The sequence below is a fragment of the Oryx dammah genome, unplaced genomic scaffold (genome assembly GCF_014754425.2).
Source record: "Oryx dammah isolate SB20612 unplaced genomic scaffold, SCBI_Odam_1.1 HiC_scaffold_25, whole genome shotgun sequence".
Classification (NCBI taxonomy): domain Eukaryota; kingdom Metazoa; phylum Chordata; class Mammalia; order Artiodactyla; family Bovidae; genus Oryx; species Oryx dammah.
The window spans coordinates 67,900,241-67,971,465 of record NW_024070209.1 but is presented as its reverse complement, the minus strand read 5'-3'; the positions used below and the strand labels follow the sequence as shown (position 1 = coordinate 67,971,465).

General features: G+C 45.5%; 1 protein-coding gene across 1 annotated transcript; it reads right to left on the bottom strand.

The window, feature by feature from the left end:
- Positions 1–12,905: 12,905 nt before the first annotated feature.
- Positions 12,906–39,107, bottom strand: CAPN14 (calpain 14). Its single transcript, XM_040224142.1, has 18 exons — positions 39,002–39,107; positions 38,159–38,333; positions 37,491–37,553; positions 35,275–35,360; positions 31,722–31,796; positions 30,360–30,523; positions 28,872–29,043; positions 27,296–27,298; positions 26,310–26,513; positions 24,875–24,911; positions 24,102–24,158; positions 23,186–23,243; positions 20,521–20,585; positions 18,761–18,829; positions 17,501–17,579; positions 16,579–16,695; positions 16,137–16,192; positions 12,906–14,257 (listed from the first exon to the last, which is right to left on the bottom strand). Exons 1-18 carry the CDS (start codon positions 39,022–39,024, stop codon positions 14,231–14,233), a joined length of 1,530 nt encoding a protein of 509 aa, XP_040080076.1. The 5' UTR covers positions 39,025–39,107; the 3' UTR covers positions 12,906–14,230.
- Positions 39,108–71,225: the final 32,118 nt, after the last annotated feature.

The following is a 71,225-nucleotide window of genomic DNA, read 5'->3' as shown; positions in this document are numbered from 1 at the left end:
GCCCAGAAGTACAGACCCTGCAGAGTCACTTCTAATAGGGAGAAACAGTAAGCAAAACTATCAACACCCTTTCTTTCCCCTCCACTGCCATTTCAATATAACTTCCTGGGTCGGGCAATCCCTGATCCTTCCTGGATTGCAGACCATACCCACCAAAGCAGACACAAACCCAGAGAACCAAATCTACAATGAAGCCACTGAGAGTTATAAGGAGAGAATTGCCAGGTAGAATGAGCAGGCTTGAGACTGCTGTAGACAACAGCGGAGGTTTAATTTCATCGTGCAGGGGAAGACTGGCAAGCATGTTCCAACCGGCAAGGATTATTGCAGTGGAGGTGAAATATTTCATAGGATATTTTCAGACGGAGATGCATGCAGAGGAAACTGTTCCAAATATATATATTTTAAAATATCTTTGCAGTAACAAGCTAGGTAGGAGCATGTGGGTAATTGATACATATGCATGAGAGCATAATTAAGAACTATAAGACCTGGAAGATTTTCAAGCTCTATGGCAATTATAAACTATGAAAAAATACCCTTCCTTGGGGTGTAAGGCTATTATTCAAGCATCTCGCCTCATTATCGTCGCTGAAACTTACATAGCACTGCACAGAAATGGAATAAACAAGGGGTGAGTTGTCATAAACTAATAATGACTCCTGGCTTTGTGTTTTTCTGAGAGTCTTCCCACACAAGATCTTATTGGATCCCTACATGTATTAGTTTTCTATTGCTGCTGTAACAAATTACTACACATAGAGAGGCTTAAAATAACCTTTTTTTCTCTTAAAACTCTGAAAGTCAGAAATTCAAAATGAATCTTGCAGGGCTACATCAAAGTGTCAGAGGGGTTAGGGAGGGTTTTCCTTATGAAAGCTCTGAGATAATCTGTTTCTTTCCTCTTCCAACTTGTAGTCCTTGGTCTGTGGCCCCTTCTTGCACCTTCAAGGCCAGTCACACAACATCTCCTGGTCTCTCCCTGCTTCTGTGACCACATCGTCTTCTGTCCCTCTGATCCCCTGCCTCTTCTTTACAAAGATCCCTGCAATTACACCAGACCCATTTGCATAATCCAAGATAATCTCCCCATCTCAAGGTTTAATTTAATTGAAATTACAAAATTTAATTACATCTGCAAAGTCCCCTTTGCCATATATGGTCACACAGTTACAGGTTCCAAGGGTGTGAAAATCTTGGGGAAGAGGGGGGCATTGCTCATGTAACCACACTCTAAAAATCCTATGAAGCAGGCACACCTAAATCCCATTTTGCAGAGGAACAAACTGAGATCCAGAAGGCTTCTTGACTCGCCTTTGCTGGGTAAGTTCATTCACTTGTCCCACCAACATTTACTGAGTGTCTTCTGTGTGGCAGACAGTTATATACACAGCAGAGGAAAATCTACCTTGAGGAGCTGAAGGAACAATAAACAGTTACTTAAAGACTCACATAGATACAAATGGGCTTCCTAGGTGGCACTAGTGGTAAAGAAGCTGCTTGCCAGTGCAGGAGGTGGCGAAGACATATGTTCAATCCCTGGGTCAGGAAGATCTCCTGGAGGAGGGCAAGGCAACCCACCCCAGTATTCTTGCCTAGAGAATCCCATGGACAGAGGAGCCTGGTGGGCTTCAGTCCATAGGGTTGCAAAGAGTCAGACACAACTGAAACAATTTAACACACATGCAGGCTCATAGATACAGATATATTGTGTTGTAAAGGAATGAGAAGGTAGGAAAGAAAAGCAGCAGAGGAATCATCATTTAGATTTGTGGGGAGTAAGGCCAGGGGAAGCCTCCCTGAGAAAACAGTGTTTATGCGAAGACTTGAAGATGTATGGGAGGAGATAGCCAAAAAGAGGGGGGAACAGCATTTAATTTTGAGGGAACAGAGAATGAAAATTCCCTGGTGTTGGGAGGAATCTGTAACAGCAGGACAGACCAGCATAGTGAGAAAACATCACCTCTGCCTGGAAGCATTTCCTGATCCTGGACTATGGATCCCCCTGGATTGACATGACCGCTTGCACTGTCCCCTTACCAGAATACCATGCTGACTTCTCTTTAACCAGACTGTGAATGATGGAGAGCAAGACTGGGTCTGTTCATCTCTGAATACCTAGCCTGGCACAGCTCTTGGCATGAAGTAGGTTCTCAATAAACACTCCTAGGATAAATGCACAAATAAGTAATGTATGGCCTTTGGATCCTTCTCTGTCTCAGGACCTGCAAACTCAGACCACAGGCCCACAAAGGCAGAGCCCCCCAGCCCTTCCAGATACAAAGGCTCCCGCAGCAGCTGGAGGCGTCCCCCAAATGGAGAAGGTGGTAGGAAAGCTGATTTGCCCATAAGTAAATAACTGTTGTAATTATGGAACATTATTCTCAACAGACCAGCAGACGGAAACCAATTTGCATAACAGACGCAGTTATTCATGGAAATGTTTGTGATTTATCTACCAAAGCAGATGAAGACCCTAAAATGAATGTGTATATGCCAGCACCAGGAAGCTAAATGCTCACTTCGTCCTCTTCTCAGAAAGGTACCCACACACTGCCAACAGGTCACATTAGGCATCTTCAGATCTCTTTACATTGGGGAGCTCTGGAGAAAGTGCAGATCTAAGAGGGAGAAGAGGAAGGATACAGAAATGTACACTGCCCAGCATTCTCCTTTATGCCAAGAGGTGAGTGCTACCAGTGCCCAACTGATGGGTACCTTATGTGACTCTGGTGTGTTCTGGAAACCTATCTCTGGAGTGCATCTTGGAAAGAAGCAGGGAAAAACTGAAATCTGGCAAAGCAAAGTCAGTTCTTAATAACATCAGAACTTTGCATACATCAGAATCATCTTAGTGATTTTTTTCTGTGTGAAAACTTGGACTTTCATGTCTTGGCCCCAGAATTTCAGATTTAAGTGGTGAATGAAGGTGCCTCCCTGCATTCCCTGAGAATCAGCCATTCTGAAATTCAACCAACAGAAAATCATCTATAAGCTAGGAGAACATGCCATGCCCTGAAAGTGCCACATGTTAAAATGAAGAAGGTGATCTATGGGCCCCTGAAAGCTGTGCAGTTAAAAGCCCCAGGCAATCAGATATAAGGTCACACTAGTCACACACACTGAGGAGGCAGCCAGGTCCTCTGAAAATGAAAGGGAAAGTTGCCCAGTCACGTCCAACTCTTTGGGACCCCATGGACTATGTAGCCTGCCAGGCTCCTCTGTCCATTGAATTTTCCAGGCAAGAATACTGGAGTGGGTTGCCATTTCCTTCTCCACAGCATGTCAGTTACCCAAATCCCAGAGTTCACTTGTCTAAACCAAGTAAACAATCAAGAACCTCAGTTCTGAAGCAAAACTGAGCTCCTTTAAAGACCGCTTCCCTTATGAATGGGAGTGAATAGTGAGAGCTCTTACAAACCATTAGGAAACTAAGCTGCAGGGGACAAGTCGGTACTCCCCAAATGGACTTCAAAAATGTGGGAGTCTGAGGGAGAAACTCACACTTGAAGATAAAGACCTGGGGGTGACCTTTGAGGTCTTTGTTTCTTCTAGAAAATTAATTTCTAAATGCCTATTCACTGAGTGCTGAACTGTGGTGTTGGAGAAGACTCTTGAGAGTCCCTTGGACTACAAGGAGATCCAACCAGTCCATTCTGAAGGAGATCAGCCCTGGGATTTCTTTGGAAGGAATGATGCTAAAGCTGAAACTCCACTACTTTGGCCACCTCATGAGAAGAGTTGACTCATTGGAAAAGACTCTGATGCCGGGAGGGATTGGGGGCAGGAGGAGAAGGGGATGACAGAGGATGAGATGGCTGGATGGCATCACTGACTTGATGGATGTGAGTCTGAGTGAAGTCCAGGAGTTGGTGATGGACAGGGAGGCCTGGCGTGCTACAATTCATGGGGTTGCAAAGAGTCAGACACGACTGAGCGACTGAACTGATTCACAACATTTAATTGCTTGACTTATAAAAAAAAAGCATTATTTTTGAGGAGTGGAAAAGCTTTCTGTTTCAAAATCCCAAACTTAACTCAAAGGCTGGCCTTCCTTAAGGCCCCTGCACACTTTCTATTGTTTTTGGCTTAAAGGATATTTATGTAAGCTCCCACGGGCTGCCAGCAACATTAAAGGCAGCAGTTATTAGTGAAATAAACCAACACACATGGTGCTTTAAGGGTAGGACAGATCACAGAGAATCTCTTTGATCAAAACTAATGGGAATCTACACTTCTGATGGGGATTAACTGTCTAAAACGAAATCTTTCCTGGAGTAAGTCGGGCTGGGGCGGTGACTGAGAGTTTGCCCTGGTGAATTACAGGCCCTCCCCACAGGCTCAGGGAAGCAGCCACTCAAAAACGCAATCAACGTATAATGATCTGTAAACTTAGCGCAGCCTGCGACAGACGCTCCATGTGTTCAGATGGAGATGATGTCATACAAGCGCCAGCAGATGGATGGAAGTAACTGACAGCTGATGGGGGCGCAGCAGGAAGGCAGAGCCCGCTGCGGTTGTGGAGCGCTGTCCAGGGAGACGGTGGGAGTGCGCATCTGGCAGTGCAAATATTTAATCACTCAGAAGGCCTGTGCAGCAGTGGCATAGGCTTGTCTCACTCCCTGGGCTTTAAGTCTGTTTAGCCATTAATGATCTGTTTGCTTTTCCAGGTTCCCAGAGGTGGTGCTTCTTGGAGGGTGGACATGAGCATTTGGTCACCCTAAAGGAGCCTCCTCTGGGTGGATGCGTTTCCAGAATGCATGACAAGGACATGAGCAGGCACTGGGGACCCAGTTGTCCAGAGACTGGTCGCTTCTGGGTGACCCGTGGTTTCTGACCTGCTGCATCTTGAGCTGTGAAAGTCACACTACGGTGCAGCCCCTCGGAGGCCCAGACAGGAGCCCATCTCCTCTCTTCCTCAGCCTCCCACTACTTCTTAATAAAGGGACTCCAATCGTGGCTCACACAGTAAAGAAACTCCCTGCCATGCAGGAGACACAGGTTTGATCTCTGGGTTAGGAAGATTCCCTTGGAGACGGAAATGGCAACCCACTCCAGTATTCTTGCCTGGAGAATCCCATGGACAGAGGAGGCCAGCAGGCTACAGCCCATGGGGTTGCAGGACAGGACTGATGCTACTTAGCAAGCTCAGAGGGCTGGTCTTTTTTTTTTTTTTTTTTAGGGCTGGTCTTGTGTAGTGTGAGTCAGAGGGGTTGGCAGTGGGGTAGGGACCTCGCTTGTTCACCGAATGCCCCATTTGCTCCTGAAACTAAATGCCTTCTGGCAGAGGGAGCGACACTGAGTGAGGGGCAGCTTGAAGTCGCCTCCTCTTCCTTCTCCTCCTCTACCTCCTGCAGGAAACCCCTGAGGCGGGATGGCTGGGCAGGGCACAGGTTCTGGGGAGGCCGCCGCTCCACCCTTGCCCGTCCCAGAGCCACGCTGCCCCTGTCACACCCTCAGCGTGGCCTTTGTCTGTGTGTCTGATGACATGATGTGGGACAGGGCAGCCTCCTCGCTGCTCTCCCTCCAGAACAGCTTGATCTGCAGATGCCAGGATGGGGATGACAGCAACTTGTCTGGAAAGGCACCAACCTGGGGTCAGGCCCTTCTGGGATTCTAAGAAACTTGAGGAGAAGGCCCAGAGAGAGTTGAGTCAAAGGGACATGGCACTTCCTGTGGACCTTGAGTAGGTCACTTACAATCTCTAAATTCTTCCCATTTCTACTCCTGCCAACCTGTCCTCTGCTAAGCTGCTAGAACAATCTCTCCAAATCACCCTCTATCCTCTACACCACTTATCATTATAACACTTGTCCCTCTTCTGATAAATCCACTTTCGAATCTTCGGTCCTTTCCCACGCTATTCCTTTGACCCAGCTCAACCTCTACCACATCCTCCAGGAACTCTTCCAACACTCCCTGAGTGAACCTGAGCTCCCCAGGTGTGTTCTTACTCCCTACACTGAGCTACTTTCTAGTATTTTCCTCCAAGCAGATTGCAACCTCCTTAAGGACAGGAGCTAAATTTTCATCTTCATAAGTTAGGATCTAGGCCAGCACCTGTATTTCTACTTAAAAAAAAAAAAAAAAACCTAAATAAGAAAATAAATCAAGTAGAGTGAGTAAGGGGCTTCCCTGGTGACTCAGACGGTAAAGAATCCCCCTACAACGCGGGAGACCTGGGTTCAATCCCTGGGTTGAGAAGATCCCCAGGAGGAGGGCATGGCAACCCACTCCAGTATCATTGCCTGGAGAATCCCAGGCTATAATCTCAGGCTACAGTCCAGAGTGTAGCACAGAGATGGACACGACCGAAGAAACTCAGCAGCAGCAGCAGCAGCACAGTAAGTAAAATAAAATAAAGAACTACCTGCCTTGTTTGTACTTGGGGTTATTGAATAAACATCAGCTGTTATAAGTGCATGGTCAGGCATCATTTTACTAGTGAGGAAACTGAGGCCCAGAGTTTAGGTGACTCAGTACATCTCACAGTGAGTACATGACGGAGGCGGGACACTGACCCAGTTTTCTTTGCTCTCTGACACGTAGCCTCTTCAGGATGACATCCACAAGAGTCTGCAGGAAGGCGATGGTAAGAAAGTTGAAACACTGGTCAGGCAATGAGGAGAGCAGGAAATTCTGTCAGGTGGTTGCTGAAGTCACTTGACTTTCTGTCCTTTTAGGACAAGGGGAGAAGGGTGGCAGGACCCCTGGGATGCTGCCCACAGTGTATTCTTGGGCATCATTCAGCACTCTGCGTGCGAGCTGACCCACCTGACCGGAGGTGCGGGGGAGCCCCAAGGGACCCCTCCACCCACCACACATGCAGACACAGCACCCCCATCTCAGCAGCTGGGCTAGAGAATTGGCAGCACGCAGTCCTCCCACCCCCAGCGCCCAGTCCCCGCTTCTGGCCCCAGGTGTCGTGGGGGGATTACCTTGCTGCAAGGATAGCATCCAACTCCACTGCCCACAGATCACCAAGCCGAAGGGCTCGCAGACTAAAGCAAGAGCCACAGCTCACGTGGGTGACTGGATCAATTTAAAACACAGCGAACGCAAGCTGGGGAGAGACACTCAGGATATTGTGAAAGGACCACACCACCGAACCTTGGGTGTCCTGTCTGTCTGCCACATCAGCCCTTCCTGTGGTGTGGTCACAAGCAACAGAGCTGAGGCTTTGAGTAAAATACAGAAGGGTCTGGGCCCAGCCACACAGGTGCTCTGTCAGTGAGCCTCAGGCAGGGACAGCGGGGCACAGCCGCAGAGCATCAATTTAGTCAGCTGAAAGCCGAGGCGCTCATCTGCGTTTCCAGGGCTTAGAATGGGACCAGATGGGCGTCGCCAGTGGGCAGCTGATTGAGGATCGAGTGTCTCATGGGTCTCGTGTACGTTTGGCGTAGCCTGAATATTTGATGCTTCACATGCCTCATGTATATTTAGTGCGAATCATGAATATTCAGAACCCACTCTTCTCCATCCCTTCCTATCTGCGCTCACACTGTGGTTCACTCTCTTTATCTACTTCTAATTGGTCTTTCAAGCCATTTGCTTCTATACTAATGTTTATCTATCCTCCTTATTTGTTTGGTTCCTTTATTTTCTAGAGTAGAATCAAATATTCTCAAATAATCCAGCAAATACACATGACTCCAGGTCTATGCACTAGAATAGTAGCCCCCACTTTACAATTTGCAATTCTCTCTTACACTCACAATCTTACATAATCTTTGCCACCATCCAGGGAGGCAGGAGTCACTATCCCAAATCAGAAGATGCCTATACCGATTCGCAAAGAGGTCAAATACTTTCCTAAGGCTACCCAACCTCACCTCTAGTTGCTGGCAGAAGGGACGTAAGCTCACATAAACTGGCTTCTAGTCAGGCGTGTTGCCCTTTTACTAGCCCACTCCTGAGTCATTCTTAATCCCTAAGGACCCAACTTTCACAGCAGAACTTGAAGGATTCAGAATTCCTTTCAGTTCCTGAGCCTCCAGCCCCACATAGCCTGATCTGAGGAAACCATCGATTCTGGGAGCCTGGGTGTCAGACACACATGCACCTGGGCAGCAATGAACAGCCCTGAGCGACAGTCTCTCAGTCCCCTTTCCAGGTATCACCTACCAACCAAACTGCAAACACACAACCTCCAGAATCCCCAGGAGGGCTCCCTATAGCTCCCTCCTCTAGACGCCCTGCCCGCACTCAGAACACCATGGTCCTTCTAGCATGAAAGTCCTGGCCAAGGCCCTCTAACAATCTCTGACTCCTCTGATTCTTGGCCAAAGACCAGGAAAAGAATGTTCTATGTCCGTCAACTATCCAAGCTGTACCCAGAGAACCCCGGACCATGCAAAATGGGAGTCAGCCCTGCTGTGGGGCCTGAACAAGTCCACTTCTCTGGGTGTGTGTGAAACCAAGGGTGAGAGAGCAGAGGGGCTGGCCCAGGGCTGCAGGCTGGTCTGCCCACTCTGCCTAAGCAAGGCTGCTGCGGCCGCTGTGTGGCCTTGGCTGGGCTGCCTCTCCTCTTACTGCTCAAGAGCAATTTGGCCATTAACTGAGTGAGTGGACAGTCAAGCTCGATGACAGTCCCTCTTGGGGGTGACTTGATGTGAAGTCAATGGGAAGTCAAAACAAAGACAAAGATCATTTTGATCCTTTCATTCGGCCAAAAGGAAAATGAATCTGGGAAACATTCTTTGTATGAAAGCTCTGAAAGCCATGTTTTCCAAGCAGAACTGAAGCTTGGGTTTCAGGCATCAGAGCCCTGAGGCCTCTGGTTTGCCCTGGTTCAGAAACCACTTGGCTTCATGCCTGGGGGAATCCTGGGGCCACTGCAGAGTGGAGTCGGCCCCTCCTGTGGGTCCACGGTAAACCATAGCAGAGGCCTGGCTTGGTGCTAAGCAGTTCACCATTGTAACCGCACGTGACATGTGATCCACACCATCCTGTGGATCACAGAAACATTGGCTGCTCGCCAAAGGAAACTTACGCTAGTAAATGGTGGGGCCAGACTCAGGCAGGCTTTTTTTTTTTTTTTTCAAGCCCAGCCTGTGCTCTTGGCAAATTTATCTCCAGCCAGTGGCAGATTTAGAAGTTACACAGTCCAGCCTCCTCCAACTGCACACATAACTTTTGTAAATAGTTGAACTGAGAAATTAGGAAAAGCATCTAAGGCCCCTTGGAGAGCTTTCCAGGAGAACAAAAAACACCCAGACTCCCCACCTAGGTGAGCCTTACTCCTTCCACCTCTCCTCCCTGCCTGTGTTGGGCTGCGCGACTGCTGGCCTCATATACTTCTGCCAGCAGGGGGAGCTGTTGAGGCTTAGGCTGGAGATGTCTCAACAACCAGGACCCGCCCCCTCCCACTACCCACAGAGCGGCCACTGCCACTCTGAAAGCAAAAGTCTCTGGAACTTTCCCCAACTGGTTAATACCACTGAATTCTGAATGTGTAAGAGAAAATGATGCCTGAGTCCCCGGAATGTCAAGGTGTGGAAAGTGTTTTCAGAGAGAGCTTGATAACGCTTTTCATAGGTGGTCCGAATTGTCCCCTTGGTCAGCATCAGCATGCAACTAACCCTTATGCAACATCTGAGGGACCTTTCAGAGGAAAGTCATTTGTCCCTAGGCAAACTTTATGTACTAATATTTTCAGCTAGAAACTTGAATAGATGCTGGCTTTTTAAATGACAGGATTCACCTGAACTGTTTCAAAAATCATCCATTCATTCAATAAAAACCAAACGTGAGTTAGGCAATAAAGCAGGCACTGGAGTCCAAGGGTGAGAGAACTGGGTGCATCATCAGAGATGCATTTGAAACAAGGGCTTAGAAGCACAGCCTGCTTTTTTTTTTTTTTTCCCCAGAAACGAATAAGCTGTAAAATGTACTTCACTGTAAAATGAAGTACAGTGCAACAATTAGAACCTAAGCAGAGAAAGGAGACAAGAAAAAGGAAGTGAACCTACGTGGGGCTGAAAGTGGCTTTTTGAGCTGAGTCAGGTATCAGGACTCTAAATCAGCCAGGGTGTCCCGGGCTAGGGGCCGAAGATGTTAGTGGCAGTCCAGCTCCCAGGAAGGAGCCCTAGCATGGGAACAGGGCGCCATCTAGTGTCTAAACGGCCTCAGTACATGCCACAGATGGCTGAGCCCCTCCCCCACCCCCGCTCCCACCCCTATCTGAGAAATCAGGTTGAGCTCACTTCTTTTTAAAAAATTTTTTTATTTTGTATTGAGATACAGACAGTTAACAATGTTGCATAGTTTCAGGTGAACAGCGAAGGGGCCCAGCCATACGTGTGTGTGTGTGTGTGTGTGTGTTCAGTTGCTGTCATGCCTGACTCTTTGGGACCCCAAGGACTGTAGCCCCTGCCAGTCTCCTCGGTCCACAGGATTTTTTCAAGGCAAAAATACTGGAGTGAGTTGCCATTTCCTCCTCCAGGGGATTTTCCTGACCCAGGGATCAAACCTGCATCTCCTGCATGGGCGGGTGAATTCTTTAACCCTGAGCCACCTGGGAAGCCAGCCATACATACACATGTATCCATTCTCCCCCAAACTCCCCTCTCATCTAGGCTGCCACATAGCTTTGAGCAGAGTTCCATGTGCTGTGCCATAGGTCCTTGTTGGTTATCCGTTTTAAATATAGCAGTGTGTACATTTCCATTCCAAACTGCCTACCTATCCCTTCCCCCTCATCCTTCCCCTCGGCAACCATAAGTCCGTTCCCTAAGTCTGTGAGCTTGTATTTTTCAAGTGCTGGAACAACTGCTGGTCAGCCTGGTCTCCAGAAATTGCTTGGTTTGTGGTCCAGAAAACCCCTCGCTGACAACCTGGGGTTCTGATGAGTAAACCTTCTCCTGCTTCCGAAGTTCAAGGGGAGCAAAAGGCAGTGCCTGTGTCTGTTTGACTTGAGAGGAGCTTTCATTACAAGAGGGCCCCTTTCTCAGAGGTGCCTAGAGTTGGACCCCTGGCATTGGAGACTGGGCTGGACCTCCTGGAACCACACTTCAAGGAAGGAGTAACACATTCAGGAGACGCAGGTTTGATCTCTGGGTTGAGAAGTTCCCCTGGAGAAGGGAATAGCAACCCACTCCAGTATTCTTGCCTGGAGAATTCCATGAACAGAGGAGCCTGGCGGGCTACAAACAGTCCATGGGATCGCAAAGAGTTGGACACTACTGAGTGACTAACAGTCAAAATCATAATCACAGTCAACACATTCAGAGGGAGAGGTAGAGGAAGAGGAAAGTGAAAATGGGGCTTGAAACCTTGGGCATTCCAGGAGAGTGGCTGTTAGAACTGACTGTGTCTTAAAAACATAAGACATGTTTTTTTATGTTTTATATATTTTTTATATTTAATAAATACATTATTTAAAAAATAAATAATAGTTGTAAGAAAAAATCTGCACTGCCTAAGAAAAAAAGAGGAGCTTCATTTACTGAGTGTCTATAGCCATACCGGCATTATTTAGTCTTTATAATCACCCAGTAATGTAGACATTTTGGGCTCCATTTTACAAATGGTAATCTGAGGTCCAAGGTCATACAGCTAGACTCTTCCTGCCCAACCCCTCCCCATTTTCATTGCTGTTGGACTTTGTACCCCCTCAATCTTCAGAACCCTGGGTGAGAGGGTAACTCACACACTATGGCCAGCAACTTGACCCCAAAGGGCCATCTTACCAGAACTCTCCAAGAGCTGGACACACAGCTTGCTCATCCACAAGCCAGGCAGAGCTGGCCTCCTCTTACCTACCTAGGGCCCACGGAACTCATTTTTGCCTTTTTTTCCTAAATATAAAAACTTATATTCCATTGGGAAAACATCAGCTTGGAAATCCTAGAGGCTAAAATTATTTCTCTAATCCAGAGTAACAAGAGTAGGAAAGCAGTGCTCTGTACAGTTGGCAACTGACCGCCCTACCCTGGGCCTTAACTGGAACCTGGAAGGTTCTCTGTGGTGACTGAATTTTCATTAGAGGATAATTGCTTTATAATATTATGCTGATTTCTGCCATGCATCAACATGAATCAGCTGCAAGTATATATATATCTCCTCCCTCTTGGACCTCCCTCCCATCTCCCACCCCATCCCATCCCTCTAGGCTGTCACAGAGCATTGGGTTGAGCTCCCAGTCAGCGACTGAACTTTTATACAAACCATGAGAAAAAGGAGAAAAGAAAAACCAGAATAAAGAAATAAACAGGGTAGCTACTTTAGTTCCTTTTCTTTTATCAATAAGAATCCTTTTTTTTCCCCCTGAGATATGAAGGCTTAGGACAAGCTCTCTTGGCATGCTCTGCCTACTTGGGCTGGTCTTCTGGACAACCCAATCCTTTGGACTCCTGCCCTCACCTAACACCTGAGGACTGGCTCCTTGCTCCTTCGTTGCTGGACTTCTGGATTGCACACTTTCCACCTGTTATGACAAGCTTGGGCTTTTGACTTCTGGAAATCGCTGACGTCCAGCACTCAGATCTTCAGCATGACTTCATCCTGACCTTCAACAGTCTATCCTGCCCTAGAGCTTTACTTGCTCCCATGCCCTGGGGGACACCAGATGGGAAAGGGTTATGTGGGTAGGGACATGGCTTTGCCCCTCATTTCCAGCACTCAGCTTTGGTGGGCACAGAGGGAATCATTGGGGGTGGAGGTCAGCAGAGCCCAGGGCATCTATGAGTCAGCACAGAACACAATGACATGTAAATTCAGGGGAGTGGGGGTCATACATGAGTGACAGGAGGCCATCTCAGACCATCACCAAGAGGCTGAAAGAGGGACTCTGTCAGAATTCATTTCAGCGTTGATTCCATCCACACCAGCAAAACCATCACTCTGCAACCCACATGTCATGAAATCTTCCCCCAAAATCTGCAAAACTGCCTTCATGGTACAAAGCAATAACAATTTAATTAAACCAAATATTTACAATGGCAGAATATAAAGATAGAGATATTGATAAATAAACAAACATAAAACTCTTTTAAAAAATATAAATATAGGATCACTATTTATAAAATCAGTAATACCTCAAGTAGTAGTATACATAGCACTTTATGACAAACTGTTGTATTTTTCATCATTTGGAATAAATAAAGGTTTTTCTAAATAAAATGCTTTTCTATTACCTGAGCCATGCTTTGAAAGTGCTCCCTCTTTCTCCCATACTGCCCATCTACCAGGCTGTCAAATTTCCTTTAGTTCTGCCAAAAGACACCCTTTGATCCCCTCCCTTTCAGCCTCCTCCTTTAGTCTGCTATGGGCCTGGAAACCAGGCAGTCCCAATGGTTAGAACAGTTTGTAAATGAATAATAAATAGAATTTTAATGAATGGCTCTAGGTTGCTAACTTACAAATAGAATGTATGGCCTTGGAAAATGGCCAGCGCTCTGGTTTTCCATCTGGGTTCTGGGTTGGTAGGGATCCCATGAAAATGAGGTATGAACATAGTTTAAAAAAAAAACAAAACAGATATTCTGACCATTTACTGATTAACTCTATGATGTAGGATGGATTTGTTATTTTTCTTTGAAGTAGACCTGATAGCCCATAAGTCAGGTAAACAGACTGACATCCATCATATGCAGAAAGCCCTTTAAGAAGCTGGATGTTTCAAATCTACCGGTACACACCAAATCCAACTATCTGGAGATATTGTTAGCGGAAGATCACTCAGTGACCTCAGAGGCCAGGGCCAGCCCATCCCCCCAAACCTTGCCAATTCTATTATTTTCTGCACTCTTGAAAGTGCAATATGGGTCTACTGCACCCCTAGACAGTTAAAACTTAGCCTATGCTGCTACCAGTTTATAGATGTCAATTTACATATGTCTATAAACATATCATTCCCTCTTCAGATCTTGAAACCTAGACGCTTACCCCAAATATGATGACATAGCATGTCTAAGGTCATTTAAGTTGGACTCCCATGGAGGCCGTATCATACAAAGATAAGCACATCAACCCAGAGTCAGCTCAGGCCATGTCTCTGCTTGTGGTTGTGGTCACTGGGGAAAAGAGCTGGTCTTGACAACCCCAAGGCAATCTTTGCTCCCTCACTTCTCTTCTTGTATGCTGCCCATCCTCCCAGATGAGAAGGTGATAGCTGGAGACACGGTCCTGAAGAAATGTAGGTGGGTTGAACATGGGTTGGTCCCAGCTAAAGGCCACCCTTGGTCCATATGCAGAGTCCTCAGTGAGGATCAGTGAGCTTCCAACCTTCTCAGCAGTACAGAGCCATCATTAGCCACTGGAATAATGGGGAAGCAAGTTACAGTCCATTCAGAGCCATCTCTGACATTCAGTTAAGGATGCTTCATCTCTCAGTCACCTGGTGACTGGACTTGGGGCCTCCTCCCCCTCACTCCTGGGAAGCCATGGAGACAGGACATTAATGGATGGCTTAGCCAGAGGGACCACACCATCTGGTGGTAAGTATAAATCAACCTGAAAATATAATCAACCTTGACTTCTCCTGGTGCCTGTGAATGATGATAGCCAGAGATGCTGGTTGATTCTATATTCAATTCTCAATGCAATTTTCCCCCACGAATTCAATTTGGCATGCTCTTGATAGCAGTGCGCAGGTGTATGGACCGACTGAGCAGCAGAAATCCATTAGAGCATATTCTACATGTTTACATTTATGAGCCCATTGGTCTGACAGCTTTATGTGTGTGTAATGAATGGTCCCTCTAACTCACACAGTGGGGATCTCTGGAGAGGCCACACCCCGGACCAATTACATTAAAAGGGTGATGCTGATGCTGGTGATGATGAAGGTGATAATGGTGACGTTGCCAAAGGGATCAGAGAAAACCCCAGAGTGAAATCCCGACAAGTTGGCTGCTACTCCCTTCAAACCTCCTTGAATGACCTTGAGGATCTCCTTAAGGAACCAGAGATGGTCAGGGCTGTAGTGACTCTTAGAGACCACCTCGCTCAGCCAGCTCATCTCACATATTGGGAAGTTGAGGCCCAGAGGTGTAACATGATTTGCCCACAGATGGTTACAAGGGGTGCTGTGGCTTGTAACAGTCCATTCTCTTGTTGTGATGGCACATTGCTTTTTAGAAGCCTCCTCAAGCTGTGGGCTATCCCGTGTCGATTGCCACACTGACATCGTCCTGCTCTCTCAGTGCTGAGTCTGCTGCTATGGAAGGGACTGCTTGAGATCAGGAGGTGGTCTTGGGGACCTTTGCTTGGGGATGGGCTCAGGAGTTCTAAAACCATTGCCTCTCTAGCGCCATCACATCTTCACATTCAAACATGCAAGTGATTGAGGGTAGACACACTGTGGGTCCCTATATCTTAGAAAGTGAAAGTCACTCAGTCGTGTTCAACTCTTTGCAACCCCATGGACTATACAGTCCATGGAATTCTCCAGGCCAGAACACTGGAGTGGGGAGTAACCGTTCCCTTCTCCAGGGGATCTTCCCAACCCAGGGATCAAACCCAGGTCTCCCACCTTGCAGGCAGATTCTTTACCAGCTGAGCCACCAGGGAAGCCCACCAGGGAACCTTCTACATCTTAGAAGGTTATTCCATAAAATGGACATCTGGGGTCAAGAGAGAAACCCCAGCTTTTATCAGTCCCTTCCTAAGCAGCTCAGACAGAGAATGTGTTTTATTTTTTTTGGCCACCCTGCATGTGGTATCTTAGTTTTCCGACCAGGGATTGAACCTGAGCCCCCTGTAGTAGAAGCACAGAGTCTTAACCACTGGCCTGCCAGGGAAGTCCCAGAGAATGTCTGAGAAAGAAAGGGCAGATGATTCAACTCCAGACTCCAACGTCTATGCAGCAAACACCATCTAACACCACATCTGGCCCATAGAAGGTGCTCAGTAAATCCATGCAACCTGAGTCACCGGGGAAGATAATCAGTGTCAGACACAGTGTTGTTCCCCCCTCAGCATATCACTTCAGTCATTCAACAAATACTTGTACCTTCCCCGGCACACAGCAGGAGCCCCATCAAAACAATGCCTGAATGAATGAATGCAGTGCTGCCTCCTGAACTCAGCAGAATGAAGGGTCCGCAGCACCCTTCTCCTTCACAAGACCCTGGACCCGCACTGGCCACCACTCCCTAAGATGATGAGACTCAATCCCGTGGAGAAGGCCTTACCTCTGGCTTCTGGAGGTATATCCCTTTGCCGTCTTGGGTCAAGTTTTGGAAGACATCTGTGAAAATGCAGCAGAAAGGAACACAGTTGTGTGTGTGCGTGTGTGGGGGTGTGTGTGTGTGTGTGTGTGGGTGTGGGTGTGTGTGTTGGAAACATAAGGGACTAGCTCCTCCCATACATCCCCTCACCCAGGAACCCAGTTTTGGCCTTGGTGCAACCACACGTGCCACACTTGTTCTAAGCAAGCCACCCACCCCTCTGCCCTGGAACAGGCAAGGCATCCATGAGTTTGGGGAGATGCAGCCAGGTTTCACAGAAACAGAGCCAGCGTTCCCCAGAGTTCCCGGCACTGGCAGCGTCCTCTTTTCGCTTGAACTGGGAATGGGTGGGCTATCCACGGGGAGAGCAGAGGAAGCCCAGGTCCACCCTCCTTCCCCAGCTCACCCTCCATGTTCTCCACACGCAGCATCAAGTGGACAAAGCTGACGAAGTTCATCTGGAGGTCGGGGCCGCCGTAGCGGATAAGCATCAGTTGGCAGATGCCATCACTGAGCACGATTCCTGCGTGGAACACAGGCTACCACCATGGGTGCTGGGACCTCACACCTAGCTCCCCTTCTACCTGACGCCCCTAAATTGTCCCTCCACCTCCGGGATCTGAATTCTAATAGCCCGGGGTCGTCTTTGACAGGATTCATTGTGAATTAATTACTTATTTTACTAATCTTATCTTCTCTCCATTCTCTGTCCCTGTCCCCTAGGCAACCAGGAGGATTTCTTGATCAAGCGGGTTACTGGCCTTCCAGGCAGGAGGCAGTCTGCTTAGTGGTCAAGACAATCTGTTTTGGAGTCTGGGAGTCCTGGAGGTAAGCCCCAGGTGACTTAAATTATCTGAGCTGCTATTTCTTCCTCTGTAAAGTGGGGATTATGACAGGGTGTTGGCAAAGACTAAAGTGTGGGTGTGTGCCAGCCCTCAGTAAATGTTAGCTCTGAACATACTGATAATCCATGTTTTAGTTAATCACAGATCCGCATCTTTGGGCCTCTGAACTCAGGGAGTAACTCTGCTCTTTAGAACAACTGTTAGGCTTCCCTAGTGGTTCAGTCAGTAAAGAATCTGCCTGCAGTGCAGGTAGACCCGGGTTTGATTCCTGGGTCAGGAAGATCCCCTGGGGAAGGAAACGGTGACCTATTCCAGTATGCTTGTCTGGAAAATCCCATGGACAGAGGAGCCTGGCAGGCTGCAGTCCATGAGGTCACAAGAGTTGGACCCAACTTTGTGACTAAACCACCAGCAGGACCAGCCCCACCCCTGCCCCACCCCTGCCCCACCCCCAGCCCCCCTCCGGGCCTGCTGTGTGCCTACCTGCCTCCCTCATGGCAGCCCGTAGTTGGGCCCAATTCAGGGATCCTGACTGGTTAGTGTCTTGCTTGTGGAAAACCTCCTGGGAAGAACACAAAGCAAAGGCTGAGGAAGCCAGCCATCTCCAAGCACCCTCTGAGAGCCCCTTGCACCCCAGTGTCAAGCCTGCAGGACTGCTAGTGGGCGTGAGGCTCCATCTTCGGGCCTAGCTGCCCAGACAAGAACAGGCTGGGGTCTCCTGGCCGGGATCCCACCCCCTGTCCCAGTTGTCCTTTAGGCTGTAAGAGGGGGCAGTCTTTCTGTCATGAGGGATAGAGAGTCAGGATACAGGTAAACATGCTTAATCTAAGCGAATCATCCAAATTTTGAAGGGCTTCCAACCTGATGACTCAGGAGACAGGAGGAGGGTTGTGAGCAACAACTGGAAAAGTAGGCGGGAGCCAATTTATGAAGGACTCTAAATGCCATGCTAAGGGGTGTGAACTTGATCTGAAGGCCACGGGGAGTCTCTTCCTTTTAGTTAGGAAGGAAGGAGGCAACATGATCGGATGTCACTTTCAAAATCCAGAAGACTATCACAACAGGCTCTCTGGGTTTGGAAGAGAAAGGAAGAAACACTAGAAGGACACTTGGGAAGACTGAGTGAGTGGTTGGGTAGTGTCAGGCAAGGGTATTCTCCTCGGTTCTGTCTCATCTCAACAAAAATTGGAAGCGACGGACGTTAGAGCCCTCAGCGTGTCATAGCTCTCGGACAGACCATGCTAGAGCTCTCGGGTCTGGGAAAGACCATGTTATAGCTCTCAGGTCTTGAACAGACTGTGTTATAGCTCTTAGACAGATCAGTGTTACAGCTCCGTGTTACAGCTCAATTTTATTTAAGAAAATAGCAGGAAAATACATCCTTGAGGTGTGAGGGCATGCCGACCCAAAGACGCACAGAGAAGAGATGGGGAGACCCGACCCTTTGGCTCTTCTTTTTATATGTTTTTTCCTCCCCCCAGGCCTGCCCTCTGTAAATTGGGCTAGCCAGGAGTGCTGTTTGTTCTACCTGAAGTCCTCACTCCAGCCCGCAGACCTTTCTTTGTTCTATTTTCGCAGGCTTTTCCCTTCATTGTCTTGTAGCCACCACGGTTCTGGACTCTTGTTTCCTATTCTAACTACTTAACAGTAGAAAGGGCTGAAAGGGAGAGGTCTTTTACAAGTTTTGCAGAATTGCCCTTTATGCACCGTCCTGCGGGAGGCAGGCTAAACACTTGTTCTCACCTGATAGAACATCAGCTGCTTCCACAGGTCCCTGAATTCCTGGATACTCACAGTGCCGGATGCGTTAAGCTGATAGCAGGGTTAAGGTCAAAGCCACCACAGGAGTTTCATGCCCACCCCTGGAGGCAGTGATGGGTCCTTCACAGAGCCGCAGGCAACTTGGGACACCACAGTCAATGTTGGACATCCCTAGTTGGCCTCCCCTGACTGGTCTGTCCAGCCCAGGGCTCCCTGGCCCTTGCTAGGAAAGGACAGAATGAGCTGGAACACAGCAACGCTGGGAGGAGAGGTGGGGATGATGGTGGTGATAACAGCTTCCATTTAGTGAAACAGGGTGTTCTGATGTGGCTGATTTGATACAGTTTAAATAAAACATAGTAAATATTTTATCACTATTGTTAAAACTAACTTATGGATGGATTCAGGCACAAGGGTGGATGAGGATTTTTATATTTAGTCCTTTTGTGACAAGTTAACAGCTGACTGGTTGGCTCTGTAGACCATGTCCAAGTCCCCCCACGTCAGAGAGACTGGGTCAGAAATACCACCACACACCAGCTCTATTGGAGCCCTGACGGTGGGCCTAGTGCTGAGCTACACACTTGACCTATGGAACTTCATTTTCACCTAGCAGTTGGGGTAAGTACTAACTGCCCCCTGCTCTGAATGATGAAATGAGAGCTCAGCAAGTATGATCTCGTCCAAGTCCATACATCTGGTGACAAGGCTGGGACCTGCCCCAAAGCCTGCACACCTGACCACCATCTCCCATCGCCCCTGGCCTCTGCAAAGTTGCTAACAAGATTCTTTGTATTTGCAACCCTCTTCACACTATCCATTCTATGTGCCTCTCTGTAGTGTGGGTAATTAAACTCCAGTTAACTTGTCCACTTCCCTGGTGGCTCAAATGGTAAAGTGTCTGTCTGCAATGCGGGAGACCCAGGTTTGATCCCTGTGTTGGGAAGATCTCCTGGAGAAGGAAACGGCAACCCACTCCAGTACTCTTGCCTGGAGAATCCCATGGACGGAGGAGCCTGGTAGGCTACAGTCCATGAGGTTGCAAAGAGTCGGACTTGACTGAGCGACTTCACTTTCACTTAACTTGTCCACTTAGAAAATCAGAAGGTTTACTAGAAAAATCACAGGGTTGAAAACGAGGAAAACTGAGTTCTCGGCAGGTCACTGACCTCCAAGCTCTGGTTTCCTGATCTATAAATGGGAGCAGCTGCTGCCCCATCAGCAAAAGGAAAACTCAGAACCTGAGGCTCCTTTAAAAGCTTCTTGTCACCCAAAGAAGTGTTACTGTCCACCACCCTGCAGCTGCCTCATCCTCACTCTTTGGAAATAAACTTATTGTTATTAATAACAAAGTCATTTCAGTCATGTCCAACTCTATGAGATGCTATGGCCTATAGCCTGCCAGGCTCCTCTGTCCATGAGATTCTCCAGGAAAGAATCCTAGATTGCGTTGCCATGCCCTCTCCAGGGGATCTTCCTGACCCAGGAATCAAACCTGGGTGTCCTGCATTACAGGCAGATTCTTTATGTCTGAGCCACTAGGATATTGATCACTTATTCAATGACTCAGTGACAGTTCTGTCCTTAGCACTTCATCTTATTTGCATACCAGTCCTACAGAATAGGCTTTAACACTACACCCTAGTTAAGTGCTAGGGCTGGATTTCAATCCCAGGCAGTCTGGCTCCAGGGCAAAGTTCTCCAACAGCAGAATGCATCTACCCACAAACCTGGAAGGATACATCCAGCAGGGCCAGGATACCCTGACAGGCCTCAAGGCTGAAGAGAGGCTGTTTGCTTCCTAGACCTGTGAAGGAACAGAAAGAGTCTGCATGGGAGTGGCCCTGGGACTGCAGGGAGAGGCAGTGCTGTCTAGACCCTCCAGAGGTTCCAAGGAGCATCATTTATGTTGAGGGTGGGGAGACTAACAGCAGTGGAGACAGAGAGAAGGCTCGGCGGGTGGGGGCACAGAGGGTGATTCCTACCCCCAAGGAAAAGCAGTAAAACCCTGCAGAGAACGTTCTGGCTTACACAATGGGACAGATGAGCATGGCCCTTTGCACCTGGTGGAGTGGCAGGAGGGTAACATTTTGTAACTGGGGGAATGGCAGAGGCAGGTAGCCAGCTAGTCACAGACTACCCAGCCTGAAAGAACTTGTTCAAGCTCCCATCCAAACTGGGAGACAGCCTCAGACATCTTGACAGTGCTCCTGTCAGCGATGGGACCTCTCCTTCTCACGGGAATCCATAGCTCCAAGTCAGGGGAAATTTCTCATTTAATTCCAAAGGAACATCTTTTCTCATTCATTCACTAGTCCTAGCTTTACCTGCAGAAAAGCATAAGTAACTACCTGTCCCCTCCTCGACATCTCCCCTCCGTTCTAAACATCTAAACATCTCTCCAGCACTTCCCCAGATGACATGGTTTCTAAACCCTCACCTCCCTCTTCCATGATCTATGCTTTGCCAGCATCTCCCTAAAATGTGATACCAAGACTGGAACACACGCGTGCAGCTACAACTGGATTAAGCAGAGTACAGGGGGTCTATCACTTCTAACATTTTCAGTCTGCATTTCCCAAATTAGGTTCCAAGGGAGATGTTTTGCAGAAAAAGGGTTTTGATTTCAAATACATTCGAAATATTTTGTATCTACAAGCATTTTCTCCATTATCATGTACCTTAGCACGTGATTAGTACAGAGGAGTCAACATTGAAATTTTGTTTAACGCAGAATTGCCTAAGTTCAGTTGACCGTAGAAGGTAACCCCTTATATTTCACAGAACACTCACTAAAACCTAATTTCCTAAGCACAATTGACTATAGAACCTAACCCTTTTTATTTCATGGAACACTCACTAAAACCTTTTGGTTTCTAACATTTCTTGGAACACGATTTCAAAAACACACATCTAAAGCTTCCATTAAATACTGCCTGGATTTCGATTAGCTTATTTAGCAGCAACTTAAAACTATTAGCACATGTTAAGCTCAAGGTCAACTAAATTAACCAGATATCTTTCAAATAAACTGCCACAAAGATGAGATCTCTTCTGTTTTGAACTTGTGCAACCAATTTTTTAAAAATTACATAATGGCAGTTTTTAATTATCACCCTGACTGCATTTCATCTTTTTGGCTTGGGCACAGCTTGTGGTGAACATTCTGAATTTCAATTCTATTGTCTATTAATGATTCCTCCCAGCTCTGTGCCATCTGCAGATCTGATAAGTCTTCGTGTCTTGTCTTCCTCCAAGCCATTGATAAAAGCTGAGGACGTGTAGGGGGACCAAGGGCAGAATACAGAGATTCATCTAAGTATCTAAACATGTAGACTCTGATCCATAACATAGAATTATTCCTCTGGTTTCATATTTATATAACTCTTGGGATTGATGCTAAAATTTTGAATCATATTGCTACTTTCCAACCCCCACTTCATCATTTGTTATGAGAGACTTTACCAACTATTTTGCCAAAATCTATAGTAGCTCTTTGATCTGTCCACCAGAAATCCTCTCATAGGAATAAATGAAAGCAATGTGTCCATCCATTCTTTTAAAAATTTAAATGTGCAGAAGCCATCTCTTTTAGATAATTTCCATAGAATTTTTTTTTGATGGGGGGTAGGGTGGGGGCACATCTTATATTCTATCATTTCTAGAGCCTCGCCTTCTGGCTCTTTTATGATATTCGAGTGTGGTTTTGAGAAACCATCTGGAAATTATGCAATTTCTGAGTCTGTTTGGGTTTGAAATCTTGGCTTCATATAAAAGAGAAGCAATCAAATACCCTTCAATTGTTTGGTTTACTTTTTTCATTTTGAGGTTCATTCTCTTGCCTGGAGAAATTATGTTCTTTTCATTCAAAATGTACATATAAAATACTTTTAGATGGGCTTTAAGCTTTCCTGATGATTTATGCCAGGCTTCACACAAAGGCATCCACATCAAAGTTCTCCTATATGATGTGCTCCCTTCTATCAGATTTTTGTAGGTTAATCAATTTAAATATGAGCTCATCAGAGATCTCCCTGGTAAGCTACTCAATACTTAATTATTTATTTGCTGAGTTGAAGAAATGAGTGCTATTCGTCCACAAGGACTTTCTAAGCCAAAAAAGGAATACTCAGCTATTCTTTGCAAACTAGCAGAAATCTTTATTTTCTCTACCATGTATCTCTACATACCCAACTAAGCAAAAAAAAAAAAAAAAAAAAGAGCTATTTTCCCAAGCTGCATAAACTCCTCTACCTCTGTCAGACCACACGACCCACCCTGGTGTAGGACACAGCTGCTGGGGAGACCAGTGGGCATTCACATGGCCCACCAGTAGAAAGAGAAACAGACCCAGAGTTCAGGAAAGTCGTGTTCCCTGAGTCCAACAGGAATGACTGAAATACTCACCTGACCAGGGCATGTGGTTCAGGATATTCTGCAGTTGGATCGCATTTATTTCTGGGTACTGAAGTGAAGAAGAGGGTCAGGAGAAAATCATCATTCCTGAAGGCTCATTAGATATAGAACCCACAGATAAACAGGGCTGGGAAAGGCCTCTCCCACATCTGCTTAACAGAGCACATATGCCATTTCTGGGCAGAATAAGTGACACCGTTTTCTTACACATAAGGACGTGACTAGACATAAAATTAAATCTCAAATTTCATAAGAACTTCAACAACAGTTTAACTGGGTGTCAAATTCAGAGTGCCCCACCAGGGCAGGACTCTTCAGAGGTAGACTAATAGAGATGTTTCTCAAACTGGGTTCTATAGAGATGCTGCAAAAGTTTAGCAATTGAGTTTCAATTTTATTCTTATTTAACTATCCTTAGCCAAGAGTCCAGATTTCCATTCTAGACTTCATCAGAATCCACTCTTTACATGGACATTTGACTTTAAAACATGTTAATGAAATGTAAGTACCATAAATTTGAACTTGTAAAATGGATATGATACCTTTATATGTATCTGGATTTTTATATATCTTAGGATTCTCTATGAGAGTCCATTTGATAAAAGGACTGCAGCAGAAAATGTTTAGAAATGCCTGGCATGGAGGAAAATTCTTAAAAACAATACACAGAAGATTTTGATGTAGCCTCTCTGACTATACTAAGCAAATGCCAGTGTGAAAGTGAGAAAAGATGGGAAGGCAGGCAACTTGTGAATTAAATCAGGAGTGTTACTAATGCAGGAAGTTCATGTTCTTCCAGTTTTAATGACATCTCTCAGATGTCAGACCCAGATTTCTTGCCCTGTTCCTAACTGGGTTTGGCTCCGCAGTGTCCCCTGCTCCTCACTACCTCCCCTGGTCAACTTACCTTTTCAAAGAGTTTGGTGAAGAATTCATCCTTCCCTTCACTTTGGTCTACAATTTCCTATAGAAACAGACATACAGAAGGACAAGGTCAGTCCCTGGACAAATGGACTCTCATGCATACACTAATGGGTCACGGCCTCCAGGCCTCTGAAATCTACAAACTTGACCTTGAGCACGGCTTTAAATTTTCTGCCATAGCCTTCACATACATCCCTTGTTTCTCTAACCCTCAGTGGCTTGGGGGAAGTAGCAAACCATGAAAGAGGCAGAAGAAACACCAGGTAGAGAGAAATAAGAGCATGGATGTGTAACTCATGCACAAGGGCTCTGGGCCTTCAAGACCAAGGACCTCATCAGAAGGGCAGTTCTCCTGGCACAAAAACAGCAGAATTGGAGGACTTTTAGGGCATGATAGATAACACAATATATGTGCCATAGAGGGCTTCCCCAGTGGCTCAGTGGTAAAGAATCTGCCTGCAGTGCAGGAGAAAAGGAGACTCCAGTTCGATCCCTGGGTTGGGAAGATCCCCTGGAGGAGGAAATGGCAACCCGCTACAGTATTCCTGCCTGGAGAATTCCATGGACAGAGGCTGCGTCCATAGGGTCGCAAAGAGTCGGACACAACTGAAGCGACTGAGCACGCACACGTGCCATAGAGTAGGGCCTGCAGGACCTACGACCTCTTCCCCTGAATCCTAAATGTGAGGGGAGAAGCCTACCCTCCCTGGCTTTGTGAACAGATCCGGTCACATGCAAATCCACCTGAAAACTCACCTTAGAGAAGATGACACTGGAATTGCTGCCAATTTCACTGAGAGGGGAGAAAAGACAGACTTACTTCCGGGGGATAGCCTGGAGCCTTTTGGCCAATACCCTCCCTCATCTTCCCAGCTCCTTAGCTAATGCACCATGTGGGCCTTGCCCGGCTCCACCTCATGCCCCACCTGCCCTTGAAGTGTGCAGTTTGGCACACAGCTCAGCACTTGGCTGTACTTCTCCACCTGCCCTGCGCTCTCACCCCCTGCATTTGCTCAGGATGAGCCCTCTACCCCGACCCCATGTGCCCTTTCCTCCCCCGCAGCCCCGCCCTCATCTAACTACTTCTACTCACACATTAAGACTCAAAGTCTCACAAGGCAGAGACCCAGGACCAAGTTAAACTACCTACGCCCAAAACATGAAGGAAAAAGCACTGGGTCCTAAGTACTGAAGGGCAGTCATGTCAAAACAATCCTTGGCAAAATACAGGCCTACCTCATTTCACTGTGCTTCGCTTTATTGTATTTTTCACAGATTAAAGGTTGGTGGCAACCCTGTGTCGAGTAAGTCTACGGGAGCCATTTTTCCAACAGTATTTGCTCACTGCGTGTCTCTGTCACATTTTGGTAATTCTCACAATATTCCAAACCTTTCATTATTGTTTTATTTGTTATGGTGATCTGTGATCCATGTTGTTATTATTGCAAAAAGATTCTAACTCCTTAAATGCTCAGACAATAGTTGCCATTTTTTAGCAATAAGTATTTTTTACTTAAGGTATGCACATTGGGTTTTTTTTTTTTTTTTGACACAATGCTATTGCACAATACTATAATACAGTATAAACATAATTTTTTATATGCACTGGAAAACCAAAAACCCCGGTGACTCTCTTTAATGAAGTATTTGCCTTATTCCAGTGGTCTAGAACTAAACCTAAGATAGGCCTGTTATAAGCTTGGCTGGGGTGTGTGTATATTGAATTGTCTGAGCCCAATAGTTGATGACAGCCTCCCTCATCTGAACAATCCCAGTGCCTCCTGTAGGAATCACCACCTCCATGAAGCCACTCCTGCTTCCCCTAGGACCATGGGAAGTTGGCTCAGATGCTCCTCCTTGATGTTCTCCTAACACCCTGGGCAAATAATCACTTGCCCCAGACAAAGTGTAACATAAATAACTGCTCACATATCTATGTCCTTTCCAGACTGAGCTCCTGGAGGGCAGGGCCCAGGCCTGTTCTAGCTTTTTCTCTAGCAGAGTGTTCATTTGTTAGGAGAGTAGGGAGGAAAAAGTGAAGGTGTCTCCATGCAGAGAGCTGTCCTGCTCTCGGGCTTGCCCTGTCTCTCTTCTGTATGGTCACAGAGACCCCATCCTCCACCATTTTTCCCTTACTCTCCCTCCCTTGGCCCAAGTGGACCCCAATGTCCAGGAGAGGCCTGGCCCTTACTAAAAGACGTGCTTCCTGGAGAAGACTCTGAGGACGAACTCAGACTCCTGACGGGCCTCAGATGTGCAGGGCACAATCACGTACGTCCCTGGCTCCAGCCACAGTTCCTGGCTCACTTCCTTCTCTGTGAGAAACGTCGCAGGGCAACTCAGGGAAGCATTTTTCCAGAAGAACTCAGAGGGCAGTTTCTTCTGGGCATCGAAGCTCTATAAATGGAGGACAGAGGGCAACAGATGAGGTGATCACCCATGGTTTGGAGTCAGGCCTGGACACCTTGTCCAGGAGCCAGGACTAAAGTGGCCTCTGATTTGCCAAATGCCACGTCCCCCAGTGGAAGAGTGAGGAGTGGAGAGAAAACACCAGGACATGTCCTGAGTAGGCACCTCTGCTGGAACCTTACATGAGGCTGAATACATAAGTCATTTGATTTAACTTTATGTTAAAACATCATGCATAGAATGAGGTGAGGAAGGTCACTATGTCTACATGTCCACGTTACAGTTGAGGGGCTGAGGCTCAGATAAATTAGGTCATCTGCACAGAGTTACCCAGCAGGTAAGAGTCTCTGCCAGGAGAGGAATTCAGGGCAGCTAGGCCCCAGTGCCCATGTTCTAGATCCTTCCTGATGCTGCCTCTAGGTATGCGCTATAGTTTCAAGGTTGATTATGACATGATTATGGTCACAGGTACACACATACCACCAGCCATCTGCCTCCATACTGATCACCTGGCCATTCCATACCATCTCAGGGAATATAGCCTCATAAAAGGGAAAGAGGACTGGCCAAAATCCAGAAGACCCAATCAGAGGTCTGGTTTGTGTTTTGTTTTTACAACATATATATTTTTCTCTCTCTCCCTCCCTCTTTTATTTCCCCCTCTGGCCCTGTTTGTCTCTCTCACTTCCTCTTCCCTTGGCTTTTATGCAGGGCTATGGAGGGAGGGGTGGTCCACATGGGGATGCATACATTTGCTGATAAAGACACTACCTACCACATAAAGACATTTCCTAGATTCTACTCAGGGCTGGGGAAACAAAATGTATCTCCTGGTCATGCTTGCTTTCTTATTGAGACAATGAGAACTAGAGAATCAGTCCATTGCTCTCTTTGCCCTGGTTTCCAGGAATCTCAGAACTCACTTTTACAATCAATTGTAGTAGCTAGCCTATGTATAGTGTTCCTGGTAGAATCAATTGCTTCCTTCTCCCTTGTCCATTTATAACTTTTTTCTTGTCAGTAGAATTCTATAACTGGTTCATGGTTTTGCTCTGTTTACACTTTTTATTGTAGGTTGACCTAAATTCTATTTAGGAATAGGCTTGATATAAATAAATTTTTCTTTTTAAATTAATAGGTAACTTTGGGAGCACACAGTATTCCCTTGGGAGAGAAGAAAAAAAAAAGCCCAAACCGAACTAAGACACCCAACGCAAAATGGTTTCTTTATAAAAATCCTTTTACTCTAATCAGTCTAATCTGAGAAAATTAAGTTTTTCACTCCTGATTTCTTTGGGAAACAAAATAATAGCTGCCACCCTTCAGAGGCCAGGAGATCTCAGGCCTTCTTAACTGATCCCTCTAAGCTGCCACTGCAGCTGAAACACAGAGCTATCCTTGGCCTCTGCCTGCGTTTCTGTTTGGTTTCCCAAGCCTTCATCCCTGATTCCTAGGCAGTGGGTTGCATGCTCTCCTGCTGTCCCCCCTGTTATAGATCTATTTTATGATGGGCTTCATAACTCAGGCAAGATTGTGATTTATCATTCTTCCTTTGCTGTGACAGTCTGAAATATTTGCCCCAGGTATTTATGTAGAGATTTAATAAATTCTAAAATTTATTGGTTCTGCATCAGGCTCAGACCTCTCTGCAGAGGCATAGGGACTTTAGGGGGGTCCTTGGATAAAAAAGAACATCAGATGTTCTGTACTTGCACACACAGGCAGTTGGCATTATTGCCAGCCCTTTCCAGAGCTCCTTACATAAGGCTCCTGCAGTCACAGTGACCCCGGCCACGGGGGACATCACTCCCAACCAGGGCCAGCGGGCAAGTGTGCGACTCACCTGGCTCATCTGAAAAACAACAAAAAAAGAGGCCTCATGAGGTGCTGAATCCAGCTCTTTCACAAGCACAAATTCTAGTAGAGGCTGACTTACAAGAAGGCTCTACCCAGAGGCCACTACCCCTCCCAGAAGACCTGCTGTTCTAGTCAGTGACATTTTAATCCATCATTAGAAATTCTGGAAAAGGGTGAGGCAAGGTAAGCTTGGCTTGGGAAGAGGCAAAGGGAACCAGAATTAACTGTATCAGCTGTGTGCCAGGTACAGTGCTAAGCACTAGCCAAAGGATTTGCTTCTGCTCCACCCTTTGCATAATTATCACTGTCCCCATTTTACAGATGGAGAAACTGATGTTCAAATGCAAGGAGGGGGCTTGTTCTAGATCACGTATTCCCAAGGGACAGAGACAGGATTTGTACCCATGGTGGACAAAGGAGGTGGGCAGACAGACAGATGGTAAAGGGGACAGGGAACAGGAAGAAAGGATAAGACCCCACGAGAGGCCTACTGACCCTGAAGAGGTAGAAGCCAATGGCGAGGTGAGGCTTCCGGTTGCGGTGCCTGTGTCTGGGCTTCTGGAGCAGGGACACCAGCACGCTGCAGAGCAACTGGGACCTCCTGCCCTCCTGGGGCCTCCAGATGGACAGCAGGAACTGCGGGTTCTTCCAAAATGTGTCTGGGGCAAAACACAGCAAGGTGAGACAGGTTTCCTTAGCATCCTGCTCGCCAAACCACAGGTAGGGGCACAGATCCAGGGCACCTGCCTGGGATTCCCACTCCAGGGCCACCTGGACAGAGCTGGGGCCTCTCCCACCATAGCTCTGTCCCTCTCCCACCTACCTCCTCCACCTCGGGTTCTTTTGTGGACACACAGATCAAAGATTGCTGCTGCTGCTGCTAAGTCACTTCAATTGTGTCCAACTCTGCAACCCCATAGACAGCAGCCCACCAGGCTCCCCTGTCCCTGGGATTTTCCAGGCAAGAACACTGGAGTGGGTTGCCATTTCCTTCTCCAATGCATGAAAGTGAAAAGTGAAAGTGAAGTCGCTCAGTCGAGTCTGACTCTTAGCAACCCCATGGACTACAGCCCACCAGGCTCCTCCGTCCATGGGATTTTCCAGAGTACTGGAGTGGGTTGCCATTGCCTTCTCTGAGACCAAAGGTTACTCTCCCTGTATTAATAGCTTTGGCCCAGCACACTGCCTGGCACAGACTTTGTGTCCTGTATGTTCACTGCCTGGGTTGGTGACTGTGTTAACTAACTGGAGAGAAGATGCTCGTGGTGCCAGGGCAGCTGCATTTTAACGGGGACCAAGCCTTAGCTTATGGGCAGCTTCAGCCTTTGGGGGGACACTCAAGGGGAGAGAAAGTCAGAGCTGAGAGGGAGAGAAAGTCAGAGCTAAGACTGCTGTGACCTTGCTGAGATCCTACCCTTCTAATCTTTCCTGCCATGGAGATGGCTCAGTACCTCCACTCTGGAGAAAGGGATGCAGTCCCCAAACCACTCCACTTGGAGAATGTATATATGTTCATCTCTTGTACTTGATGACCTGGGAATCTTTGATTTTGTTTTTCTATCAAACTCCAAGTAAGGAGGGCCTGATACATACAATATAAATACTAATTTCAATCCTACCTGTTACCGGGTTGTTACTTCAGCATATCAAAGGCCTTGTCTGAAAACCACAGAAAGATGTAACTTTTCTATTATGCACGTGCACCTGTGGCCTCCTGGTGCTGGTTGGGAAAGAGAACCCACCCTCTAGAAAGCTGCAGCCCCAACAGATGGGCCTCTTGACAGAGTTCTATGCCTCTGTGCAAATTAGGACAAAGGTGTCCCATCTTCCCACTGGACACAGCCCAGGGCCAGCACACAGAGCTTGGCCAGCAAAGCCCCCTACCTCCTCAGCCAGGTGCCCCGGGCAACGGCTCTGCCCACAGCCCCGCCTTTACCTAGTCGTGAAAGCCTCTGGCTTCCATATACAGACTCACCTCGGGGCGACTTCATCTGGCCACCAGCAGTGCTCCCATTCTCCCATCTTCCCTCCAGCATGGTGTACGACCACTTCTGGCCCACCTCCTGAGTCAGCAGCCCTGGGCTCAGTTTACAGATGACCAGAAGCATGAAATGTGCTTTAAAGTCCCGCAGCGACATCCTGTGCAGAGGATGAAAGAAAGAAATGTGTAGTCGTTCAGTTGCGTCCGACTCTTTGCGACCCTGTGGACTATAGCCCACCAGTCTCCTCTGTCCATGGGATTCTCCAGGCTAGAATACTGGAGTGGGTTGCCATATCCTTCTTCAGGGGATCTTCCCGATCCAGGAATCAAACCTGGGGCTCCTGCATCACAGGCAGATGCTTTACCCTCTGAGCCACCAGGGAAGTCCACGCAGATGACATTCAGTCATCAGGACCAGGGGGAAGCTGCAGCTAAGGATCAGGCGCCCAGCCCTCTCCAGTCCCAGGGCCCCATCCTCCAGGCCCTCATGCAGACCCAGGCGAGTGGGGCTGGCTGGAGCAGCGTGAGGGTCCATCAGCAGCAAGAGGTGCTACAAAGAAACCCTACTCTGTGGCTGAAAGCAGCCTCCAACGGCTGCCTGAGGGCAATGATCCTGTGCCACTGATGGCGGTAATAAAGCAGAACTGGGGTATTCATAGCTGTCCATTGATTTAGACATGTTCAGTGAGAATCACACAGATCTGTTCCTAGTCAGCTGTTGATTAAAAAAATCTTTGCCCCCACAGGCTAATGTTATGGCCTGAGGCATGCCACCTGAACCAGCAAATATTCAGTTTACTCTCTGTAACAGGAAGTAATAGTATTTCCAGGGCTCTTGAGTTCAATGACCTCTTTAAGAATAAGTCTGAAAAGGATTGGTAAGGGGAGAAGAGGAGCCTGTGGGACAGGTTGGAAATTAATAGGAAGGGTGAAATGCAGAGGAAACGAGGAACAGGTGGGTCTCATGTCAGACACCCAGAAGCAGCATCAGCTCAGGGCGTCTGGCGGCCATTCATAAAAAGAGGTGAGAGGCTTTGGGGTGGGTAGGGTAGTACTGCTTTGCTCTGGAGGGCACAGGTGCAGTAGCTTATAGTTTGGCAAGAAACAGCAGTCAGAGAGGAGGTGGTGGCCACCCGCACGCTCTGCTCTGAGCACCCACTGAGCTCCATGCCACAGGTCTCTGCTCTTATCACAGAAACTGTGGATGTTGGATTGCCCAGCTAGGCTGTGAGCCCCTAAAGGGTCTTCTTGATCTCCTAAAAGAAGTGCCTGGCATATATGAGGCACCCCATAAATGTCTGCTGAATGGATGTCCTAATGTAAGTCACGTGTGTCCTGAGTCCCTGAGTCAAATACCAGAATTCTCCATCATTATCTTTTCTCAGCAGCAGAATCTTCTCCTTGGGGCTCAGTAGATCCCACATACTCGAGCTGAAAACAGAAAAGAAATATTTTCATGGGGGAGGAATGGATTACAAAGGACATGCAAGAAATTCTTCAGTAAATGCTCTAGTCTGAGCTTAGTCGCTCAGTCTAGGCACATCACTTGAGCCAAGCTCTGGACTAGGCTCTTGACATGTTTTATTTTATTTAAGGATAACAACAACTTTACAAACTAGGGATTTTTATTGTCATTTTTGTGTGCGTGCTAAGTCGCTTCAGTTGTGAGCCACTCTTTTTTGTCTCTATGAACTGTACCCCTCCAGGCTCCTCTGTCCATGGGATTCTCCAGGCAAGAATACTGGAGTGGGTTGCCATGCCCTCCTCCAGGGGATTTTCCCGACCCAGAATTGAACATGTGTTTCTTGTGTCTCCTGCACTGGCCAATGGGTTCTTTACCACTAGCACCACCTGAGAAGCCCCACTGTCATTTTTAGAGGTAAGGAAATTGAGGTTAAAAGAGATCAGGTCACTTTCTTGAAGCCACAAAGTTATTAAATGTCAGAACTACCACCGAATCTATATTGCTATTTCTTTTTTTCACAACCCGTCATTTTGGACTTTATTTCTGGCCGTAAAAGAGTAAGGCTTTCATGTATCACTTCCCCACTATAAACAGCTAAAAATGGGACAAATACATGAAATAACAGACAGCATGTTTTGGACACAGACAGCAGGGAGCACAAAACTGTGACCTCAAGAGGAGGGAGACAAATGAAGTGAGCTCTAACACTGGCTAGACTCCTGCCTGAAACTAATTCCCCAGACAGTGATGCAGGGGCATGGACCCTGAAAGAGCCTGGCAGTCTTGCTAAGTGGAGGAGACAGAGTCTGAAGTTCAGGGAGGACAAGGCAGCTAGAATTTGCTGGAAACAGTGCCCAAGAGAAGAGGGCTACTTAAGGAAAGAGCTCCAGATAACTTTATAGGGGGCCCCTTGAGTCTTTGGCTAAAATAAAATCTGTGCATACATGAAATGAAACCCCACAAGACTGGATTATACTGAGAACAATTCACAGAGTTGACACTAGGTTGGAAATCATTTGAATTCCAGCCAGCCAGGGTTAAAAGACCTTACAAAATACATGGGGTCTTCAGTAAAGAACCCAAAGATTCTACACCTTAGTAGTGAGGTCAAATTATCCCCTCAATACAGTTTTTCCTAGATCTGTCCTAAAAGAAAACTTCAAAGTATCATTTTAATCCCTAAGCAACTAAATTTGCAACGTCCAGCATCTAATAAAAAAATTACTAGGTGTATGAAGAAGCAGAAAATGTGATCCGTGACCAGGAATAAAAACTGACCTAGAAATAAGAGAAATATGATTGAACTAGTCAATAAGGACATTAAAACACCTATTATAAATATGCTCCATGTTCCCAAAGATGTAAAGGGAACTATGAACATAATGAAAAGCTAAGTGAAAGATATTCTCAAATGGTATCTCTAGATTTAAAAAATATTTATTTAAAATGAAAAATACTTTGGATGAGACTAACTGCAGATTAGACACTATGGAATAAAGCCCATCATTTTATTTAATCCTTATCACACTTCTGGCTCAAAGAAGATTGCTTAAGATCACACAGCTAACAAAGTTAATTTAACTCATCATTTTTTTTCAAAACAAGCACTTGTTTTCCTAAACAAACTACTAGCAACAACATTATGATGCTATATTTCTGTAACACTTTAAAATTATATATGGATGCCATTTTTGGATACCATTTTTCCACATAGACCCAGTCCCTCTGGCAATTCTCTTTATTAAAATATAATAAATAGAGTGCAGTACAACCTATCAGGAGTAAAATTCCACTTATTTTTCTGAGCCTTCAATTTTTCACCCATAGAAATGATTCAGTGATAGTGCACATGTGAAAATGTTTTCTGTACTCTTAAGTGACATGTGAAAGTGAAAGTCACTCAGTTGTGTCTGACTCTTTGCTACCCATGGACTATACAGTCCATGGAATTCTCCAGGCCAGAATACTGGAGTGGGTAGCCTTTCCCTTCTCCAGGGGATCTTCCCAACCTAGGGATCCAACCCAGGTCTCTTGCATTGCAGGCGGATTTTTAACCAGCTGAGCCACAACAAAAGCCCAGGAATACTGGAGTGGGTAGCCTATCCCTTCTCGAGTGGATCTTCCCCACCCAGGAATTGAACCAGGGTCTCCTGCAGGCAGATCCTTTACCAAATGAGCTATCGAGAAAGCCCCCAAGTGATATGTATAGTTAAGTATTAAAAATCTTCACTGCCAGACGGGGAAGGACTATAACACTTCGTCTGCCTTTCTGCCTGGGCCCTATGCCAGCCTGTAGCCTGTAAAGCCCACAGGGTTGATTTTAGGCAGAAACAATAAAAAAGTAGGCATCTAATCAGAATGCCCAGAGGTCATTAAATGCAATTAGAGTATAGGGGCCAATCCTGATCTGTCTGACCCTGACTCGACAAGTCCAAGTGTACATTGACTAGAAAGAGCACCAGACTAGATGCCAAAGACCTTGCTTGAGTCATGCTGTGAGACCCTAAAGAATTCACTCAGTCAAACCAGTCCATCCTAAAGGAAATCAGTCCTGAATATTCATTGGAAGGACTGATGCTGAAGCTGTAGCTCCAATACTTTGGCCACCTGATGCGAAGAACTGACTCATTGGAAAAGACCTCGATGCTGGGAAAGATTGAAGGCAGGAGGAGAAGGGGACAACAGAGGATGAGATGGTTGGATGGCATCACCAACTCGATGGACGTGAGTTTGAGCAAGCTCCAAGAGTTGGTGATGGACAGGGAAGCCTGGCGTGCTGCAGCCCATGGGGTCGCAAAGAGTCAGACACGACTGAGCGAATGAACTGAACCGAAGCATCAGTTTCTTCATAAGTAAATGGAGATGAAATCACCTACCCTATAATAGTGTTGTTTGGAGGACTCAAAGAAATGATCAAAATTCAAAAGGTTTAGCACAATACTGGCAAGCTCTCAATAAATATTAACTTTAGTTATTATAATGAATGAAGTGAAATTGTTAGTCATTAAGTTGTGTCTGACTCTTTGCAACCCTGTGGACTATAGCTCGCTGGCTCCTTTGTCCATGAGATTCTCCAGGCAAGAACACTGGAGCAGGTAGCCATGCCCTTCTTCAGGGGATCTTCTCCACCCAGAGATCAAACCTGGGTCTCCTGCATTACAAGCAGATTGGTCTGTATATTTAAGCATTGTACACGTATGTGTGTGTGTCTGTGTAAATCACTTTGCTGTACACCTGAAACTAACACAACATTGTAAATCGACTATTATTCAATTTAAAATAATAATAATTATAAACATGAGGGATTGAACCACACAGTCTAAAACTTTCCTGACTCAACCTGAGACCAAAAGCATGCGCTGGAATTTGTGTGCCAACAACAAACTTCTTTGCAGCCTTCGCCTACCCCATCCTCACCCCTCCCAGCCAGCCTCAGACGTTTACCTGTCACTCCAGTCTCCTTTCCACTCTATCTTCCCCCAGGGGTTCCGGAGCCTGACAAGATACTCAGGCCCATGTCTGGCGGTCACCTGCACAAAATGAGAACTAGTTCAGGGGGCTGGGCTGAGGGCCAAGAGCAAATGCTGCAGATATCTGAGTGAGATTCATGCCTACAGCTGAGACCTTGAAATGAACCATCAAAGGCCCTAGGAGCTAGCAGAGGAGAAAATGGCTCTGCTGTTTTACCTGCTGTGAGACCTAACGCAAGTTACTTAACCTCTCTGTCTGTTTCCTGATCTGTGAAAAGAAGTTAATGATCACGTCTATTGCATGAATTGAACATTCAAAGATATGTCTACTGAGAATCTGTCAATGTGATCTAATCTGTAAAAAGGGTCTTTTCAGGTATAATTAAGGATTTTGAGACGAAATCACCCTGAATTAGTGTGGGTCCTAAATTCAGTGACAAATGTCCTTACAGAAGAGAAAGGGAAAGACAGAGGAGAAAGGCACGTGAAGATGGAGGCAAAGACTGGAGCTATGCGTGTGAAGCTGGGAAAGCTGGAGACGAGCTGCATGGGAGGAGGTACAGAAGGATTCTCCCCAAGCCATCAGAGGGAAGATGGTACTAAGGACACGTGGATTTCAGACATCTGGCTTTAGAAAACACTGTGAAAAAGACATTTCTCTTGCTTTACATCTCCCAATTTCTTACTAACGTACCTAACTCATAGGACTGTTGTGAGCATTGAGTTAACACTGATAAAGCAGTTAAGACAGTATCACACACTAAGTGCTAAATTTTGTTAATTAAGTATAAAATAATAAAAATAAATATTTTAAAGTATAAATTTTGTTACCTAATATGAAAAAGTTCTTAACACACCAAATATGATTGATGGAGATCTAGGAGATAGAAGTCAGGTGTGAATGGAGTTGAAAAAATCTGAACCAGAGTTAAAGGGAATTGGAGGACTTTGGGGAAGTCGCATCCTCTACAGAATAGCAGAAGTTCTCGAAGATTCAATCTGCTGATTCCTTATCTCCATGCTCTGCTGCTGCTGCTCCCTCCACTGCTGCTGCTGCTGCTAAGTCGCTTCAGTCGTGTCCGACTCTGTGCAACCCCATAGACGGCAGCCCACCAGGCTCCCCCGTCCCTGGGATTCTCCAGGCAAGAACACTGGAGTGGGTTGCCATTTCCTTCTCCAATGCATGAAAGTGAAAAGTGAAAGAGAAGTCCCTCAGTCGTGCCCAACCCTTAGCGACCCCAGCTCCCTCCACTAGGGCCCTCCACTAGGAAGGCCCTTCTCCGCTGACACAAATCTACCGGTCTTTTAGGGTCAACTCAAGGCCACCTACCTTACAAAGCCTTTTCTGATTTCCCTCCAACCCAACCAGATAAATGTTCTCTCCTACCTCTAAACCCCAGAAGACTTTCATCATTGCTTTCTTCTTTCAGCTTCTACTTTGCTTCCCTATAGATTTCAAATATGATTTGTCTCCATACTTGATGGTAAGCTCTTTGGAGGTAGGGTCCCTGTCCCTGTCCCATCTTCCTCTCAATGTTTAATAAAGCTCAAAAGGTAGAGAGCATGGAAGGAAACTGGAAGATTGTTGAAAAGGAGCATGTGGGAAAGAAGCAGAAATCTGAAGGGAAACCCCAGACAGAAAAGTTATCGTTTAGCAGCCCAGGGCAAAGTGAAGCTCAAGAAATGGTTATGAGACACAAGAGGGCTGTGTGTATGCTTTATCACTCACTCATATCCGACTCTTTGCAGTCCCATGGACTGTGGCCCATGAGGCTCCTCTGTCCATGGGATTTTCCAGACAAGAGTACTGGAGTGGGTTGCCATTTCCTTCTCCAGGGGATCTTCCCAACCCAGGGATCGAACCCACAGCTCTCATGTCTTCTGCATTGCAGGCAGATTCTTTTACCCACTGAGCCATCAGGGCTAGATGGCCGACTGGCCAGGGCTGCCCCATGGGAAGAGAGGCTGGGATGATAGTGGGAGGCGGCAAAGCCTGAACCCACTATTTCACCCGAGAAAAGTGGCAGAGAGGTCTGGGGAGCCCACCACCTACTTCGGCAGGCCCACCAGAGAACTGACCTAGACTGGGCACAGATAGTAACATTCACCAAGATGATGTAAGGCATTGGGAAGAAGCCCTGGAGGGAAGGGAGAAGCAGAAGGGAGACAGAGGGGCCAGGTTCCACTCACCTTCCTGATGCCCGTGAGTGTGTAGGCATGGCCGTCCACCAACCCATTCTCCAGCACCCGCTCCTTCTGCAGAGACAAGGAACTCCTGTCTGTGCTCTGTGGGGTACAGCCAACCTGGAGGTTGGGGGTGGCTGGAGCAAGGGTTTATGGGAAGGGTTGGGAGAGATCTATGTGGTCTTTCCCTACAGTTTTCAAAGCTCTTCAGCACCCACAGTCTCATTTGAGCCTTTGAAGAAGTCAGGGTGCCATTCTTCAGTGATGAGCACCCTGCTTTCCAGAGGGCAACTCAACTCAGAGCTGTGAAGTCATGTGAGGTGACACGATGGTCATTAGTGGAGGCGGGGCTAAACTGAGGACTTCCTACTCCAGTTCCAGGTTCTTGTTTGTTATGAAATCAGACAGTGATAGCTAGCAGAGCCGGTAAACTGCTTTGCATGTAGTTGACACTCAAGAAATGTTAGCTCCCTTCTCTGCACACCATGTGTATTCTACGGGGTTCTTGCCTGCCCCGGGAGCTCAGCTCTGCTCGTTTAGTTTGAACATCAGGACTCTGGGTGCGGGAATTGGGGGAGTCTGGGGTATACACTGAGCCAAGAGCAGCAGCTGGTGGGTGAAGGGAAGAGGAGTGGGGGAGGACGCTGTCCTGCCAGGGCACAGCCCAGTCTCACCCCGCAGTGGGTCTGGCAGCCAATCAGGGTTCTGCTGTAAGTGGCTCGGGTTAGGACATCCCAGAGGTTGTCAGGGGCTTCTGCCAGGTTGATGGTCATTGTCACCCCTCCAGTGAAGTCCACAAGGGCTTCAGACACCTGTCCACGCTGCAAGTCTTCATAGGAGCCAGAGAGCCTGCCCAGGAAAGGAACAGACATGAGAGAAGGAAGAGTGTTTCTACTGTACACAGGACAGTCCAAACAAGTCTAAAGAACCCCCTGCTTGGTTATTCCCAGGGCATGTGTCTACTATCCCTTCCTCCCATCCCAGGGGCAAAAAAAGAAATACATACTCAGTTTCTATCCCTACTACACAAGTCCATCCATCAGGGAAAGGTAAGACTCCAGAAAGGTTGTTCCGATGGGGTGACCCTTACAAAAGAGACCCTGGATGTGTCTCTTCTATATTTGCTGAGCTATGCCTCAGTATCTCACTTGATAAACTTCCCCTGCCTCCTCTTGCCCTCCCTCAATGTTGATGAGAGAGAGACAGAGGCAGAGGAGGAGGGACGGGCCAGGAAGGAAAGGGGAAAGGTTTGTGCGGTTGTCTTACTTAGCATAGGCCTTTTCCAGAAGAGCTCCCCAGAACAAGTTCTTGTAGGTGGAAGAGACAAAGACCAGCTGGCCAGCTTCATTCACAGGTAGTCGGTCATCCACCACAACCGGAACCCACTTTCCAAAGTGCCAGAACTGGAAGGAGAGAAGGTCATGGAGGATGGTTAGCCCAGGGAGCAGAGATATGACTCTTCCAGAACCCTCTTTCCTATGGCCTCCTCCAGGCTGGGGCACCCAGAGGACACTCACCCAGAACTGGAAGATACCAGCATACTTCTCCGTGAAACTCTGATTCAGGGGAACAACGCGACTCAAGATGTCCTGGTGCAAACTCAGAGCTTGCAAAGCCGCCAAGAACCAGCAGTCACCTAAGCCAGAGAGCACATGGAATCCACATGAATCTGCTGGACACACATGCAAAGACCGCAAGTGTCTGCGTAGATGTACTGTACAGGCCTGCACAAGCTACCAGTGTCCATGTGAATCTACTGAGGACTAACTGCAGGCAAGAAATGCCGGTCCCAGTTGCTATCCTCTCTGGACTTGTGGCCTAATTTAAGAGAAGGGAATTCTGTATCAGACAGAAAGATGGTGAGTGAGCAGAGCAAGGGGTAGGGAACATTGTCTGGAAATCAGACTTGACACCAAGAACTGAACCATATTCCTAGACTAGTTTTTAGCTTCCCATATGCCCTGACATCAGGAACTGGGACCCAAACCCAACCAAACTTTTCTAAATCCTGCTTCTGTAACTGATTTATGCACTTCTGAGAAAACTTCAACCCTTCTGAACTCCATTTCTCTGTCTGTGAAGTGGGTATGACTACACATGTGCCTTCCCTCATGGCCAAGGGTTTTTCCTCTTCCTCTAAAAAGGAAGTTGGGTTGAAGATAGGTCTGCTCGGACCCTAAAGCATCTAGTGACTGGTATACCAAGAAGGACTCATTACGGGAACTATGGTAGAGTGAGTCCATTTTCCCAAGATGAAACCCAGACCTGGAGACTGGTTAGGGAGGAGGATGGTTAGGCAACGTGTAGCGTTCCCATGCCTCCTCAGAGGACCGGTTGTGATCGTTCTCCCAGAAAATGACAGCATGTCAAGACGGAGCTCACGGTGGCCATTTCCTCTCTTGGGATCTCTCAAACCCCCTCCTGCCCACCCCACTCTGCCTTGGCTGGGCTGGGCTGGCAAGTACCAGATGTGTCTCAGGGCTGTGCAGACTTACCTACCAATCCCTGGCACAGATACAGCCGTTTGGCCTTGGCAGAATAGAAAAGGGGGTTGCTGTGCAGCTCCTGCAGGAACAGACAGAAACGTCCTTCTGATGGAGAACAAAGAAGCCCCGGAGCTGGTGACCACAGTTTCCCATGTCCCCAAGCTAGGCTTCTGGGCACATAGATACAGAACACGTGTGAAATCAGGGCTGTTCCGGGATTCTGCCCACTGTATTTCTCATTCCTTCTTACTGCTTGTGTTAAGAGAGAGTGCTAGAGAACCCTGGGTAGACAGTGAGAAGTAGCACTTGTCCCTAAAACGCCTTTTCTTGGAGTACCTGTGACAAATGGAAACATCTGTTTTCTGGGGTGTTCTCATTTTTCCTGGAGATCTTCTCATTCCCGTTATTCTCCCTGCTACTCTTCCTTCCCACCCCCAACCCCCAGTCTAAGGGGTCTCCTTGGCTTCCATGCTGAGATGCAGGCAGGGGTGGAGTCAAGGGGAGAGTGGGGCAGAGTGTCTCAAGGGGAGACAGTCTCTGCTCCACGGCATACCCTAAATCCCTCTGTCTTTTCCTGGGCACCATTCCACAAGGTCTCCCAGCAAACGGGAGACCTGGGCACCACACCACAAGGTCAGGTGCATAACAGACTCGCTACCTCAGCAGTTCCCTAGATTCTCTAGGAGAAGGAAAGTCTTGGCTATCATCTAGTGTAGGAGATTTACTGGGGGATTTATAGAGGGACTTGGTAAGTCTTGGGGTTGCAGGTTCTGATGGGGTTGGCTAATAGGGGACAGAAAAGGGGAGGATTTGTAGCCCGGAGTGATTTCGTTCTGTTCACGCATCTTCAAATTGTTAACCAAGTTTGGGGGAGGTGGGTTGCCTTTCAACAGATTAAGAAGTTGCCTTTTAAAGGAACTGTTGATGCATTTCACAAAGAGAAGAAGACTTTTGTAAAGTGATTAGTAGCTTCTTCACCTAAGTGTTTCATGAGCCAGATTTGGGGAGGGTAGTATTAAACTTCCTCTCTGATAGATGGTATTGGTCAGTCAGATGGAGCCAAGCAGTACATTGAGATATATTTCTGGCTGCGACTGTTGTGTACTTCAGGGCAGAGGGTAAGGGAGTGCTTCGACCCCTTTCAAGATCACCCTGGATTTTCTCTGGAAAATAGGAATGTGGGAACTTCCCTGGAGCCCTTCACATGGGGATCAACGACAGTGAGTAAGCCTCGAGTCCTGAGAAGATGGTCTGGGCTCACACTGCTCGCGTGGGGTCCGGAGGCCCCTTACCGGAGGCCGCCTCCACCGCAGGCAGCTCGGCAGCTTCCGCAGCAGGGGCCCGCTGCCGATGGAGCTCAGGGCAGCCGGGAAGCTCTTGTCCTCAAAGAGACAGCCATCCCTCAGGCACCTTTCCTTCAGGGCCTTGTAGTCCTGTCTGGGGAGCTGCGAAAAATCGCCCGTTGAGTCCTCGCGCCCCAGCTGCCACTTTCTACAGAGAGGAAACCCCACGGCCATGGCCAGGACCACACAGACCCCAGGGCCCTCTGGACGGTCTCCAGCACCTGAAACAGAGAGCAGAGGGTGCCCAGTGTCCTCACGTCCTGTTGAGGCTTTGCCAGGCTTCCCAGGAGGAAGAGGAAGATGGAGGGAATGTGTTGGCGGTGCAGGCAAGGTGGGGGCAGGGGGGCGGGGAGGCTATGAGAACAGGACTGAAGCACCTGGTTCATCCTCATCCCAGGTCGTGGGGGACCTGGAGCACTGCTTGTTTAAGTGTGGGGGCTCCTGGTGGGAGGTCCAGGCTCCCACAGGGAGTCCTGTGGGAAAGGAGGGTCTCCCCAGTCTCAGGGCTGAGTCCTGGGCCCCTGACTGTGCCGGCATCACAGGGCTACTCCCGCTGAGTGGGGACACGGGGAGGAGAGGAGCAGGGGTGCAGGCTCCGCTCGTGGACTTGGGGGTCCGTGTGCTACACCTGGAGGCGGCAGTGGCTGCCCCTTCTCTGCCCCTCCAGGGAGCTGGAGAGCTCTCACTCAGCCCTCCGCCTGCTCCTGCGTCCTCCTCCAATTTCCCTGAAAAACCATATCTCTTGCTTTCCTCCCTTTATACTCTCTTCAAAACTACTTCCTTGAAGACATTTTTGGCAATGTGAAAAAAAAGTCACACGTGTAGGGGCAAAGGCCGAGAGTTGCCTGAACCTAGCCTTTCATTCTTTTTTCTTATCGGTAGAATTCCAGTTTTGGCTGCCCAGCTGCAAAATTTGAGTTCCCTGGGCTTCTTGGCAGACAACGTGGCCACCATAGCACCTGGTTCACAAGGGGGCAGTGGAGGCGGTCCTAAGACGGCGCAGGGGTAGGACGGGGAGACCACTTTCTCCCCCACAAATTCATCAAAAGAACATTTAAACGCTGAGTAAATTCCGCAGAACAACTTCTGAATGCCGGCAGAGGACATCAGGCACCCAGAAAAGCAGCCCATTGTCTTCGAAAGGAGGTAGGAAAAAATATAAAAGACAAAAAAAGAGACAAAAGAGGTAAGGACCGAGCTCCGTCCCGGGAAGGGAGTCTTTAAAAGAGAGGTTTCCAAACACCAGGAAACACTCTCACTGCTGAGTCTGTGGCGAGCCTTGGAAGCACAGAGGGCAACATGACAGGGAGGAAAAATAAATAAATAATTAAGCCCCACAGATTAGGAGCCCAACGGTAACTCCCCCCGCGGAGAAGCAGCACAGACGCCTGCACCCGCCACTAGCAAGCGGGGGCTGGGCAGGGAGGCGTGGGCTGCAGTGCTTAGAGTAAGGATCTGGCCTGAATGCCCCGAGGGAAATCTGAGCGAACTAACTTGGGCTAGCAAACCAGACTGTGGGATAACTACCACGCGAAAAGCCAGCCCTAACCTAAGACATCACCAGGCCCGTGCACAGAACAAAGGACTGAACAGAACTAGCCGGCTGCAGACCATCCCTCCGGCGACAGGTAGCCAGAGCCGGAAGGGGGCAATCGCAGCCCCAGAGAGACATCATCTACAAAACTGTAAGCAGGCTTCTTTGCTAACTAAAACTTCTTGGGGTTCTGGACGGTCAACATCTGCCTGAGAAGGTGCGCCGGTTGTACACCCAGAAAACCGAGCGGCAGGGACGGAGGAGGTGATAAGTCGCAGCGACCGCGCTCGCCAAACACCTCATCACCTGAGCTGCTCGGACCTGGGAAGGGCACAAAACTCAGGCCCAACTGAGTCTGCACCCCTGAGGACTACCTGAGTGCCTGAACCTGAGCGGCTTAGACCTGGGAGGTGCATGCAGCCCAGGGCCAGCCTCGGATGGTTCCCGGTGGAGCAACCTAGAGCCTGAGCAGTGTGGGCAGGGAGGGCACACGCGCCGTTGAGTGGGGGCAGGCCCAGTGTGGCTAAGGCACTGCAAGTACACACCAGCGTTATTTGGTTGAAGCATCCCTCCCTCCCCACAGCACAACTAAACAAATAAGCCTTAAAAAAGTGTCTACCGCCGCCCTCTTTGTGTCAGGGCAGAAATCAGACGCTGAAGAGACCAGGAAACAGAAGAAGCTAAAACAGAGGGAATTGCCTTGGAAGTGGCAGGTGCAATAGATTAAAACCCTGTTGTTAGTACTGACTACATAGGAAGGGGCCTATACAATTGAGAAATATAAGCCGGACCAAGGAACTATCCGAAATGAACTGACCCCACAATACCCAGAACAACACTAGAGAAAGTCCTAGATATATTTTTACTATTTTTATGATCATTCTTTTTTTTTAATTAAAAAAAAATTTAAGTCCTTTATTACTCCTTTAATTTTCACTTTTATAACCTACTATTACTTTGCAAAAAAAAAAAAGACCCTATTTTTTAAAAGCAAACTTCATATATATATGTATTTTTTATAACTTTTGTGACTTTGTTTTTCTCTCTCTCTTTTTTTCTTCTTTTCTTTAATACTGTATTTTTGAAATTCCAAACTCTACTCTAGGTTTTTCATCTTTGCTTTTTGGTATTTGTTATCAATTTTGTACCTTTAAGAACCCAATCTTCAGTACCCATTTTTACTTGGGAGCGAGATTACTGGCTTGACTGCTCTCTCCCCCTTTGGACTCTCCTTTTTCTCCACCAGGTCTCCTGTGTCTCCTCCCTACCCCCTCTCTTCTCTACCCAACTCTGTGAATTTCTGTATGTTCCAGATGGTGGAGAACACTTAGGGAACTGATTACTGGCTGGATCTGTCTCTCTCCTTTTGATTCTCCCCTTTTATCCTCCTGTGAAGAAAGTAGGGAAAACTGCTAGACCATTCAGGTATGACCTAAATCAAATCCCTTATGATTATAGAGTGGAAGTGAGAAATAGATTTAAGGGCCTAGATCTGATAGATAGAGTGCCTGGTGAACTATGGAATGAAGTTCATGACATTGTACAGGAGACAGGGATCAAGACCATCCCCATGGAAAAGAAATGCAAAAAAGCAAAATGGCTGTCTGGGGAGGCCTTACAAATAGCTGTGAAAAGAAGAGAGGTGAAAAGCAAAGGAGAAAAGGAAAGATATAAGCATCTGAGTGCAGAGTTCCAAAGAATAGCAAGAAGAGATAAGAAAGCCTTCTTCAGCGATCAATGTAAAGAAATAGAGGAAAACAACAGAATGGGAAAGACTAGAGATCTCTTCAAGAAAATTAGAGATACCAAGGGAACATTTCATGCAAAGATGGGCTCAATAAAGGACAGAAATGGTATGGACCTAACAGAAGCAGAAGATATTAAGAAGAGGTGGCAAGAATACACGGAAGAACTGTACAAAAAAGATCTTCACGACCCAGATAATCATGATGATGTGATCACTAATCTAGAGCCAGACATCTTGGAATGTGAACTCAAGTGGGCCTTAGAAAGCATCACTACAAACAAAGCTAGTGGAGGTGATGGAATTCCAGTGGAGCTCTTTCAAATCCTGAAAGATGATGCTGTGAAAGTGCTACACTCAATATGCCAGCAAATTTGGAAAACTCAGCAGTGGCCACAGGACTGGAAAAGGTCAGTTTTCATTCCAATTCCAAAGAAAGGCAATGCCAAAGAATGCTCAAACAACTGCACAATTGCACTCATCTCACATGCTAGTAAAGTAATGCTCAAAATTCTCCAAGCCAGGCTTCAGCAATACGTGAACCATGAACTCCCTGATGTGCAAGCTGGTTTTAGAAAAGGCAGAGGAACCAGAGATCAAATTGCCAACATCTGCTGGATCATGGAAAAAGCAAGAGAGTTGCAGAAAAACATCTATTTCTGCTTTATTGACTATGCCAAAGCCTTTGACTGTGTGGATCACAATAAACTGTGGAAAATTCTGAAAGAGATGGGAATACCAGACCACCTAACCTGCCTCTTATGCAGGTCGGGAAGCAACAGTTAGAACTGGACATGGTTCCAAATAGGAAAAGGAGTACGTCAAGGCTGTATATTGTCACTCTGCTTATTTAACTTCTATGCAGAGTACATCATGAGACATGCTAGACTGGAAGAAACACAAGGTGGAATCAAGATTGCCAGGAGAAATATCAATAACCTCAGATATGCGGATGACACCACCCTTACGGCAGAAAGTGAAGAGGAGCTAAAAAGCTTCTTGATGAAAGTGAACGAGGAGAGTGAAAAAGTTGGCTTAAAGCTCAGCATTCAGAAAACGAAGATCATGGCATCTGGTCCCATCACTTCATGGGAAATAGATGGGGAAACAGTGGAAACAGTGGCTGACTTTATTTTGGGGGGCTCCAAAATCACTGCAGATGGTGATTACAGCCATGAAATTAAAAGATGCTTACTCCTTGGAAGAAAAGTTATGACCAACCTAGACAGTATATTCAAAAGCAGAGACATTACTTTGCTGACTAAGGTCCGTCTATCAAGGCTTTGGTTTTTCCTGTGGTCATGTATGGATGTGAGAGTTGGACTGTGAAGAAGGCTGAGCGCTGAAGAACTGATGCTTTTGAACTGTGGTGTTGGAGAAGACTCTTGAGAGTCCCTTGGACTGCAAGGAGATCCAACCAGTCCATTCTGAAGGAGATCAGCCCTGGGATTTCTTTGGAAGGAATGATGCTGAAGCTGAAACTCCAGTACTTTGGCCACCTCATGCGAAGAGTTGACTCATTGGAAAAGACTCTGATGCTGGGAGGGATTGGGGGCAGGAGGAGAAGGGGACGACAGAGGATGAGATGGCTGGATGGCATCACGGACTCGATGGACATAGGTCTGAGTGAACTCCGGGAGATGGTGATGAACAGGGAGGCCTGGCGTGCTGCGATTCATGGGGTCTCAAAGAGTCGGACATGACTGAGCGACTGAACTGAACTGATTCTCCTGCCCACCTGTCTCCTTGCTCCCTCTTCTCTTCTCTGTATAACTCCATGAACATCTCTGAGCAGTCCAGTTGTGGAGTGCACATAAGGAAGTGATTACTGGCTAGCTTGCTCTCTCCTCTATTGATTCCACCTCATCTCATTCGGGTCACCTCTAACTCCCTCCCCCCTCTTCTCTTCTCCATGTAACTCTGTGAACCTCTCTGGGTGTCCCTCACTGTGGGGAAACTTTTCATCTTTAACCTAGATGTTTTATCAATGTTGCTGTATAGGAGAAGTCTTGAGACTACTGTAAAAATAAGACTGAAAACCAGAAGCAGGAGGCTTAAGTCCAAACCCTCAGAACACCAGAGAACTCCTGACTCCAGGGAACATTAATTGACAGGAGCTCATCAAACGCCTCCATACCTACACTGAAACCAAGCACCACCCATGGGCCAACAAGTTCCAGAGCAAGACATACCACACAAATTCTCCAGCAACACAGGAACACAGCCCTGAGCTCCAATATACAGGCTGCTCAAAGTTACTCCAAACCCATTGACATCTCATAACTCATTACTGGACACTTCATTGCACTCCGGAGAGAAGAAATCCAGCTCCACCCACCAGAACACCGACACAAGCTTCCCTAACCAAGAAACCTTGACAAGCTACCTGTACAACACCACCCACATTGAGGAAACTCCACAATAAACAGAACTCCACAAACTGCCAGAATACAGAAAGGACACCCCCAAACTCAGCAATATAAACAAGAGGAAGAGACCGAGGAATACCCAGCAGGTAAAGGAACAGGATAAATGCCCACCAAACCAAACAAATGAGGAAGAGATAGGGAATCTACCTGATAAAGAATTCCGAATAATGATAGTGAAAATGATCCAAAATCTTGAAATCAAAATGGAATCATAGATAAATAGCCTGGAGACAAGGATTGAGAAGATCCAAGAAAGGTTTAACAAGGACCTAGAAGAAATAAAAAAGAGTCAATATATAATGAATAATGCAATAAATGAGATCAAGGTGGCAGTGGATGTCTATTAGGTGGAGCTTTTGGAAAAGCTGTAACTTCACTAATGAAAAAAGATAGTCTCGGGACTTCCCTGGTGGACCAGTGGTTGAGTCTGCCTTCCAATACAGGGTTTGATCCCTGGTCCTGGAACTAGGATCCCATATGCTACAACTGAACTCATGCACTGCAACTACTGAGCCCAGGATCTCTGGAGCCCATGGGTAATGAGGAGCCCAGGCACCACAATGAAAGATTCCACATGCGGCAACTAAGACCCAGTGCAGCCAAAAATAAATTAAAAAAACAATTTTAAGCCTCAATGGGCACTATTTTTTATTTCCTCCCGCTCCCTTTCCTGGAAACTGGATGTGATGCCTAGAGATGGAGCAGCTGTCTTGAAACTATTAGGGAACAGCTGCACGCTAGAAGGGGTCTGGATCTCAGTGACTGCTTTGAACAAAGCACCAGCTTTGGGTGGTTTGCCTCTAGATGTCCTCTTACATGAGAAGGATAAAACTTTGGCTTACTTAAGCCATGGTAGTATCCAGACTCTGTAAGGTTTTTTATGTCAGCCACTGTCCAGGTGCCTGCTATGCATTTGGTTGAATGCTGTGCTTCAACCATAGCATTCTCAACTGGTACTCGATAGCATATTAAATTTTACATGTAATTTTTAGGGGGTCAGTGGGTCCCTCCTTTGAAGCTAATCCATGAGTTTCATATTAAGAGCTCTGCAAGCCACAGCCCTACCAATCTAAATATTCTAGCATATCCTTGGATCTCCTGCATCTATTTTTGTGCAGTTGTGATTGGTTAAGTCAGTGATTTTATGGCCTCTATTATTTGCACTCTTATCCACTTAGAAAAAGAAAATGTCAAAACCAGAATAAAATGCCTTGAAAAACATGTTGTCTAATATTTCCCAAAATTACGTTAGCAGTGGGGTTCTTTCTTCATATGAAAGAAACCCCACAGAAACTCAAGAGTGGAGACTTGAGGTTGCAGCTTGGACCCCAGTGCATATTCACAAAGTTTCTCATTGTATGGTATGAAAATCACCAGCCTTTTCTAGTCTGCCTCATTTTTCAGGTGTTAAAACTGAAACCTGTTCACCCATTCACTCATCAAAAATTTTGTTGGAAACTTGTCATCTGCCAGGCTTGAGCCAGGCACCATTCTCCAGAAATGGTCCCCATCTTCATGGTTCTGACAGTCTAGCGGGGGGTTAAATGACCTTTCCAGTTGCACGAGGAAATTGAATCAAAGCCCAACCCAGAACTCAGGACCCATGACTCTGATTCCCATTACAGTGTTCAGCCCTCAATGCCAGGAACTCACATTTGTGTGAAGTATAGCCCTTGGGACAGAATGTATTTGCACTAAAAGCCACCTACACACAGTCAAATGAAGTTTGAGTATTCCCTCACAGCTATAGAAGTGACCTGAGGGCCCTTTTCATTTGTCAAGATCTTACCCATCCTCCAAAATTCAACTTGATCCCCTTCTCCAGGAAGCCTTCTTTGAATGTCTAACCATCACTGAGCTTCCCTCATCCTGACTACCTTCTGACACCCTACTGCCCTCTACTTGATGCTTCTCAAATTATCATTCATGAAAGACCTGTATTCTTTTATTTCCAATTTGTCACAGAAATCTAATTAAAATAAATTAATAGAAACAGAAAATTTTAAAGAATAATACAAAATGCAAGGTTTCCTTTTAAAAAGAAAATTCAGATTCAACAGAAATAATTTTTTTTTTGGTCAATTGCTATGAAAGTTTCTAAACACTGACCTTTGTTTTACACTTAGCTCGTCATGCGTTGATAGTGACCTGTTTGCAGAATGGCCTTGTGCTTGGACCCCACTATGGGCTCTGCACTGAGTGATTCATGCACTGAAAGCTCTCCTGCCTGATACCAGTCTTTTATCCCCCAAGGGGTTAATGCTGGTGCAATTCTGTTAGCCTCACTCCCTCACCTCCCTCTGAGGTTAGGACCCTCTGATTCCTGAAAATCCTCATTTGTCACAGTTGCTGGCACACCTCCTGGGGGAAGACTCAATCCTCTCCTGAACCTGGGTTAGAGGGATCCAAAAGCAGTTAGTCTGGTCTTGTGTTCCCCCGTGCTTTTTCCTTCCTGGTATGGACTATCAGGCAAAGCTTCCTCCAGCCCACCTCCTTCCGAACAAGTTTCTTCCACCATTTACATTTGTAAACATCAGGCACCTAAAGGCAAGTTCTTACTTTTTTGTCCTTCACGCACAAAGAGCCATTCTTCACTAATTGTGACGTGACAACCGTAGCAGGTCCCTTGGCTTCAGAACCCAGCCCAGGGTCATGACCTCCTCAGCAAGTGCTGACTCACACTCAGTTTCCTCTCTGGGCCTGAAAACACTGCATCTCAACACAAGCCTTGGTGTCTTGCGGGGCTCAGAGAACAACATGCCCTTCACAAAATACTCCTGCTCTAAATTTCAGGATGAGGCAATATACATATATATCTTTAACGAAGTATTCCTAAGTCACCTTCAGGAGAGTCTAGACGCACATGTGGCTTGTTGGAAATTCTTGCGTGTCTTCCATGTATAACAAGCTGTTCAAGAAACTGGCTTATTCCCAGATTGCCACAGCTCTCCACAAAGGGCCAAATGGGTCTCGGTCATATTTGGAAATGCACTTCGACCATTATGAGTGAGCAGTGTTGGAGCAGGCCAGTAAAACAAGATCATGCAAATGAACAGAGGCTTGCTAACCAGGGTGCAGATATTAGCCAGCGAAACCTAAAGACATGCTGTCTGGCCTGAGCGCTTCCTTGGCTCCCCAGAGGGAGTTGGACCTCTCTGTCACATTCTTCAGGTGAGGATCCATTTGAACTCAGCAAATCAATAGTCAGAACCTCAATCTTCACCTTGCCTTATTGGCTATACCTGCCTTCTCAGTAGATGTTGGGGGTAAGAGAGAGCTTTATGATGAGGAGGAGGATCCCTGGTGCCCATGATCCCAAAGAGGGCTTAGAACAGTAACTGGAGCAGCAGCACTAGGTGAGACTCTGGTTTGTTCCATCCCTTGGGTCCATCCCTCGGGTCCCTGCCCTGATGTTCATTCATTCAACTGTTTGTGGAGGACCTACTGTGTGCAGGCACAGCACCATGTCACATACATACATGTGGTTGTTGACCCACCAGTAAGGGTAGAGTGAGGGCTCTGGAAAGGAAATGAGATAAGTACATCCCTGCTCACAGGTACTGCGGACCTATAGAATCCTCCTACGGGATGACTGATTCCCGGAGAGCTCTGGCATCTCACCACAGCCCACTGAGTTACCAGAGTAAAACTGGAATAGAAACCTAAGCTCCTTGCACAATGGCTCTGTCTACATGATAAAAAGCATCGGATTGAAAAAATGATCAATTCCACTCTCTTGACAGTTGGAACAAAAGAACAAGACTAAGAATCAGCCCTGCCTGATTTATCTTGGGCAAAGCTATCTTTCTTTTGTGTAACGGTCATTGTACAGTGTTCATGGTGTGTGCCAGATTTGGAATTAGAAAACCCAGAGGTGGCTGGGTTTGCTACCTCTTACCGTGTGGCCATGGGCAGACACTTCACCATCTCCCAGCTGTCTGGCTTACCTGTGAAATGGAGATGACATATCCTGTGCCCACTCTCAGCACTCAAAGAGACAACGATATGAAGCGACTTGAAAAAATTCTAAAGCAGGGGATGGCATTCTGTGATCCATGGGTCAAATCTGGCCCACCATTGGTTTTTGTAAACAAAGCTTTATTGAAACACAGCCGGGCTTACCCATTTATGTATTCATGGCTGCTTTTGCAACATACAACAGCACAGTTGAATAGTTGGAACAGAGATCATATGACCCGCAAGTAAAAATATTTAAGGCCTAGCCCTTTCCCTCGTAGCTCAGTCGGTAAATAATTTGCCTGCAATGTAGGAGACTCAGGTTTGATTCCTAGGTCAGGAAGATCCCCTGGAGAAGGAAATGACAACCCACTCCAGTATTATTGCCTAGAGAATTCCATGGACAGAGGAGCCTGCCAGGCTACAGTCCATGGGGTCACGAGAGTCAGACACGGCTTAGCGACTAAACCACCACAGCCTTTTACAGAGAAGTCTGCTTTAAAGCACTATCTAACCCAGATGGATTGTTGCTACATGGCGCTAGGCACAGGGGTAAGCTCCAAGGAGGACTTCACAGAATAAAATGTGGTTAATTGAATTCATCACTGAGAATTTATCTTAATGCAACAGAATTTTATCTCTAATTGATTCATTGGTTTGTTTTTTTTTTTAACAGACTCTTAACATTTTGAGTTACATTTGTGCCTCAAAAAGAGTTAAAGATATAGCTTGCCATTTCTCTCTACTAAAGTCTGGTCTCTAATACATTTTTTACAGGTGATGACATCAGGCATTCCTGAGCAGATTTCAGGTGGCTTTGTGGGTACTGATGACGAATAGGAAAACCCATATCTCTATGTACAGATCATGATCGGTTTATGAAAGAGGAAATGATTTTACAAAATTAATGGTTGGAAAGGATCTTGAAAGTTTTTACCGTTTAGACATCTGTCTGAATTTAGATTGCATTTTTAATAGAAAATTCCAAGACTTTGTCTTTCAGGAAACAATAAAGAACATAGTCCAACTATGAACTATTTTGAAGGCAAGAATAAGATTTGTTTCCTGGATTCGCAGAGCCCAGTCATGAACAAAGAAATGGCTGATATGTGTTTGCTGACCAGCTGACTGAATGAATGAATCAATGTTTCATTTGTAAAATGTAAAGAATCATAAAACCTGCCCTCCCCACCCCTCCGAGTATGAAGCTGAAGGAGAAAAGGACAGGAAAACTTTTTGTGAGATATCAACCATGTGACTGCTCTTCTGTTTTTCTGATCACATCCCTGGGACTGGTTTAGGCTGAGACTTGGTTTCAGTGGCCTCCCTAACAACACCCCTTCTCATCCAGGTTGGCTGTAGGGGGTTGTATGCGGGATCTACAGCAAAGTGCCCTGAGGCACAAAGTAAAATCAAGGGCGGCTTCATAAAGCAAAGGAGTCTCCATAGCAACCAGGCACCTGGAGAGGATACTGGGTTTGGGGTTGGTGGGGAGAAAAGGTCGGATGCTCCCTGCCTTCACTGGTAATGCTGGGGTGATTACACGCCTATGTGAAGATGTAAGAACTTGGCTGATGGAGTTCCCTGCCCACTCTCAGCTGCCTCGTCTTCCATCTGACTCCGTGAGACACTACACTGCCACAGATCTTTGTAGAAGTGCAGACACCCCCAGAACGGGAGTGTACACCCTAAGTTTCCATGTAACTTTCCATGGGCTTAAGAACCTTCACTTGGCCCCTGCAGAAGGCAGACCCTGATATTAGTCACTCTTTGCAGCTGAACTCAACATCAGGCTAGAAGGAACTTGGTGTACTGAGCAACAGTTCCAATGGCTCTAGCTGCCCAGACTCACTAGGGTGAGCCCTGGGGCATCTTTTTCACACATCTTCTTTTTTCACTTTCTTACAGGCTCTTAGACTGGAACCTCAGTGGGGTCACGCTCTTGCCCTCTCGCCTGCTTCTGCTCTTAGAGTTCCCACCCCAGGTAACAGCAGCACCCTGGTCTTAGAGCCTGATTTCTCCACCATCTCCCACACTTCCACCATCTCCCACACTTTTGAAGAACCAACTTTTTTGATCTTTCTCCCTTCTCGACATTTCAAAACACATCTCAATAGGAAGGAGTTTTAAAACAGATGTAAATGAGTTCTTTTTTATTTTCAGAAGTATTTGCATCTGAAGAGAGTCACAGGCGTTGAACTGCATTATTTGATTAAACAAAAATAGATTTCCTTCCCCTCCTCCATACAGAGGGTGGCCTCAAACCCATGGAGGCTCTGGGGTTTGGACCTCTTTCTGGGTAAACAACCCACAGCACACACCCTCTGCTCTATCCCAACACACCTTTCAGTCACACACTAACACAAGATGTGTCTTGCCCTCTCTGGTTCAAACTGCATCCATTCTTCAAAGCTCAGCTCATTTCCCCTCATCCACAAAGGCCTTCTCTGGCCCTCAGGCACATTTTTGCTTCTCCTCACAGCTGAGTTACCTGACAGAGGCATGGATTTTTCACACCTCAGGAAAGGTATTCTCAGGGCCTCTGAGCTTGTGTGACTGTATGAGAAGGAGACTGTTGTAAAAGGAGCAGCCATGAAAAAACAACCCTAAATCTGTTATGACCTGGGAGGCGGGGGATGATGCTGGGTAACAGCACGTACTGCCCCAAAAATCCTTGGTCCTAGACTCGAGAAATGGATGGCCTCCCATCTCAGGCTATGATTAGCACTACTCCAGAAAACCAAGCTATGCAGTTAGACACCCAGGCAACACTTTGGAAAAAGGAAGCCAAGCAAAAACATCTTTGGAGGGACTCCCTAGCTGTCCAGTGGCTAAGAATCTGTACTGCCATTGCAGGGGGCATGAGTTTAATCCCTGGTTAGGGAGCTAAGATCTCACATGCTGCACGGTATAGCCAAAAATAAGCAAAAATAAATTTAAAATAACAATCCTTTGGAAAAGAATCTTTTTGGAAAAAAATCTTTCGGGGGAAACTATCTGGCAGTCAGTATTAAAAGTAAACATATATACATCCTCTGACACAGCAATCCCTGGATATTACCTAATAGAAACTCTTGGACTTGTATACCACTAAACATGTACAAGGAAATTCATAACAGCATTATTCAAAAGAGTCCTGAACTGAGAACTCCCCACAAGGCCATGAACATGGATAAATAATACTGGGGAACATTCACACAATAGAATGCTACAGAGCATGAGAGTGAACAGCCATGAACTACACCCAACCCTACAGATGAGAGTTACAAACTCAGTACAGAGCGAAAACATCCAGACACAGAAACTCTGTGATTCTATTTACATAACTTCCAAAAAAAGGCAAAACCAATCTATATGTTAGAAATCAGCTTGGCGGTTACCCTCGAGGTGGAGAGATTTGTCCCCCAAACAGTTGTGCAGCTAATAGTTATACCAGTTCTATTCCTTCCTACTGATTGTTGCGATGGTCAGTAGAGAGATTTACAGTGGAAATTAAAAAGCGATAGATTCAACTTGTTAACCAAGTCTTTATTAGACTCCTCTCCATGGGCCCTCGATGGCAGGGGTGCAGGATGAATCAGAATTTCAGCTCTCAACTACATCACAGGCCCAGAGAGAGGGCCGTCTTCTCTTCCCTGTGAAGCTCACTCTGTGTAATGGTCAGTACCCAGCCCACCCAAGAATCCTCACTTTCCAAAGTTAGAGATACCCTCCCACCCTGCCAGGTCCAGAAGATCACCCCGGACTGAGACACTTAGGTCCACTTCACTAGCTCAAAGTTAGAATCACAGTTCTAGCCCCAAGCTCCTATAGATTGGACCAGGCATGTCTGGAACAAAAATGTTTAACCAGTATCCAGTCTGTGTCTCACAGTATCTCCCTCTGCCTTCATGGGACAGACTTACATGCTGAGCTGAGAGCTAACCACCTCCCTCCACAGCCATCGCCAGCCTCAGATGCCTAGAGGCCAGCAAAATGCTTCAGCACTGTGATTTCTAGATTTCTCTTCTAAGCCAAGGCCACCCTTTAGCACCACACTGACCCCTATCTTGTGAGGGACCATTTCACTCTTGCAGAAGGTGAGCATCATCATCAGTGTTTCTTCACATCTGATTTCACAGAGGATATCAAGCCAACCTCACTTCCTATTAGCACCCAGAGAGCAGCCTGCCTTCCGGAACATCAGACCCCACAAGGCCCCAGGCCCCTTCCAGCTTCCTCCTCAAATTGAGCAGGCTCAGAAGATCCCTGGAAGGGCCTGAGCGCTGGGAAATGACAGCAACTCGCAGCATTGCTAACTCTACCAAATCACCATGGATGAAATCAGAGCTGGAGGGACCCCAGGAATCACCCAGGTCCAAAGACCTCCTGATCTGAATGAGGAGACAGAGCCCAAAGGGCTGAAGTCTACTGTTCTTGGTTACAGGGGTGAGCAGACGCAAAGCTGAGAACACAATTCAGATCTCCAGATGCCAGAGCTCTGCCTATATAGACACTCTGACCTGCAAAGTTCATATCAGGAAAAGCCACTACCTCTCCTTTTCTGAATCCAGACCTCACAGAAGACCTGAGGGCCTCTAGGCTAAATTGGACCCACCTTTAAAGCCACAGAAATTTACCTGCACAGGAGATCTTGTTTCTTTAAGCAACTGGACAGGCTCTAATCCCAATGCAGATAGAACTCAGCTGCCAGAGATAGCTCCTTATATAACCGGTCCTTTCTAGGCACAGGTGTTGGGCTGAGTCTGAGTTCCCGCCTCCCGGAGCCTTGGCTCCTCCCCACCCCGCTCCTTCCCCTCTCCTGCCCAACTTCTCTGAAAGGGTGGGGAATGCCCCGGGCTTTGTGATGTTATCGTACAAATCCAATCATTTTCTTGAGCTAACATAGGAACAGAACATGTTCCAGGAATGCCTTGAGAAGGGTTAGTCATCTTCTCACTTCCAGTCTCGGGAGGGTATGTGACGATATGGCTTAGAGCATTATTTCATTGCAGGAAATAACACAATTCTTATTTTCTTTCTCGGTCTTCAGAGTTTGATGCCGCAACCAGGGATATTTCCCGCTGAGGAGGAAATTTGTGACTCCTTTTTGCTATTGAAAGAGCCCCCTTCCCTTCCCAAATCTACTCCCAAGTGCCACTAGTCTGCCAATTTGGTCTTTGTGGTTTTGACTGCTGAAAGCTAGAAACGGTGACCCATATTGACTGTTTCCTTTCATTTCATATTGGCTATTCCTCCAAATAATTCCTGTCACTCACGTGGCTGCTCTTTTATGAAGACATCTCCTGGGTTCCCACCATGACTTGCACAGATTTTCATCACAGTGTTTAAGTCAGTTCTAGCTTGTCTGACTCCATGCACGCACATCTTGGATCCCTAGGCCCCAGAGCAATGGCTGGCACCCAGGGGGTGCTCAATACATGTCAGTGGAATTAAAGAGCCCCTTGCCTCTAGAACTCCTCCCTCCTCTCCCTTCCTTACCTGCTTCTCTGCAATGGCCTTTTGCCCTGACTCTAGTCTCTCACACCTTGCTCCTTCTGTACAACTATCACCGCACTCACTTTAGTAATGTTTGTTGTTGTTTTTAGCCACTTGGTTGTGTCCAGCTCTTTCATAACGCCATGGACTGGAGCCTGCCAGGTTCCTCTGTCCATGGGATTTCCCAGGCATGAATACTAGAGTGGGTTGCAACCTTTCTGATTCAGGGATTGAACTCATATCTTCTGAATTGGCAAGTGGGTTTTTTAGCACTGACCACCAGGGAAGCCCCATTTCAGTAATACTGATAAAGAAAAGAATACTGATAATATTAGCTGTTATGGGCTCAATATTTGTATCTTCCTCAAAATTCATATATGGAAACCTTATAACCCCACCTGCCTGAATGTGAAGTCACTTCAGTCATGTCTGACTCTTTGCAATCCTATGGACTGTGGCCCTACAGGCTCCTCTGTCCATGGGATTCTCCAGGCCAGAACACTGGAGTATTTGGAATAAGGAAAGAAATGAGTCTGCAATGATGTGGCCCTAATTTGATAGGATTAGTGTCCCTATAAGAAGAGACACGAGAGGGCCACACTCACTCACGCACATGCTCTCTCTCTCTTTCTGCCCTGAGGAAAGGCCTTCTGAGGATGCACTGAGAAAGCAGCCATCTATAAGCCAAGAAGCGCATTCTCATCAGAAGCTGACCCTGCCAGACTTCATCTGGGATCTCTATCTTCCAGAACCACAAGAAAACATATTTCTGTTATTTAAGTTACCAGGTCTACAGTATATTAGTATGGCAGCCTGAGCACATTAAAACAATAACCAACACTTACTGGCACATCTGACATCCCAGATACCATGCTAGGCACACTGCATGCAGAATTCTGAATCTTCACAACTTTTTATCATACCCCTTTTACAAAGGGGAGACTGAGGCCCAGAGCAGTGACTTGATCAAGATAACTATAACTAGTACACAGCAGAGAGGTGACAAAGTCCCAGGGATGTCATATTCCACTAACTTTTCATCATGTTGATCAAGAAAGTGTGTCTCCATCACTCCGAGTCAAATCCAAAGCTTCGAACCTTTGGCCAGACCTCATGTTTACAGAGCCATCCCCTCCTCATGATATTTGGTCTGAAAGTGGTGTGGGGTTCATGGGAGCAATGGTTTGGGGGAGTCAAAAGACTAGGGAGTAAAATTCTGCTGGTTTAGTTAAGGAAAGTTCAATTTTCTTTTCTGAAAAATCAGTTCATCACCAATTTAAGGCTCCCATCAAGGCATGAATTCAAACATGTTTTATAAAATATACAGAGTTCATTATTCAGTTCAGTTCAGTCGCTCAGTCGTGTCTGACTCTTTGCGACCCCATGAATCGCAGTACGCCAGACCTCCCTGTTCATCACCATCTCCTGGAGTTCACTCAGACTCACGTCCATCGAGTCCGTGATGCCATCCAGCCATCTCATCCTCGGTCGTCCCTTGCTCCTCCTGCCCCCAATCCCTCCCAGCATCAGAGTCTTTTCCAATGAGTCAACTCTTCGCGTGAGGTGGCCAAAATACTGGAGTTTCAGCTTTAGCATCATTCCTTCCAAAGTTTTTTTTTTTTTTTTTTTTTCCAGAATGGACTGGTTGGATCTCCTTGCAGTCCAAGGGACTCTCAAGAGTCTTCTCCAACACCACAGTTCAAAAGCATCAATTCTTCGGCGCTCAGCCTTCTTCACAGTCCAACTCTCACATCCATACGTGACCACAGGAAAAACCAAAGCCTTGACTAGACGGACCTTAGTCGGCAAAGTAATGTCTCTGCTTTTGAATATGCTATCTAGATTGGTCATAACTTTTCTTCCAAGGAGTAAGCGTCTTTTAATTTCATGGCTGCAATCACCATCTGCAGTGATTTTGGAGCCCCCAAAAATAAAGTCTGACACTGTTTCCACTGTTTCCCCGTCTATTTCCCATAAAGTGATGGGACCGGATGCCATGATCTTCGTTTTCTGAATGTTGAGCTTTAAGCCAAATTTTTCGCTCTCCTCTTTCAAATATCAATAACCTCAGATATGCAGATGACACCACCCTTATGGCAGAAAGTGAAGAGGAGCTAAAAAGCCTCTTGATGAAAGTGAAAGAGGAGAGTTCATTATTAGGGAAATGCAAATCAAAATTACAGTGAGGTACCACCTCACACTGGTCAAAATGGCCACTGTCAAAAAATCTACAAACAATAAATTCTGAAGAAGGTGTGAACAGGGAACCGTCTTGCACTATTGGTGGGAATGTAAATTGTACAGCCACTATGGAGAACAGTATGGAGATAGATTCCTTAAAAAACTAAGACTAAAACTACCATACGATCCAATAGTTCCATTACTGGGCATGTACCCTGAGAAAACCATAATTCTGAAAAATACATGTGCTCCAATGTTCAAGGCATCACTGTTTACCATAGCCAGGACATGGAAGCAACCTAGATAACAATTGACAGATAAACAGATTAAGAAGTTGTGGTAAGTATTTACAATGGAATATTACTCAATCATAAAAAAGAATGAGTTTGAGTTAGTTCTAGTGAGGTAGCTGATCCTAGAGCCTGTTATACAGAGTGAAGTAAGTCAGAAAGAGAAAAAAATATATCATATATTAATGCATATATGTGGACTCAAGAAAAATGCTACTGATGAACATATTCACAGCAATCTAACCATTCTCTGCATTGATTCCTTTTTTGTCATTGTAAAACAAGAAAATCAGAACCTGTTAGAAAGGAAAAGGAAAAATTGGTGGTTCCATATATAACTTTTAAGCTTTATAAATTTTTCCAAAAACCAAGATAATAAAAAGAGGCTTTGTGGGCTAGCTCATAAATTAAAAGTCATCTCCAAGGTTCCAAAGTAAATTCGAAGACCTAAGTTATTAATTTCTTCACACTGAAAGTATATTCAGAATGTCATAGGAAAATATTCTTTAAGAAACTCACTGGGAAGTTTGGAAATAAAAACAGACAAGGTATTTTTTAAGCAGAAGGGTGTTTCCCTAAGTTGTCAGAGACTTAATTAGAATTTGAAGGACATTGATTTCTAACCCATAACCCGAGTGAACTTGAATTGTCAAGGTGTGCTGTATCTGGGAAGGGCTTAGGGAGGCCCCAGGAGTCATTCAGATCGGGGAGGCAGGGCAGGCATCAGGGCAGAATGGTCTGGAATGGGTGAGGGTAAAAGGTGCAGAAATATACTGAGATCCAGCTCTAAGCAGGCAGCACTGGAAAGGGTCGAAACAGCATGGCAACCTGACCACAGGGCACAACTGGATTCCTAGAAAAGTAACAGCTGTATGGCTGACCTCTGTCTCTTGGGGCAGAGGGTTTAGTGTGTGTGTTAGCCGCCCAGTCATTTCCAACTCTTTGCGACCCCAAGGACTATAGCTGCCAGGCTTCTCTGTCCATGGGGTTCTCCAGGCAAGTTTACTGGAGTGGATTGCCATTCCCTTCTCCAGAGGATCTTCCCGGCCCAGGGATCCAACTCTGGTCTCCTGCACTGCAGACAGATTCTTAAGCATTTGAGCTATAGGGAAGTCATGGTTTAGGATATAAGGCAATTGCTTATCAGAAAACCAAATAAGAAAAGAGCAGAATTATTGAACCAGATGTCAAGAGCCCATTAAATACCCAGATTAGGCCCTGGTTATTTCCCCAGTCTTGGGGCAGAATTCGTCGCTAAATGATGTGAAATGGGAGCAGAACCAAGAGAACCCTCCATCACCTTCCATTTGGGTTACTGTCTTCCCTACCTTACCTTCTCTGACCTAATACTGGTCCAGGGGAGCAGGTCTGTGTAGCATGTGGGATCATACTGGGCAATGCCTGGGACACATGTATTTATGACATATATATCATATATGGTACATAACATTTCAGTTAGACAGGAAATGCATTTTGGCATTTCTCTAGGAAGTTCACAAAACATCCATTAATCTAGCATGCTGGCCTCTTTTTTTTTTTTTTTAACATGCTCTCCCCCATGACCTTTGGCAAGAATTTGATAACCTAACTCATGAAAAGATAGGCATGACTGATGACAGGTAAATTGTCAAATGCCAATGATTCAATGACAAAACATAAGCCTTGAAACCTAGAACTTCTTCTATTAACAATAAGCCTAGGGGAGAACTTCTTCACATGATGGGCCTTCCTGGTATCCCCCTCAGATCATATAATTATGAAGTTATGAATTAGTCTTCCAAACAAAGACTGATCAAAGAGAGAAAATAAGCAAACAAAAAGTCTACTTTATGATTTGCTTTTTCATTTCTTTTTTAGCTTCTAGCCTGGTTCCCAGACAAATAAAAATGTTGTCTAGACTTTTTTCTTTCAGTGCCTCACAGGGTGCATTTCTTGTTTTCTGCTTCTATTCTTAATTGTGTTAGGAATTATTAAACTTGTCCAAACTGATACACAACTACAGAACATATTGCCATTCTTCTTCTCGACCTTTATTTTGTTCCTGACATCACTTTCCTATGAGTGTCTCACAATTGTACCTCTAGTTATCTATTGGTGTGGGTTTGTTTATTTTCCATTTGACTTGTACCCTCGACTATAGCTATTGGCAGTACATTTATCTGCCATTATGATGCTCGTGGCATGGAAAATTAATTGCTAAAAAGAACAATGTGGTTTCTATATTTCCTTCCAAGAGGTAGTGGCAAGATTTCTGTCAAGAAAGAAGCTCTGATGGTAAATAAACCATGACTAATCTCAGGGATACAAAATGAGTAAGACATGGTGCCTAATGCCTGGAAGATCCAAGAAAGAAAGGGGAAAAAGTCCCAAGGCCAGTAGCATTCTACCCAGGGTGATGACTCCATAGAACTGCCGATACAGTAGCTCTAATTCTTGAGAGTTCTGCCATACAAGACCCTCTAAAAGTGGTGTCTCTAGCTTGGAGGCTTCCAGGTTGCCAATCAAAGGGAACCGTCACCTTAACAATTGTGTCTACTAGCTATCCTCAATCTTGCATTTTCTTAAAATAAGGGTTTTTCTCTACATCAAAAAAACAACAGGCTTTTATGGAATATGTGGACTCAGGTTTTCAATAGGACATTGGCAGAGGTTTATATTGAAATATATTTTTCTCCTATGGGCTTAGAGGAGCTAAAAAGCCTCTTGATGAAAGTGAAAGAGGAGAGTGAAAAAGTTGGCTTAAAGCTCAACATTCGGAAAACGAAGATCATGGCATCTGGTCGCATCACTTCATGGGAAATAGATGGGGAAACAGTGGAAACAGTGTCAGACTTTATTTTGGGGGGCTCCAAAATCACTGCAAATGGTGACTGCAGCCATGAAATTAACAGACGCTTACTCCTTGGAAGAAAAGTTATGACCAACCTAGATAGTATATTCAAAAGCAGAGACATTACTTTGCCGACTAAGGTCCGTCTAGTCAAGGCTTTGGTTTTTCCTGTGGTCATGTATGGATGTGAGAGTTGGACTGTTAAGAAGGCTGAGCGCTGAAGAATTGATGCTTTTGAACTGTGGTGTTGGAGAAGACTCTTGAGAGTCCCTTGGACTGCAAGGAGGTCCAACCAGTCCATTCTGAAGGAGATCAACCCTCGGATTTCTTTGGAAGGAATGATGCTAAAGCTGAAACTCCAGTATTTTGGCCACCTCATGCGAAGAGTTGACTCATTGGAAAAGACTCTGATGCTGGGAGGGATTGGGGACAGGAGGAGAAGGAGATGACAGGATGAGATGGCTGGACGGCATCACGGACTCAATGGACGTGAGTCTGGGTGAACTCCGGGAGTTGGTGATGAACAGGGAGGCCTGGCGTGCTGCGATTCATGGGGTCGCAAAGAGTCAGACACGACTGAGCGACTGAACTGAACTGATGGGCTTTTTAGGGCTTCCCTGTTGGCTCAGACGGTAAAGAATCCACCTACAATGAGGGAGGCGTGGGTTTAATCCCTGGTTTGGGAAGATCCTCTGGTGGAGGACATGACAACCTACTCCAGTATTCTTGCCTGGAGAATCTCCATGAACAGAGGAGCCTCAGGGCTACAGTCCCTGGGGTTGCGAAGAGTCAGACGTGACTAAGTACTCACACACTTGGCACCACGGTTCCATGGAAGCATTTGTACATGCCTTTCAAAACATAGAAGATGAAATATCCTTTTAACCCAAGAACCTGATCTCTGAAGCCTGAGTGTCTGGACTTTCAGAGATGAGGCAGCAGCTCTGAAAACATTAGTCACTTAGTCACCCTCAGGTTTGAGACTCCTCAGTACCTGGCGTGTTTTACCTTGATCTGCCCTTTCTAGGATTTTGGAGTCTGTGTCCTAGAGAGAGCTTGCACTTAGAGCCAGAGAAACCTGGGGTTTGAACCCAGCTCTAACCACTTACTGGCTCAGCTTTAACACCTCAGTTTTATCTACAAAATAGGGATAATATGCACCTTGTAACATAAGTGGGAAAATTCAACTATTCATTTCATAATAAATACAAAACATTAGTCCAGTGGCCAGTCCACAATAATAAGTAAATTGTGTTAATAATTATGATTGTTCTTTAATGATTGGATTTAATGGTTACAGAGAGCTTTAGGAAACTCTTAACCCCTGGGCCTGAGTGTGAGCTGCCTACAGCATATCCAGGGAAAGCTCAGACAGGAGACAGGAATGTTTAAGATTACTGGCATACAGACGGTAACCAAAATCTTGCAAGTGGGTAATATCACAGTAGTAGATTAATTATTTCTGGCTCGTCCTATATTCATATTTTTTGCCCTCGCAGGGAATAGTCCTCCAAATACAACTTTAAAAATCTCAGTTCCTAAAATTATTCATAATGCAACATGGTGATTGGTTCCCTTACTATTAACCATACCACACCAGACCACATCTGGGTATATCAATTGGTTTACCTATACTTCATGAAAACTGTGGCACATGCCCTGCTCTGCTTCATTCTAGGGACTAAGTTTCTGCCCTACTCTCTGGGAGAATCATGAGGTTGAATTGTCATGAAAATGAAGTAAGCCTTCTGTCTAGGAACAACGATCATGGTGCCCACCATTATAGCAGGCTTTCAGGCAGCATTGATAGTCCTCATCTCCTGTGTTTGTGTTCATGCAGCTCAATCTTATAATTATTTTTGGCAGCTACATTTAGTGTTGACTCACACTGAGTTTTCTGTCAATGTAATCTCATGTCACATGTTAAGACATGTGAGTTCTGTCTTATCCTACAAAAGGAAAACCCACTGAGAAGATCCTAGACTGAGCTTCAGTATCCTTATGGCTATCGTAGATTTCACTCCCTAAACCTATTGCTCCTCCTGTGCTCTGCTTCTATTCACAGCATCACCATCTACCCAGGCTTCTAAGAAAGAGCACTCAGAGCACATAACACAAATATGTAATTATGTACATAAAGTTCTCTATATACAAAACACAGTTCAGTTCAGTTCAGTCACTCAGTCGTGTCCGACTCTTTCCGACCCCATGAATCGCAGCACGCCAGGCCTCCCTGTCCATCACCAACTCCCGGAGTTCACCCAGACTCATGTCCATCAAGTCGGTGATGCCATCCAGCCATCTCATCCTCTGTTGTCCCCTTCTCCTCCTGCCCCCAATCCCTCCCAGCATCAGAGTCTTTTCCAATGAGTCAACTCTTTGCATGAGGTGGCCAGAGTACTGGAGTTTCAGCTTTAGCATCATTCCTTCCAAAGAACACTCAGGACTGATCTCCTTCAGAATGGACTGGTTGGATCTCCTTGCAGTGCAAGCACTCTCAAGAGTCTTCTCCAACACCACAGTTCAAAAGCATCAATTCTTCAGTGCTCAGCTTTCTTCACAGTCCAACTCTCACATCCATACATGACTACTGGAAAAACCAAAGCCTTGACTAGACGGACCTTTGTTGGCAAAGTAATGTCTCTGCTTTTGAATATGCTATCTAGGTTGGTCATAACTTTTCTTCCCAGGAGTAAGCGTCTTTTAATTTCATGGCTGCTGTCACCATCTGCAGGGATTTTGGAGCCCAAAAAAATAAAATCTGACAGTTTCCACTGTTTCCCCATCTATTTCCCATGAAGTGATGGGACCAGATGCCATGATCTTCGTTTTCTGAATGTTGAGCTTTAAGCCAACTTTTTCGCTCTCCTCTTTCACTTTCATCAAGAGGCTTTTTAGCTCCTCTTCACTTTCTGCCATAAGGGTGGTGTCATCTGCATATCTGAGGTTGTTGATATTTCTTCCGGCAATCTTGATTCCAGCTTGTGCTTCTTCCAGCCCAGCGTTTCTCCCGATGTACTCTGCATGTAAGTTAATCTGTCAAATCTAAGAGGATGCTATGTGCCTGATGCCAAGAATATTTTTTATCTGACCAAGAAAAAAAAGCATAAGTGTTGAAAGAGATCACAATTCCAAAGCTAAGGAGATGAAAGAAAGAAGAATCCAGATAGTTATCAGAATAGCACTGACATCAGGAACAAAACAAGAAGTCTCTTTTTAAAATTCTCAACATTGTTTTAAAATTTCTGGCAAAATATGAAATATAATTATAAACCTAAATAGTATTAATAAAGAAGAAAAACACTAGTTGATCCTCACTCAACTTGAAAACAGAATAAACTAAAAAGTACTATATAAATGAACATTCAGTAAAAAAAAAAAATACATAAGATACTTTTTAAAGTAATGGCATTCCTATATATAGCACTAAGTGTGTGTGTAAGTTGATCAATCATGTCTGACTCTTTGCAACCCCATGGACTGTAGCCTGCTAGATTCCTTTGTCCATGAAATTCTTCAGGCAAGAATACTGGAGTGGGTTGCCTTTCCCTTCTCCAAGGGATCCTCCTGATCCAGAGATTGAACCCAGGTCTCCTACATTGCAAGTGGACTCTTTACCATGTAAGCCACCAAGGAAGCCCAGACAGCAATAAGCATTTTGAAATTATCATAATAGAGATAACTTTCATAGTAACAATAAAAATATAAAATAACTGAAAATAATCTTAAGGGAAACTTTTTTTACTTATTTGAGGGCAACTACAAAAAGTTTACACAGATGTAAAACAGTAAGTGGAAACTTGTATCATATTCTTGGATTGAAAATTTAAATATTAAGATGTTAATTCTCCAAAAATTAATTTATAGTTTTATTGAGACTCTGATAAAAAAAAACAAACAATGATCTTGTTTTGTGGGGGAGGACAGAGACGAGAAGAAGGTAATTGACAAAACATCGTTAAATTTAGTCTGGAGGGATAAACACAGAGACAGAAGATGAATGTCCTTATTGTGAAAACAAGGAACAATTTTCAAAACAACGAGAAGAACACTAAATATTTTTAGAAAAATGAAGGACAAACAAAAGTAGACAATCACAGAAGAAATATAAATGGCTTATAAACAAATAAAAATTTCAAACTTTTTTGTAATAATATATACACTCCTTTTTTAAAATGAGCTATGTTCCACTTTGAGGTTGGTGAATTCATTTAAATGATAACATACAGTGTAGAGGGGGGAAAAAAACCATAGGAACTCTAACATCATTGCAACAGAGATACAAACTGTTGTAACTCTTTTGAAAAGCAATTTGGTCTAAGTATCATTCCCAATGGTTCCATTTATAAAATGTATTTTAAGTAAATAAAACTGTAGATGAAGATCTATGTACAAATGTGTGGATCTTTCAGTGAAACACAATAGATAACTCTGAAATAGAGCTTTCATTAATGCTGGCAATTAATGACTTACATGCTCACAACTGAAGTGTGGTTAATTAAATTATGGAATCTCCATACTGTTGATTATAAGCCTTCATCCCAATTTAATTATTCAAATAGATTCCCAGGATATGTGAAACACGCATGGTATAATGTTGACTGGGGGAAAAGTAGAGGATAAGTAAATATCTATCAACATAAATGATATGGAAACTAAGGTACCCCAAATTTCATAATTACTTTTCAATTAGAAGGAACAAAAGAATAAGAGGAAGAGGAGGGGGAAGACAGCAAAGACAAGAAGAAAGTGAAACTCAGAAATTGTTAAAACGACTTAGTAAGGGAGAATGCATAGTCATACAGGATAATAAGATGTATCATATCACAGTAATTTAGGTGGCATGTTACTAAAAATAGACACATAGCTCACTGAAACAGGATAACTCTGAAATAAGGCTTTAATTATCCAATAATTTATAATGATGTATCTTTAGGAAGACTTTGCAAACCAAAAGAGAACAGAAGACTATTTAACAGAGAACTGTAAAGAATCTGGAAATAATTTTGAATACATCACCATCCCACAACTTTATCCCAAAAAAAAAAAAATCTGATAATGAATTTTAAAGTTACATATAAAAATTTCAAACTACAGAATAATTTTGAGAAAAATTTAAATTCCTGAGCAGGAGAACTCTAAGTTTAATATAGTAGTAGAAGAAGTCATAAAGAATAAAACCAATAGCTTTTCCTAGAAAACAATTTTCAACTTCAATAAGTAAAAAAAATTTTATAAGCAAAACACTAACCAAAATAAAAATAGATACAATTTTTAAATAGAGAAAAATTGAGACAGCAGTTGCTGAGTAGCAGATTTTTAAAGACTGGAACAGGCTCTAACATCCACTACTGTCTGTTTTTGTATTTTTAAATAATGCCCACTCCTATCTACTGCCTTTATCAGGTTCCTTCTGCTGATTCTTTTTTGTGACGGTCATAGCCTTATTGTTTTATATTCATGGGCCAACTGCAGGCAATTCACATTTCCAGTCACTCTGTTCATCAAGAGCCACTTCCACAATGAGTCAAATTTGGAGCCTGAATCAGCCCTGATTTAGAGTTTAAGAGAGATGAGAACTCATCCTTCCTCGAGGAGCTTCTTCTTCCTCCCCTCGTAGGGAGACAGGCAAAATTTACCACCTAGGAAAGATGCTCAGGACTTGTACTGGTTCCAGAGTCCCTCCGGATTCCTGTACTTTTGTCGTTTCACTGCTTTGTCACTTTTATGACCCAAGAGAGGTTGTTTGTGGGATGGTGCAACCAAGATACTACCTGCAGGAACAGATTAATACCTCTGGGCTTGGAACCGAGAACTGGCTTCTGGTTTTGCTTTCATCAAGAAGCTCAGAGCTGCACGTGCTGCTCGCCTCTAAGGAGCACTGGATGAGTTCATCTCCACCCAACATGATCCCTGCACCCGCCACTTGCCCCCTTCCCCTTCCATCTAATGCCTCAAATGTTGAATAACTTTTCAGAATTCAGGAGACTTGGTTAGGCTGCCCCACATCTTTTGTGGATCAAGGAGAAAGGAAGTAGGATGTCAGATAGCTCCACAGAGGATGCAGGCATGGGCAACGCTTTCAATCTCTCTGTGCATGAGTGTGCGTCTCTAGGAAACGTTCCTATCTTCACCTTCAGCATTGCTGTGAGGGCCAGATGCTACAAGGGCAATGCCCAACCTCTAGAAACACAAGTGCTCTGAAAACAGAGACTGATGATGAAGGTGATGTGGTTTTCTAATTACAGCTCATACCTCGTAAGTTACAAATGTCTTGCCTTTGGGAGATGAGGTTCTCAGAGAGAAAACTGAGCTGTAGGGGCTCATCAAGCAGACATTTTAATAAAGCCAGACATCTGCTGCCTCCCACAGTGTGGGCTTTCCTGCTTGTGATGTTGGACTTTTCAGGTGAGCTCCTGCCTGGTACACCTAGGGATGAAACTATCTTTCCGCCCATGAGAGCTGCTGTATATGAGAGTCTCAGCAGTTAACTACGTGTGGCAATAAAGGTACGAATGGGGCAAGCTGCTGAGGGACAGCTGAACAACTGGACTCAGCCTGTTACTTCATCTCCTTTTCCGTTTGTAAATTTCCTGAGTACAATTCCTCATCTCCTTATTTTTATTCTAGACTTCCCTTTCTTTGTGTGCAGCCGGTTTTCATTCATTCAAGGGGAAAGTGAACTACTGTTCACTGAGCATAAACTACTGTTTATATATACTTATATATGTATTTATATATAACTGTGCCATATATAATTATGTCTATAGATAGATATTTATACAGATATTATAAAACTGTATTAGGTCCTTAACCTACATTGTGTCAATTTTTCCCCACAACAGCATTGTGCAGTCATTCTTAGACCCGGTTTCACACATGAGGATACTGTCATAAAAAGGAGTTAAACAGCTTAGCCTAATTCTCATTAAGAGGAACTGGCTGAGCTGATGCACTTTCCTCTTCAACAGAGCACAACAAAATGAGTAAACTAAGGTGTACACGCCTGGGAGGAGCCAGGCTGATACAGGCTCAGGTTCTGGGGTTGTGGGCACTGGTTCCCACTTGGACTGTCACTCTGATTTCTCTAACATCCCCAAGTTAGAGCCAGGGCACTTTTTTTTTTTTTTTTTTAATTCCAGGTTCCCAATGTAGTTTCCATACTCTCATCCCTCTACTTCTAATACGACTTTGGTGGTCTTGGTGAGAAAGGAAAAAAAAGGGGGAAAAAGGCAAAAGCCCAGTTTAATAGTGCCACCCTCAGGGGCCTATAGCAAATGCCACAGATTGCACTATTAGCCATTGCATTTCTTGGACCCCATGAGTCACCCTCAGTTACCATACAAATGAACCAAAAAAAGTTACTCACTGATGATGAAATTAACTTGGCTTATTAAATAGGTCTAGAACACAAGGCAGTACCCACAAAATGAATAAAAATAACAGATTATTATATTAGGAGCCAACAATATACCCTGAGCACTGTCAATGGATCAGGCAGCCACTGAGCAGTAGACATGCATTGTCTCCATTCACCCTAAAAATACACTCTTACTCATAATGGAGCTGAAACTGGAGGAGTGAAGCCACTTTCCTGAGGTCAGTGAGGATGTGGGGGGACAGGGACTGCAGGCTGGCTGCCTGGGAACCTCAGGGTAACAGAATATAGGAGCCAAGTGGTGTGTTTAGGAGCAGCACGTGGTAGGAGGGAGGCAGCTAGGAGCCAGATGGGGCTGAAAGCAAATGCTGACAAAATGTTGAGTAGGAAAATCATAAAGTTTCAGGGGACTATCTGCCACAGGATATGCTTTTTAGAAAGTTCTAAAGCATGAAACCTCAACAATATGCTATTGATAATGATAATATTAATTTAAAAACCAAGGGAATAAATTCTATAGTGTGTGGCTCTGGGGTAGCTAGGAGACAGGGACAGAATAATGGAGGAACACATAGATACATGCAAATTACTGCTAATTTTTCCAGTTCTCAGACTGGATGATGGGTACACCAGGGGTTTATTATGTTATTTAAAAGTGTGTTCAAAAAAAAAAGAAAAAATGTAACCAAAAAGCCAGGTATAAGGAGTTTGTCTTCAATCAAAATTATGAAAAAAATCTAATTTTGTGTACCCAAGGAATTTTTTTTTGAAAGAATAGGGGGAATGATAAATAAACAGCCAAATACTCATTTTCAAGTTTAAGAAATAAAACATGGCAAATAGAGCAGAAGACACCTGTGTACCCATCCCCAGTTTCTCTTCCATTCTTGGTACATGGATTCTTTACCACTTGCACCGCCTGGAAAGCCACATACATATTCCCTTAACATTTTAAAAAACTTCTGAGCATCATGAACAACAAGAAATGCTTTTTGCATGATTTAAAATTTAAGAGACATGGTCTTTCATATGCTTCACATCATAGAGTACCTCGGGTTTTCTTTACTCAGCGCAATGTTTTGGCATCAGACCCCATCCCCGCATTTTCTCATTTGTATACTACTTATTTTATTATGGGCTTCGCTGGTGACTCAGATGGTAAAGAATCTATATGAAATTAATTTTATCACATAAACATGGCACAATTTGTCCACTTTCTTGGTGAAGAAAATTTCATTGTTTATAATATTTTGCTGTTAAAAACAGTGCTACCCTCAACATAATTCTCTCCCTATGTACCTGCACACGGACAAGAGTCTGTCTAGATAAAGTATAGGTGTGGGATTGCAGAGCGAATGGAGGACACATATACCCTGAGCTTCGCCAGGCAATGCCAAATCATTTCCTTAGGCATTTATGCCAGTGTCTACACATCCACCAGTGATGAGCGAGAGTTCCCATTGCTCCACATTCTCACCATCACTCAGTATCATCCAGTGTGTGTTTTTTGTCCATTTTGGTGTGTGTGAAGTGGTGTCCAATTGTGGTTTGGCATTTTTATAACTACCAATAAGGTTCAACATCTTTTCTTACTTTTATAGGGTAGGAGTCACATAGTCTTTTTTGTAAAAGAAATCTTTGTGTCTTTTGTTAATATATTTTTTTCTGTTGGAATGTTTGTCTTTTTCTTATAGATGCACAAGCATTAATTGTACATTTTGAATGTTCTTTGGTTGGTTTCATGTATTGCAAATATCTTCACATTCTGTTTTGTATCGTCAGTTGAATAATAGTGACTTAAGTTTACTACTACCAAATGTATTAATCTCATTTGCAATATGCACTTTGGTGTCTTCAGTTCAGTTCAGTCGCTCAGTCATGTCTGACTCTTTGTAACCCCATGGACTGCAGCACGCCAGGCCTCTCTGTCTATCACCAACTCCCGGAGCTTGCTCAAACTCTCGTCCATCAGGTCAGTGATGTCATCCAACCATCTCATCCTCTGTCATCCCCTTCTCCTCCTGCCTTCAATCTTTCCCAGCATCGAGGTCTTTTCAAATGAATCAATTCTTCACGTCAGGTGGCCAAAGT

Bases quoted from the DNA above. Each gene is read 5' to 3' on its own strand.
- CAPN14 (XM_040224142.1), bottom strand. From the start codon at position 39,024: ATGCTGGTATCTTCCAGTTCTGG. The intron at 35,361-37,490 runs GTGAGTGGAACC...CATTTTGTGCAG, and splicing joins CACTCACGGGCATCAGGAAG to GTGACCGCCAGACATGGGCC. The intron at 30,524-31,721 runs GTATTTGACTCA...TCCTCTGCACAG, and splicing joins GATAATGATGGAGAATTCTG to GATGTCGCTGCGGGACTTTA.